Source organism: Gossypium raimondii, chromosome 4 (genome assembly GCF_025698545.1).
Source record: "Gossypium raimondii isolate GPD5lz chromosome 4, ASM2569854v1, whole genome shotgun sequence".
In the NCBI taxonomy this organism is placed as follows: domain Eukaryota; kingdom Viridiplantae; phylum Streptophyta; class Magnoliopsida; order Malvales; family Malvaceae; genus Gossypium; species Gossypium raimondii.
In genome coordinates this window covers 33,477,142-33,549,230 of record NC_068568.1, presented here as the reverse complement: position 1 = coordinate 33,549,230, position 72,089 = coordinate 33,477,142, and the positions used below count along the sequence as shown (strand labels likewise).

Sequence of the window (72,089 nt, the reverse complement as noted above, 5' to 3'; positions counted from 1 at the left end):
TATAAGTCCGCCTACATCAAAATATGGTCATTAAACCTTGATTGCATCCTGGAACCTGGCTGATAAATCTAATCTTAAGTTCTGTCCTTCGGTCGATACCCGTTTGCATTCGTCCTGCAAAATCACAAACAAATCATCAGTGTTTTCATAAAAAGAAAGTCAAACAAATAGCTTGGAAGTTACAAAGCAGAAATTTGTCATGGAAGTTGAAGATTTTAAAACAGAAATGGTGATCAATGATCTCTTTAATATATCAAAATGTAGAATAGACATTATGAACAGTAAAATAAAGGAAAGGCGCTTTTCCCATTCTGCAAAATTGTTATACAAATACTATATAAAGTTTTATCACTGCAAGTACTACTATAAAATTTGTATGAACAACTTTACCAAGAAAGAGTAGTTGAGAATTTTTATTTATTTCATTTTATATCTGGTCATGTGAAATTGAAAAAAAAGAATCACAACCCATGATTGTGCAAGGCTACATCTTAATTATTCTTTAAGTACTGGTATCCAATGCACATGGGCATAGGTAGGAGGATATGAGCCTCCAAGGACCTTCCAAAGATGGAAAAACTTGAAAAAGAATCGAACACACCCATGTAGAACATGTATTCGTATCCAAAACTAAGTGTTGGTTGTCAACAATGGCCTTTACAAAACTAAATACACTTCGTTTAGCCTAGCATGAGGGTTCCTACGTTTCTATATTTTAGCAGATTACTCTCACCCCCTCTCGAAAATTTATCTACATGGTATCTTTGATGGCCTTTTCAAAATTAAGTACACTTTCGTTTAACCTAGTATGAGGGTTCCTACGTTTCTGCATTTTAGCTGCTTACTCTACCACCCTCTCTCTGAAATTTAGCAACATGGTATCTTTGATGGCAGGGTAAATGACCCAAACCAGAAAAGAGGAAGGATAAGAAAAGGGGACAAATTTGAAGGCTAATCTGCAACATGTAACATTATCCAAAGCCCAAAAATACTAGGAACAAAGTGCATCAAGAACAAATACGAAATGTCAAATGTCATTAATCAAAAATTGATAAAAAAATCCAAAGAAAAGCATACCATTAACATTTTGTTTTGACGTTGTAACTCCCTACAAAGTGATTCAAGTTTATCTCGAACAGCAATAGCTACAGACAAAGGCAAAGCAAAAGGGAAGAAACAAAAATTAATCTGCCATGAAGCTAAAGATAACATTCACCTATAGCTTCAAAGTTCAGCTGGTCAAAGTTTTCAAGGAAAAGCTACATTGCTAGGACTATGGTTTGAGTGTCGGACATGGATATGTTCCATTTTTTTCAAGATTTTCATGTATTTAGAGGATCCTTGGAGGATCATATTCCCATACCCATGTGGCCATGTCCTAGTATGGGCTGGACACGAACTTCAAACATAGGTACTTCAAGAAAAACAAAGTGTTGAAACAACCTAGAGGAAAAGAACAAACAAGGAGAGAGAAGTCAAAGACTTTTCTCTTCAATACCACAAAAGAAAAGAAGAACCTCTGTAACACTTAACTGCAAAACAACTCATACAATAATAACTCTTTCCAAGAGACAACGTTAGGTTAAAATTTATTTGTTTAAGTCAGCACTATAGTAAGCTAGATGGTTATAATCTTTTGAGAGAAATCATAACAGTTATCACCAACCTCATTCCATGGCAAACCGAAGTGACCAAATGAACCAACTGATTTTCAATTTCTTCATTGGATATATGAATCTTAACTTATTCATTCTTCAAGTTTCTGACACCTAACATGCAGAAACTGCATGTGTCTGGCCTGTAGCCTACATCACTCCAACTCTTCATTTTGGTTGAAGTAACTATATCTAAAACTCATGTCCACATGGATATGGAGATATGACCTCCAAGGATCCTCATACAGATGGAAAAATCTGACCATACCTGTGTTCGACACATATCCATATCCAAGACTCATAAGGCTATAGCACTAGGCAGAAACTAGCATCCGATCTAAAAGTGTTAGGTAAAACTTGAAAGAGTCTTAGGCAATTAGGCGAATGTGCTCATAGCAATAAATGACAAAGACTTTTTGGACATCATAAATGTTATTTCAACTTACCTGCATCTCTTTCTGCAACAATTTGTTGATATTTCAAAGAGAATTCAAGGAATTCCTTTTCAGATTTGAATGTACGTTTTGCATTCTTGCATTTTGTTCCGGTGGTTTCCTGAGGAATAAACAGCACAATTAAGACTAGTGAAAATAACCTCTGAATAAACCAAACATAACTCAGTGAACAGACTATCACATTCTTGAAACCAAAGCAACTTAGTATAGTTATAAACTATCAATGTTGCAACTCAGGAGCTTATCCAACATAAAAAAGCAATTAAAAAAGAATGGAGATATCTAGAAACACTTTGTGAAATAGACTAACATAGTGAAACATTCAAATTCCTAAAACCGATTATCTTATTGTAATCCTTATGAACTGCTATAAGGATTATAATCCAGACAAGACATACTAACTAATCAGGCATTATTCTCAGTATAGCAAGGAGACAAAATATGCTTTCCATATAAATAAGCAATAAATACCATTACTCAAGTCAATGCGCATACCAAACTACACAAAAGCATAAGAATTTGCAAGAACTTAGTAATGCACTATGATATACTAACTGGTTTTTTATCTTTCAGCGTATTGACACTTTCTGATGAAGATGTTTCTTTCAAAGGAGTCAAAGTTGCTTCTGATACACCTTCAACTGCTGCAAAAATCAACCGATGAGCACTGAAAGAGGGGGGGGGGGGGAGAATCTACCTGAGTTTCATTTATGGAAAGACAAAATTTCATAAACAAATTGAAATTTAAGAAAATTTACATCTTTCTATACTTTGATACTCCCCTTCAAGATCAACTTTCACCTCAGTGCATTCTAATTTACCATCTACAGAGCCCAAAGAACCATTAAAACTGTCCCCTTCAGACAATGGAACTGGAAATGTTATTTGCTTTTGGCCCTTGCCTGCTCCAAACTCGGTGGAAACTAAATCCTCTTCTTTATAATCAGATTGCAAAGGCTTTTCTTGTTCCAAAATTGGAGTTTTTGGAGCCAATGAATCTGTAGGACTCTCAACAAAGCCATCTGGTAATGAATCCACCTCAGGAAGATGATTTGCTTCTGGGTTTTCCATTTTCTACCCAAAAAAATGAAAAGTCACTTGATAAGCAAAAATAAAGAAAACTCAGATCATAATGAATCTGGGTTTTCATTATAAAAAGCTGAAAGCTCCATCTTTATTTTATTTGCCGATGATTTTTAAGATTTGAACTTTTAAAACACCAATGAAACAACAAATAAATAAAATACAGTAACAAGGAAGGGATGAAATAAAAGGGAGAATACCAGAGATGAAGAAGATGCTAAAACCCTTCTAAAGCGTTGCCGTTTTAATGAAATTTGCCTTTCTTCGTTCTCTGTTCCTTTTATCTCTCTTTTTATTTTTTTCGTGTCTTAACTCTTAAAAGTGGATTGTAAGAAGCTGCAAAAATTATCTGATTTTATTCACTTTCAATTTAAGTAATAATTAAATATATTTATTATGACATTCTATTTATAAATTAAAAATCGTAACTATTTGATTTTAATTAGTATCAATATTTTTATAAGGTGAAATTATATTTTTATTTTTAAATTAGAAAAAGAATGAAACGTTAAAAAATATGTATTTCTCAAGTTCAAAATTTAACTCAACTAAGATTTGATTTTGTTCATTCAATCTTTCAAAAAATATTCAAAATAGTAAATTTTCTCAAATAACTAACCAAGCTTTTAATTGAAAATAGCTAAAATACTTCAATCAAATAAACATGAACACAACTCTCCCTTTACAGCATCCGCTTTTTCGTTATTTATTTAGCCAAATTATGCTCTCTGTATTTTAACCAAGTTTAAAATGTTTTATTTAAAAATTAATTCAATATTTTACATTATTAATATTTTTCTTAAATTTTGTTCTTCATCAACTATACATAATAGATTCACAATGACTACATGATACAAATTTTGGCAAAAAACACAAATGATGGACTATTTTTAAAAATAAGATGAATTAAAATTTTCAAGAATTAAAATTAAGCTTCATTTTCATATAAGACTAAATCATAAACTTCATTTAAGTTTAAGCAATGGTGAAATATTTCAACCTTTGAAGATGGATTTACTTACACTTGAACACTTTCATAATTCTTTTTTTATTTTTTATCCTTAATAGTTCACATACATGTCAATTGTAAAAAACTTTCAATTTTCATAATCTCGTAATGTGTTTTGGAAAAAGAGGTGTTTGCTTGTTAAAATATTTGAAGCGAAAAAAGCGTTAACTAAGGAGCTGAATGATTTCCTTATAAATTTTCATAAGACACTCATCAGTGAATTCCATGAGCTCTTCTCCAAAAGGAAATCCATTTGGGCTCTAAAATCTAGAGTTAATCGGATTATCGAATGAGAGTGTAAAACGAAATTCTTCCATCTATCTACCATGATCAAGAGAAATTTCAATAAAATTCTGAGTCCCTTTTATGCGAACGATAGGTGGATCACGATGAGAACAAATATTGAAGCCTTAGCTCAAGAGCACTTCTCCAAATTGTTCTCAACATTTGAGGAATTCTCTGTTGTCTCATCTAGAGGTGCCGAACTTACCTGGCCCTGTTTCTTAAAGTTCAAATCATAATCTTTTTTATTAGAAGTTTCGTGTGTTGAGATAGCCAAGGTAATTTGGTCCTTCAAACCTACTAAAGCTCTCGAGCCAAATGGTCTTCACCCTTTCTTCTACCAGAAATGTTGACCTCAAGTGAAGCATGAAGTTATCATGTTGGTCTCAAAGGTTTTCTAGAGTTTGTCTAGTCCCACAACCCTAAATGAGAATCTAATAACCCTTATTCTAAAGTCTATAGAGGCTTTCTCTATCTCCTAGTTTTGACTGATTAGTCTATGTAATACAGTCTATAACTGTCACAACCAATTCCCCTAGGAACCCGAATTTAAAGATAAGTTCGGGAGCAAATTGGAAGAAAAAGGGAAGTTGAGGATCCAAATAAGTTGTTTTAAAACTTGAGTGGCTGGTTGGCAGATGACTAAGCTCTAACCTTGCTTTAATTAGGTTGGAATCGGCTGGTTCCATAGTGGGAGACATAATAATTAGGATTTAGCACAGACAAATGTCTGTGGAAACCGTGCCAGTGGTATATATATATGAGTGCGTATGAACAGAACACCTCTCAATTCTGCTTCTCGAATCTTATTCTCTAAGCATCGTATTCTTCACTATTCCTGAAGAATAAGAGATGGATGGAAGAAGTTTTTCATGTTGTAACTATCACGTAGATTTGAGTCTAGAAGTCAAAAAAATGGGAATTGGTAAGTTTCCTTACCTTGTGGGTGGTAGAAATGTAGAGTAAGGATCCATTAAGCTTTGGTATAAATATAAATTTTAGGTTTTTCTAAAACGCGAATGTTCTCAAAATTAACCGATAAAGGGTTGTTATGCCTATCTACCAGGGTGAAGGAAGCTTCGTCGTTCGTACAACCTAAGTTGTCAGGAATAAAAAAGCAATGTGAGTTTCTGTGCCACATATTTGAATCAATGAAAGATATTTATTGATTATGTATGCTATAAATGTGTAAAACTTGCATAAAGTAGACAAGATTAAATGTTTTAGGAAATGGTATAGTTAATGTTGACATGTAAGTGAATTGTATGTATCACTTAGTTTAGAAAATGAAAAGGATTGATGGGAATAAAATAAGATAGGAATAGGAAATGAGATAATTCTGTTAGATACTGCCATATGGTCTTGCTGAGTGCAAACTGTGATGAGCAAAGCTCTGAGCCTTACAGAAGAGACACTGCGATGTTTGAGCATCAAGGTTAGAGACGGTGAAATGGAGGAATTGAATGGGAAGAGTAAAGATCATGGCGAGGTCATGCTACTGATTGGAGGCTATACGCCTAAAATGAGTAAGACCATGGCTGAAGGACATCATGGCATCATGGTAAATAGGATTAAAACCATAGCTGAAAGATGTTATGGTATCCTTTGATAGTCCCCTGGGACAAGAAACATGAGGTTATATTGAGTAAGACCATAGAAGAAAGATGTTATAGCATCAAGAGATGAGTTGACGGCAAGAATGAGTAAGACCATGGTTGAAAGATACTATGGCATCACGAATAGTCCGTTGAGACACTAAACATGGGGAAGTACGCTTATAAGTTAGACAAGGAAAGCCCGTCGGGACACTAAACATGGAAAAGTCGACTAGGACACTAAACAAGGGACATACGGTGTAAGTTCATAGCCAGGTTATGGCATTGTGTAGAGCATCCTCAAGGACAAAATGCTCGAGGCTATTTGTTTGAACAAGTTGGTTGTAAAAGAGGAGTGAGAAAACCATAACTCGGTTATGGTTTTATCAAGACTCAATAAGGTAAAATGGATTCAGAAGTCTATATAGAGAATATTTTTAACCCGATGTAGGAGGGTTGGTAAGGATTGCCAAGAAAAGTGAACTCTAAGGCCAGCTGAGCCAAGGGATGCTCTTGTTCAAAGAGTAGGAAATTGGGGAGGTTCTGCGGACATAAAAGGAAATTAGAGGCTGTTATATCCACTACGGTTATACAGGGTTTAAACTCCCAAGACGACATAAATAGGAGCCTACAAAAGACTATTCTAGGTAAAATAATTTACCAGGAATAAGGGAGGAAATGAACTTAGAACTCGAGGAAATAAAGACCAAATGACCAATAATTGGTATAGCACTTTCTAATTAAGGTTTTGAGGGAGACACAACTTCTGTTGAGGTATATTTAGGTCCGTACTCTTGGATGACTACCACTCTAAAAAAAAATGGGCTTGACATTTAGTTGGAGTAGAAGTCAGCCAGCTATTAGTGGGAGGGCAAAGGCTTCATTGATATAATCTGCCTAATGTCGAAATTTATTAAGGACTACACAATTTCCTTTAAAACCCTCAATCCTTTAGTTGGAATTTTTTATTTGACAGCTTTACAGAATCTTAATAAGTTCATTGGACTTATCAATAATCTGCTTGATTGCAGGATAAAGTTAACAAGAAAAATTGAACAAAGGGCTGAGCCAGACTTCACCATCATGAGAAATGGGGGAAGAAATCATAACATGCATATAGAAGGGGACTTCCAGATACTACAACTCGAAGTTTAGCCTAGGCACAAATTATTTGAGTTGTACAACTAAATTCATAAATAGAATTATCTGGGGGAGAATTTTTAAATAATATATGTTTTAGTTTAGATTAGTGTGTGCAATTGATTGGATTTAGTTTGTTATTTATAATTTGTATCATCTGGATCCCAATTTCGATAAGTCAGTCAGGAGTCAGGTGTTAAAAATTTAGTGGTATCAAAGCCTAGTTTCAGTCGATCGTCTGGACATAGGAAGGTTAGATTTAATTCTATAAGCATGTCACGATCAAGTCTAGCTAAGTCCTCAGGTCATTATATAGGACTACTGAGTAATAAGGGAGTGAATGCAATTGTATGGATTATGAAGGCCAATATTGGGTATAACAAAGCCTAGGAAAGGAATAAGAGGCAAGGCACGAAAGACAAAGAGAGAAAGTAAAAGAAATAAAATTGTCATTGAAAACCTCAAAAGAATAGTTATAAAACAGGTTAATCCTTCAGTTATTCTCTAGAGCGGACTCTCTTGGAGAATCAATTTTCGATCTCTCAGACTCCCTCCATTCCCTCTAAAATTCCTTTCAGTTTGATCCCGAAGGGCTGTAGATATTAAAGCCGAGGTTAGTATTGGTAAACTGGTGAAGGCAACCGAAGTCTACTTAACTTAGGTTAAAGGGACCTGCGGTGACCAGTGCATGCAGTATCAAATTAGCCCTTGGTCTAGGCAGAAAATTTTGAATGCCTTGTTGGGTATCTACCTTATACTTCGTCAATTCCTCATCATTCTCCTTACTCTAACCTTTAAGGATTCGTACTTGGTCTCCTAGACAGAGATGGATTTAGCCAGCTTGGCAACCTGTTAGACAAAAGCCTCATGACTAGCAGAGCAGGACAAGAGATTTTTTGCTTTTGAAAAGGGCCTTTTCTGACTCGGCCTGCTTGGATTCAATTTCGACACAAGCTTGTAATAGAGCCTTATTCATGAGGGTTTTCTCTGTTGACAATATGGAACAAGAACCCACCAACTCGTTGAGAGTGAGCTTGTAGACGCCAGAGGAAGAAAATGAAGGTAGGCTAACTCCTTCAATTTTGGGGGTAGCTCCTAGTCTTGGCGTTGTAAAACAACAAAAAGGAGAAAAAATGATACCGACTCGCATGGAGATGATTTCACCAAGGGAAGAAGGTTTGGACTACCCCTAAAGAGGGAGTATAAGTGATGGCTCTAATAAGAGAAGGGTGGGGAACTAAAGTGTTAACAAGCGGGTCTACGGCGTGGGCAAACTCAACTCGAGACTTGAAGGGAACCAAAGGTAGGGGAAAAAATGTACTAGAGAAATTATTGGCGAAAATGTTGTAGTGGGTACTGACGGAGGAGCGGGGTAGTCATCCTCCAAAAGGACCGGTTGTTTGCCAAGTTATTGATAAGGTGACTTGATGCCACTACTCCCTGTGACACTAACCCCCTTTCTACTCTCGGTCTTTTATGACTTCTAGGACCAACTCGTACACTTGAAGTAACCAAATCCATAGATTGTTGTGCACTTTCAAATAAGGCCTCAATATCTATGACTCTTAGATGAAACAGGGGAGATGAGAGTGAGAGCTGAGTAAGACCTACAAGGGGAATAGCAAGGTCAACAACATTTTCAATTAATTCCCTACTTAAAGGCTCACGCTTAGACCCTAGTGGGAAGGTAAGCCAGTGTCGGGGTGGAATATTGCACACGGTATAGAAAAATCAATGAGCTCCCTCCGTTTTCCTACCAAATCCCAAGCCAAATTGCTATTAGCCCTAAATGGCCACACCTCTTTGGCTGACTGAACGATGCTAAGGTCCACGCTAAGATAGCAATTGGATGCACACCAACCGTTTGGGCTTCTTCCCTCCAAGCAGTAATGAAAAATGTTCCTAAGAGTAAGGAGCTTTCTTAATTCTAGAACTCACCTTAAACTTAGCCTATCAATTTGTGCTATAACAATCTCTATGTCTAAAGGCTAAAAGTAGCCACAGATAGATTCGATGGGAATATACCACCTTTGGGAAAGTTAAAACCTTTGGGAAATCTATTTCTCACCAAGATAAACTTTCTACAGTCTAGATAAATGTCTAGGGCCCAATCCTTAAGTAAAGGCTCACGACCCTGGAAAATGCTAAAGTAGACCATGCCAACTGAAAGTCCTTACGTCAAAACCTTCAACTTGTAAAAACGCTGGAACACGCCAACAAGGGCAGCTTATTACGACTACTACAGTGCAAGAAATACGCCATTAAAGTCCACTAGGACAAACCGAACAATTGCCTTAGTGCGATCTCATACTCCTTAAGCACACCACTAAAAAAAGGATGTAAAAGGGAGATGAAAGCTAGCTTCCAACAAATAAAGGGTAAGAGGAAGCCTTCATTAGAATCGCATAAGCGTCTCTCCCTTATCACGATATCAAATTGATATGCGTAGTTGGGCAAACGAATACCACGGGCTGCTAGAAAGTTCATCATTTCCTCCTGAGTGGTGGAACACCTATATGGTGACATTCCAAATGTAGTGCTAGTTCTAAGGAGATAGGAACCGCCTTCATTCTCGACGACAGAAATTTTCGAATGATCTCTCTAACTTTGAAGATCAAAATCCCTGGTTCGACCACTAAATGATGGTGCAAACTCGAACATGATAATACGAAGTGAAATTAAAGGAAAAGGGAGAGGAAGAATTACTTGAGAAGTAAGGAATACTTGTTGGAGTTAGATAACCACGAGAAAGGGAGCAAAAAGGATAAGGGAAGTAAAAATAGACGAATTAGGGTTTTTAAGAAAGAACTCAAAAAACAAGGAAATTTTAGGGGAAGGGGGAGATTGATACTATGTGAAAGGATTTCCATGACGTTTTAGTTTAAATAGCCAAACGTTTAGAGGAAGATTCGATTGAAAAATGGGTACTCAACTATTCACATCCTTGAACCTATTCTTGGCACTTGTCGACTTGGAAAAGGGCATTGTGAATCCCTCGAGAAAGAAAAAAAAACAGAAAACTTCACCTAAGTAAATCATGTAACGTAAATCCGCCAGGATAGTACATGCCTATACAGAATTAGGTCAATAACTGATACCATGGAAAAGTTCATCCACAAACCAAACCTTTAAATGTTCAGACACCTTATTCCAAATGCATAACCTAACATAACCAATTTGACCATTGATCAAGCTTCAAACATACCAAATTTCATATTAACCCAAACATACCAAAACAACCATTTGAATGCATCTAGATATCACTATATGCATCCACCATCACAACCATAACCAAGCAATTTACCAACTAGGATTTACACCGACACATTCACCATAATTATAAGTGTACAACATGTAACCAAAATGCTTATAATTTACATAACCAAAACCATATTTATATGCCACTTATAACTAAGACAAAATTAACAAATAACTACCGAATGAATTGACAGATAGTGTGATCTCCAACAACGTTCCAATCGACATAAAAAGTTCGACAATCTTCAAAAAAATAAACCAAATAAAGTAAGATTTCAAATAAGCTTAGTAAGTTCATAAAATCAAACATATCATACTTGTCAATTTAAATATAAATCGTATATAACAATGAAACTAATAATCCCTTTATCGTATTCCATCAATCCAACTACCAGAAATAATTAAACCTGGATGATTCATATCATCACAACACAACATCAAATAATCATGTACCAATATATAAATCATTACATCATCTTATACCTTTTCCATCATAATAGTTAACTATTTTGCCTGGAGAACAATATTAAATCAACTTTGGATATGCGAGAGGGTAATGCTCATACGAGCTAACATAAGGACATTAACTAATACACGATGCTGCTCACACAAGCTTTAGAGAATCCACAACACATGCAGGACCTCAAGCCGTCGGTACAATATCCATCACTGGTACATAGTACCTGCTAAATAAAACACCAGTACAGAGTGCCTACTAATATAACACTAGCACGAAGCCTGCTAAATATACACCGGTACAAAGTCTGCTATGCCCTAATGACATGTCATTTGTATCCTAGCTATTCACTAAGTTCACACGGGCTTATTTTGCTTTTCCGAGACATTACATACTCAACTTTATCCTTCCGAATCATTAATCATCACAACATTAAATTTCATATTATCAAACTTGTAATAAGTTAAACATAAACAATGTAACAAATGTAATATGAACTTACCAAAACAGGATAGCTAATGACACGTGATGACGATTACTCGATAACTTTTTCTTTCCCCCATTTATCAACAGACTGGTCTGTTTCTTGATCTAAATATAATAGTTTAATTCAATTAACCAATTTAAACATCTTAAAACACTTAAATTCATGCAATTAACCCTTTAATGATATTTTACACATTTACCCTAAACTTTTACCTTTTCTTCAATTTATTCCCTAAAATCGAAATTCTCACAATTATCACAAATTAGCCCAAAAACTCTTGTGCTGAATTCTATAGGGTCCCTATACAACCCACTTTTACTACTAAATTACAAGAATGACATGTTATTTTACAATTTTAACAACTTAGTCCTTAAACTTTAAGATTAACTAAAATCACTTTACAAAATAATCCTATTTAACTATCAAGCTTAATAATCTATCATAAAAATTCAAGAACAACACAAATTCATCCATGGTAAAATTCTAAACACTAAATAGTTTTACGATTTGGTCCCTGGGTTAACTAGATTAAGCTATAACGATGTCAAAAACATAAAAATCACTAAAAACGGATTGCAAAACATATACCATGCATCAAGTTAAGCTTGATCGAACTTCCAACTCATAACAATGGTGTTTTATCCTCTTAATTTCGGTGGTGATGGTCTTTGGAAGATGACATGTTTTAATTTCTTTTCATTTTTACCATATTTACTAAATTACCACTTTAACCTTTTAATTTAACTAAAATTTCCTATTTAACAAGCCATGACCGTCCACTTATTTTAGTTATGGTCTAATTACCACATAAAGACCTTAATGCATGATTTCATAACCATTTAATATAATTAAAATTATGGCTATTAACTTTTGTAGCTTTTACAATTTAATCATTTTTACTTAATTAACTATTTAAACATTAAAATTTTCTAACCAAAATTTAATACAACATTATGATAGACTCGTAAATATTAAATAAATAAAATTTACTAACTCGTTGGTCAAAATTATGGTCTTGAAACCACTATTTCCCACACCACTAAAAAATAAGTTATTATAGAGTACAAAACTACAAGATTAACCAATAAATGACTAATAGTGGTAGGTTGATTTTGATATGGTTCGCTGGTCTTCAAATGAGGGACTTAAATCACTTAAATTTCTAGGTGGCTCAATTTTATCTCTCGATCTCAATTTTACCAACTTAGACAAATTAATCAGGTTTACCTCTCGATCTCTCCAGTTAATCTGGGACTAATGAATTGGTGCACAACAAAATTACCTCTCAGTATCAATTTTCTAGATATTCCCTTAAGAGCATTAATTCCTAATTTTTTAGGCCTATTCGAGTTAGTCCAATTTATTATGATTAAGTCTCTTGTCCAGAAAATCAATTACCTACATCTCCATCAACCAACATTCTTTAAGCTTTAGCTACTCATGTTGAAAATAACACTAATGGACATGAAACTGAAAAGCAAAGAAACCATTAAGGTAAAGCTTAAGAAAATATAAAAGTTTAGATTTTTTTCAAAAAAAACTTAAAGAACGTGAAACTAAAGGCATTCAACAAGAAAATCTAAAGCAATAAACATAAAAGGAAAAAAAGTTTAGCCAATTTAAAGTAAAAGAAACTGAAATATATTAAACTAAAACTAGAAATGTCTTACAACCAAGGTACAGGGACTGAAAGTGTAAATAAACTTAAGCTATCGTGATAACTAACTTAATTAACATTAAATGTCACACCCCAAGTCTGGCAAATCCAAGGGTAAGGCGTGTAGTAGAGAAATAATCTGTTTGACGAAGTGTAATCCATCTAATTTCTTCTTTTGACGAATATGTGTGGACATATAGTAACCGCCATGTAAATAAGTGAAGATTCTATTTCAAATTATTCTTCTATTTAATTAGAAAGATTTTGTTAATAAAAAAGGTAATTGTGGTTTGAGTTATCACCAAATGTATAGTATGCCCTCTTTGTCTTAGTATTATGCAGGTTGGGTTGTAAAGTGACCTAGTTAAGAACCACCTGGATTGACTGGTCCAATATCCATTATGTAGGATTGTCGTTTATGTTTCTCTTGGAATATGTAAGCCATTAAGAAAGAAAAATTCTGAATTACGTGACACTTATTGAGTTTCAATAAGTAGGGTTGGGTTATATATATACATGTGAAAAGGGTTTTAAGAAAGGCTCTTCTTTCTTTAAGATATTACTCTTTGATTCTTTCTTCTCAAATCTAATTGAATCTCTTCTCCATTATGCTAGAACCTAAAGTTCTTGGTTAAAATCAGTGGCCATTCCATCTCCGAGTAAGTATCACCATTCTGCTTGTTAAGTTTTGAAAGAGTAAGTCTATATGAGGTATAAGAATAGTAAGTTGTTAGTACAAGGCTTTGCATGGGGGTTATAAATGGTTCAGCTGTTTAGTAATTTGTATAAATAAGGGTTGTAATAGTGGATTTATGTTCTTTAAGCAGCTGTTGCTACCAGTTGGAGAAGGATTTCTAAGTTTGGAGCTTTGAGCTGTAGTAAGTGAGTATCAGGTAAGTCTCTATCTCGATTCTACATATTTATGATAATACTAGAAAGAACATATGTTTTCTCTCTACTTATTGATTAATTTGTACCTATTTAGTTATCTTTAGCACATATTTTAGCATTTTCAGTTAAGTCAATTGCATTTTATAACCCAATGGATCTTAGCCTATTTATCATTAATTTTGTCATGTTTTGGTACCAATGTCGCTGCATGAGTATTTTTAGATTGTGCCCAGAATTGTCACCGCACCTGACAGCTGTACGGATAAGAACAAAAATGTATGAACTGTCACGTCTGGTATAACCAACTTGTAAGCATGAGTCTGAAAAAAAGACACCTGTGCTATTTGGGGATAAATATTAATATTGACGTGAAAAAAGGAGGGGGTATCATCTTCTTCAACCTATCTTTTGAATTTTTTCGACTATGGTGGCTTAAGTCTCCTACGGGTGAACTGACGTGAAAGAGATGCAGACCAGCTCCTAACAAAGAGCCCTGAGTGCAACACAAAAAGGAGTTGAGAGATCAAGTTGAGATTTTTTAGGAATAATACTTTCCACTTGTTTATTTTATATTTCTTTTCTAAACGATAGTGATTACTTTCTATTTCATGTTTGTAAGGAAGTATACATTATTTCTGGGTTAAATGTTATTTTATTCAATCTTGCTTCTACTGTTTAATCTTTGGGTTTGAATTTTTTAGCATGGAAGTGTTATTGCAGTCACTGACACTGGAAAGTGCAACGACAGTTCAAGCTAACAAGCATGACAACAAAAGTTGCTTAAGGATTACAGGAATTTAATCCATTTATTCTTAATAGTGTTCCATTACCGGCATCGGAAGGTGTGGCTAATGTGCATGTTTAAGTCTTAGACTAAATATAGAAGTTAAGTTTGGTAAGATATTCATTGCAATTTAATGCATCGACAATCACTTACCCTTTTATACCTTATGAGCACTTAGTATTCTGTTGAATATTCATGTTGGGGATCCCAGTTTATCATTATCATATTTTATCTTATTGTTTTCAAGTTATTGCTTTGACAACTACTCTCAAAATTTATCTTGTTGCCATCTATTTATTACACTAAAATTGATAGACAAAAGACAACCATCCTCGTGGGATCAATATCCGACAGACTCATATCTTTCTACTATACTTGTATCGACAATGTACGCTTGCACATTATTGGTGTACGTTAAACAACCGATTAAGTTTTGGCGCCGTTGCCGGGGATGACGTTTGTTTGATGTTTATTTTTTTATTTCATAATATTTAGTTGTTACTAAATTGTTTTCTTTTTGTCACTATTTTCACATCTTATTTTAGGTGTTGTATGATGCAAAGTAATTCGGAGTTTATTGCTAATTTTGATCCAGAAATTAAAAGAACCGTTCAGAGGAGACTTTGAGAACAAAGGAATATGGCTTTACCAAGAAATTATGAAGTCATACCCCCACTGCAGAACCAAAATGCTAATGACCCGCCATTGCCGCAAGACGCTCAAATACAAAACAGGACTATACAAGATTTAGTAGTACTCGTCTAGGATGACTTACAACTCGGAGTTGTTAGGCTAGAAATCCAAGCTGGAAATTTTGAAATCAAGCCAGTAATGTTTCAAATGCTGAATTCTAATAGGCAATATGCTGAACTGCCACATGAAGATGAATGAGAACATCTTAAATCATTTTTATTAATTTGTGCTTCTTTTAGTCAATAAGGCGTTCTTGATGACGCTTTGAAGATGCAATTATTTCTTTATTCCTTGCAGGGATGAGCTCGTACTTGGTTCATTGGGCTACCTGCCAGATCAATTACTTCTTGGAATGCACTAGTAACACAGTTTGTTTTGCGATTTAACCCGTCAATAATAAACGCTCGTCTTTGAAATAATATTACAGCTTATCATTAGTTGGACTATGAGAATCTTCATACCACATGAGAACATTATAAATCTTTGTGTCAACGTTGTCCCATGCAAGGCATTCAACAGGAAACACAAATTGAGATTTTTTGTAATGGGTTGAATTCACACACGATGAATCTTGTCGACGCATCAGTCAATGGTCCTTTGTTGGATTGTACTTATAATAATGCTATTGGAATTCATGAAAAAATTGCTCAGAATGATTATCAATATCCTATCTCTAGAGCTGCACAAGCAAAAGCTACTCCGAGAGTTATTGAATTGGACACAATATCTGCACTTAGTGCTCAAATTTCTTCTTTTGCAAATATGATAAAAAAATATGCAAGAGACTAGTGATGTTGCACCTATACAAGTCGCTCAACAAGTTGATGTTCCTGCTTTTTGTTGTGAGATTTATAATGACAACCACAGCTATGACGATTGTCCACAACATGCAAAGAATATCTTTTATGTTAGTAACATCTGTAACAATTCTTATGGTACCTCTTATAATAATTCAACACGCAATCAACAATCTTGAGGGAAATCAGAATGCTGGACAAAATGTTGTGACATTCTGATATGGGAATATATCTACGCAAGGCAATTATAATTCAAGACAAGGGAATTACAATCAACAAAAGCAGAACTACAATCAGCACACTCAGATGCATCTACAAGAAAGCTAGATGTATACACATCAGAATCAGAGCCAGATGCATCCACATCAGAATCAGACGTAGCCACAACACTCTTCAATGTCGAATTAACATGTTCAAGAACATCGACGACAACAGTACACACAAGCTTCTCCTTCTGACCCGTTAGTAGCTGTTGAAGCTTTTAATACGAGAACATATGACTCGCACAGAAGCTATTGTGCTAGGGAATTCATCTTTTATTCGGGCATTGGAGGCACAATTAGGACAACTTGCTTTGAATCTGAATACTCGACCATTGGGCATACTACCTAATGACACGAAAAATCTCAGTCCGAAAAGGAAATAACACTGTAAAGCTATCACTCTCAGGAGTGGTAAACAAACTAGCGAGCTGACTACAGACTCTACTATAACACTTCAAGATACTGGTGAAGTGATTCCTATTGATAAGGTTGAATCTGAAGAGCTTGTCGATGTACCAGACAAAGAAGTTCCACAAATTGTCACTTATATGCCTAATGTCCGACCCTCGAAATTGTCGATGCAATCAAAGGTGTCGGTGCAATTAGATGTATCTCCACCTTTACCTTTTCTATAAAGATTCAGGGAGAATGAGCAGGATAAGTAGTACCAATAGTTCCTGAACACACTGAAGCAACTTCATGTCAATATTCCTTTAGTAGACGCTCTTGTGCAAATTCTGAATTATGAGAAATTTATGAAGGAGCTCTTGTCCAAGAAGAAGAAGATCAGTAATATGGAAACTATTACACTCACAGAGGGCTGTAGTGCTATTTTGACAAATAAGTTCCCCCTAAAAATGAAAAGTCTTAGGAGCTTTACTATCCCATGTTTAATTAGCAACCATTGTTTGGGCAAGGCTTTATGCGACTTGGGAGCTAGCATCAACCTAATGCCATTATCTACTTTCAGAAAGTTGGGAATTTGTCAAATGAAACCTACTGCAGTGACATTGCAACTAGCTGATCGATTATTGGCTCAACCTGAAGGGCAAATCAAAGATATATTAGTTCGTGTGGATAAATTTTTTTCCAATTAATTTTATCATACTTGACTGTGAGGAAGACAAGGAGGTTCCTATAATCTTGGGCCGACCATTTTTAGCCACTGGACGAACTCTTATTGATGTTTACAAAGGTGAACTGACCATGCGACTTAATGATGAACACGTTACCTTCAGTGTTTTCGAATCTATTTAATGCAATGACAAAGAAGAATGTCATACTGTCTATGTGCTAGATGATTTAATCGAGGAAGAATTCAATGACCAAAGCATAATACCTTCTGAGGAGTTTGCAATGACATATGATGATGAATTCTTAGATGATTGTGACAGTATAGTTGAAGTTAATAATATTGAACTCAATCATGGATGGCAAGTTGAATCTTTAGACTTAGCCAACAGAACAGCTCATATTTTCAAGCCATCTATTAACGAAGCTCTTACTCTAGAATCGAAATCATTACCTACTCATATTCAATACGTCTTTCTTGGTGATAACAATACTCTTCAAGTTATTGTCTCTACAATACTGGATGTAACTTAAGGAGAGAAATTGGTCAATATTCTTAAGCAACATAAACGAGTTATTACTTGGAGTATTACCGATATTCGAGGCATTAATCCATCTTTTTGCATGCACAAGATCAAGTTGGAATATGAAGGCAAGTAATCAATTGAGCAACAAAGAATATTAAACGAGAAGATGAAGGAAGTTGTTAAGAAAGAAATTTTAAAATGGCTTGATGTTAGAATTTTTTACCCTATTACTGATAGTAATTGGGTAAGTCCAGTGCAATGCGTTCCCCAGAAAAGTGGCATCATTGTGGTTAGCACCGACAAAGGTGAATTAATTCCTACATGCATTCTTACGGGATGGCGAGTCTGTATGGGTTATCGCAAACTTAATCTGCTAAAAGGAAGGACCATTTCCCACTTCCTTTCATTGACCAAATGTTGGACAGGCTTGCTAGAAAAGCCTATTACTGCTTCTTAGATGGCTATTCTGGGTACAATCAAATTGCTATTGCACTGGAGGATAAAGAGAAAACAACTTTCACCTGTTCTTTTGTTACTTTTACTTTTTGTCGTATGTCTTTCAGTCTTTGCAACACACCAGCTACATTTTCAATGTGCATGATGGCAATATTCTCGGATATGATTGTATATTATTTAGAGATTTTTATGGATGATTTCTCAGTCCATGGGAATGATTTTGATCATTGCATTGACAATCCGGATAAAGTATTGCAGCGATGTGAAGACACACAACTTGTTCTAAATTGGGAAAAATGTCATTTCATGCAACTGAAGGCATTGTGTTAGGCTATCACATCTCTAATCAAGGCATTGAAGTAGACAAAGCTAAAGTGGAAATCATTGAGAAATTACCTCCACCGACAAATGTGAAAGGTATTCGCAGTTTTCTTGGGCATGCGGGGTTTTACCAAAGATTTATTAGAGATTTCTTGAAAATTACAAAGCCCTTATGCTCATTATTAGAATAGAATCAAAAATTCCTCTTTGACGATGCGTGTCTGTATGCATTCACTCAATTAAAGACGTAGTTAGTAAATGCACCCATTGTCATTGCACCAGATTGGTCTCAACCTTTTGAAGTTATGTGCGATGCAAGCGACTTCGCTGTGCATGCTGTTCTAGGACAACGCAAGGGAAAAATATTTCACGGCATCTATTATGCTAGTAAAACTCTTATAGAGACTCAAATCAATTATACCACTACAGAGAAATAATTGTTGGCTGTAGTATTTGCTTTCAACAAGTTTCGTTCTTATCTTGTCAGTACAAAGGTTACCATATTTATTGACCACTCGACATTGAGATATCTTTTCGCAAAGAAAGATGCAAAACCAAGACTGATACGCTGGATCTTATTGTTGTAAGAATTTGACATCGAGATAAAATACCGTAAAGGTTCAAAGAATCAGGTTGCAAACCATTTGTCTCAATTGGAAGTTGGTAGTGAAAATGGAAATGTACTTCAAATTGTCAACACATTCCCAGGTGAGAAGTTATTTGTTGTATATACAACCCCTTGGTATGTGGATTTGGTTAATTATCTAGTGTGTGGAAAACTCCCATTGGGTGTCACTTGCCATAAAAAAGAAAGATTTCTTCATGAAGTAGTGAAGTATCATTAGAACGAGCAGTATTTATTCAAGGTATGCAATGACAACATTATTCGGTGTTGTGTTCCAGAAGAGAAGATGCTTTCAATCTTGAAGCACTATCATGACGCTCTTTATAGAGGTCATTTCGATGGCATGCGAACTGCTACTAATGTTCTCTAATCAGGATTCTACTGGCCTTCATTATTCAAAGACACCCACAATTTTGTGAATCAATGCGATAAATGTCAAGGCACTGGCTCTATATCCTGATGCAATGAAATGTTGCAGCAGCCAATTATGGAGGTTGAATTGTTCGATGTTTGGGGTATGGATTTTATGGGACCATTTCCAAGTTTATTTGGAAATGTTTATATATTAGTAGCTATTGAATACGTCTCGAAGTGGGTTAAAGCTGTTGCAGTCCCAAAGGATGATGCAAAGACAGTGCTTAAATTTTTTCACAAGCATATACTCACCCGCTTTGGCACACCAAAGGCATTGATTAGTGATTAGGGTACACACTTTCATTGCAACCAAGTGGCAGCCGCATTGAAGAGATATGAAGTTAATCGTAGAATGGCTACTACTTATCATCCACAAACTAATGGACAAGCTGAAGTATCGAATCAACAAATTAAAATCATTATTGGGAAGGTTGTGAACCCTTCGAGAAAAGATTGGTCTTCCAGACTGGATGACGCTTTATGGGCATTGTAGACAAGATATAAAACTCTATTAGGGATGTCGCCGTATCAATTGGTTTTTGGGAAAGCATGTTACTTGCCAGTTGAACTGGAGTACAAAGCATTGTGGGCAATTAAGCAAGTGAACATGGACTACGAAGCTGCTGGAAAGAAAAGGCTATTGGATATCACTGAACTAGAGGAGATTAGGTGAAATGCCTATGAAAACGCTACAATTTACAAGGAAAAGACCAAACGATGGCATGACAGAATTATTTTGTAGCAACAATTTATTGCGGGTCAACAAGTTTTATTATTCAATTCTAGACTGAAACTGCACCAGGGTAAATTGCGCTCTCGTTGGTCTGGACCTATTAAAGTTGTCGAAGTATTTCCTCATGGTGCGGTCACAATTAGAGGTGTACATAATGGACACTAGTTCAAAGTGAATGGCCAGTGATTGAAACATTACCTTGAAAATATTGATCAAAAGCAGGCAGAGACCATTAAATTGGTTGAAAATTTTTAATTTTTATGGAATTTATTATTATGTAATTTTAGTTTATTTTTGTTTCTATTCAAGTTTGTTTTACTTTTTATTTGCAGAATAATTAGGTACCATTGTCGACGCACTTGGGCTTTATTGTCAACGCAGTCCGTACTATTGTACTATCACTTATAACTCATCAAGAATAAGAGCATATCAGAAATTTCAGATCCCACCGTTTGATCAAAAGTCACCTAGCTGTCTGATCTGTCTGAGCAGGCGCAATTCTCATTGGACATATTTATTCTCACCAGCTTTATTTCCCTTCACAAAAGTCACGCCTTTCCATCTTCTTCTTTCACTCGCTATAAATCCCCTCTTCACTGTGCTGACTGTAACACATAGAAAGCAACCATTTTTATTCACTTTTTATTCCCCAAGCTCGTACCTTACAACTTTAAACCATCTTCACTCCACAAAACAAACAAAATATGGCAAGAATGAGAGGAGCAGTCAAGAAAGCCACCAAGCCTATTGAAGAACACTCATCCTCTGCAACTGCAGTTCGTGAATCAGAATCTTCCATGCCAACGGAGAAAAATAAGTCGGTGATCTTTTTAACGAAAATGACCAAGGGTCGGTTTCAAGACAACATTTTGAAGCGAAACTTCCACTCAGAACAGGGTATTATCCTTTCGCAACAACAAGACTTAGGCAAGCAAGTCTACAAAACCATCTCTAAGCTGAAGTGGGAGACTTTCTGCACGCATCCTGGAAGCTATTCTCCTTTATTGGCATGTGAGTTTTACGCTAACCTTTATAACCATGAGTTAGAGTTTATCTTTGTTTGAGAAGGCTTAATCCCATGAGATGCTAAATAAATCAATGAGCTATACAACATTAAAGTGGATGTAGGGGAACATTTCGAGTTTATTGAGGATATCACATACGACAAAAGGGACATGTTGGTGAAGGATTTATGTGTCGAAGGAGCATTGTAGATGGGTTCACACCAAAAGAATTATGCGATGCACCGCTACTTCCTGACATTGCAAAGTAAAATCTAGTTTCATTTTGTCAACTGCAGGCTACTGCCCTCTACTCACAGCACCATAATCAACCTCGATAGAATGTGCCTAATACATTCAATTGTTAAGGGCAGAAAGATTAATGTCGGGGCAATACTCCACCAAGAAATTGCTGACTGCGCCGCAAGATAAACTAGAATTTTGGTTTTTCCCATCATTGATGATGTTATTGTGCTAGCAGAAAGGGATCATGCCCCGTGATGATGATGAGATCTTGGAGAATAAGGGGCCGATAAATGAAGCCTCTATTGAAAGAATGACTTGTGGCAAAGATACACTAACAATGAAGGAGGCGGAGACCAGCAAGGTAAGGAAGGGCAAAACCAAGGTAGAAAGTAAGTGGACAAACCTGACTGCAAAAATATCATTGTTGCGCAAAATGCAAGATATCGAGAAGTTGGCCAATTTCATCAGCAATAAGTAGATCAGACTTGTCACTACAATAGAGGACATGGACATATCACAAAATTTGTTCTACGCTTATACCAAGGCCTATAACAACTCTATTGTAGCTGTATTTCCAGTGTTCCAATCGATTATCTGAGATTATAAACCCTCATCCGAGGAACATGAATTGGGGGACCAAGACAGATTAGTGGAATCCTCTCCTATTGTGCACGTCTTTGATGATGAGAAAAAATAGGACTCAAGGGACATTGAGGAGTGCATACGAAAGACTGATAGCCTGGTCGAGGGTGACTTCATTAATAGTTAAGAGGCACCTGCTATTGAGGAAGAAGTTGATGTGGGAGAGGAGGAAGTCCATGTTGCATTTGTGAACGAGAAGGTCGATGAAAAAAATACTAAAAAAAACTGCTGAGAAAGAATCTGCTGAGAACATTGTCACTACATCCGATTTTATGGGTGTAACTACTGATAATCTGAAGCGAGATGGAGCTAGATTGGCGGAAGCTGCAGAGGTAACAAGTGATAAGCACCATAACTCATTAGCGATAGTGGTCTATACCGGACCAATCAATGTGACCCCTCCTACAAAAGAAGCAGCCGATGATGCTAGGGCAGCACCAGAATCTGAGAAGTGATCCGAGAACTGCGTGAAGCCCAAAGAAAAGCAAAGAAAGTGCTCCAAAGAGGAGAAAAAGAGGAGGAAGAAGAAACATCGTGTAGCCACATTGATGGCCGAGGAAAATTGAGTTGGTTTATTTTAAGTTTTAGTTGTATAGTTTATTTTAAGTTTTAGTTGTAGTATTCATGCATTTCATGTAGTTGTAATTTTCATTTTGTTAGTGCACATTATCGTTGTATTTTTATTGTCATTACATTTTAATGTTAGTGCATTGGGGACAATGCAAACTTTAAGTTTGGGGGTATGCATATGGGTTTTGGAAATACACCCACATTTCAAAAATTTTTTGAGTTTAATAAAACATGCAAGGTTTATTTGTGGTTAATGCAAATGTGTTTAAAAATTTTTGTTACATTCGATGCTTAATTCTTGAATCATGTGAACTATCAATAAATGAGTTGGATAAATTTGAGTGAATGTTATATCTTCAATTCTTTGATAAATGATTTAGGTTGCATTAGTAATGGATGACTAGTAGCATTCCTTGAATCTTGAATGAATCTTCCTTTTATAGTTGCTTATATGTATATATAGTTATGAATAAGAGACACTGCAAAGTGGGTGTATTGTGAAATGTTAAATATGGAACACTCTAATGCACGCATTAAGAAATGAATTTGGCTAAGGGCTATCACTGCATGAGTCTGTAACAGTGCAATTACGTACTCCCTAGGGGTTTGTTGCACTCCATCATTACTTCTCAAGAACAAGGGTATATTAATGCAATGATATCCTTTATTCACATAAAAAAAGACATATATTGTACAATAAATATTGTATTGGTAGATAGAATTTAGGATTTAAAGCATGATGCTGGTTTTGATGAATTTGCAATCTTATTTATTCATACTTATGTATTGTCGATGCAATATTCTGTCATCTGAATGTGACTCATTCATTGGGATTTTTGTGTATTGTCGATGCAATATTCTGTCGATGCAATATTCAAGTTGCTAGAATGATCATTTGCCTTAGTGAATTCTTGTGTAACCTTGCTAGTTTCTGTTTCACTTGAAGACAAGTAAAAACTTAAGTTGTTGGGTTGTGATAATATTAGAAAGAACATATGTTTTCTCCCTACTTATTGATTAATTTGTACACATTTAGTTATCTTTAGCACATATTTTAGCATTTTCAGTTCAGTCAATTGTATTTTATAACTCAGTGGATCTTAGCTTATTTATCCTTAATTTTGTCATGTTTTGGTACCAATGTCGCTGCATGAGCATTTTTAGATTGTGCCCAAAATTTTTGTCGCACCTGACAATTGTCCAGATAAGAAAAAAATTTTGTGAGCTGTCCAGTCTGGTATAACCAACTTGTACGTACAGAAACAACATGATTCTGAAAAAAAGACACCTGTGCTATTTGGGGATAAATATTAATATTGACGTGAAAAAAGAATGAGGGGGTATCATCTTCTTCAACCTATCTTTTGAAGCTTTTCGGCTATGGCAGCTTAAGTATCCTACGGGTAAACTGATGTGAAAGAGATGCAGATCAGCTCCTACGAGGAGCCCAGAGTGCGACATAAGAGGGAGTTGAGAGATCAAGTCGAGATTTTCCAGGAATAGTACTCTCCACTTGTTTCTTTTATATTTCTTTTTAAACGATGGTGATTACTTTCTATTTCATGTTTGTACGAAAGTATACATGATTTTTGGGTTAAATGTTATTTTATTCAATCTTACTTCTACTGTTTAATCTTTAGGTTTGAATTTTTTAGCATGGAAGTGTTATTGCGGTCACTGGCACTGGAAAGTGCAGCGACAATTCAAGTAACAAGCATGACAACAAAAGTTGCTTGAGGATTAGAGGAATTTAATCCACTTGTTCTGAATAGTGTTCCATTACCATCATCGGAAGGTGTGGCTAATGTGCATGTTTAAGTCTTAGATTAAATATAAAAGTTAAGTTTGGTAAGATATTCATTGCAATTTAATGCATCGACAATCACCTACCCTTTTATACCTAATGAGCACTTAGTATTCTGTTGAATATTCACGTTGGGGATCCCAATTTATCATTATCATATTTTATCTTATTGTTTTCAAGTTATTGCTTCGACAAATACTCTCACAATTTATCTCGTTGTCATCTATTTATTGCACTGACATTAATAGACAAAAGACAACCATCCTCATGGGATCGATATCCGACAGACTCATATCTGTCTACTATACTTGCGTGTATGCTTACATATTATTACTGTGACATTAAACAGCCAGTCAGTGTACTGTACAAATAAAAGTATATATAAATGATGATGATATGTCTATTAATTGGTAAGTGTAAGAAGCATAGTAAAAAAATGATATATGCGAGGTTCTATTTGAATAGAATATTGGTAATAAGCATGCAGGTAACGTCTGATACGAAAAGTATAAATCAGTCAGGAAAGCGAACAAATTTGAGAAAGTGAATACAAAATCAAAATTTTCAATCATGGTAGCCCAACTTGATTAAAACTCTGTTTCACTTTCGCATCCATAAAAGCATTTATTAAATTGTTCTTTGAACTCGACATTGGCAAAACGACTAACAAGATGTTGTTTAGCATTATTTGAAATGTGTCACATGTATAATCTATGAGAAGATTTTAGGAGGACATCTCTACTGCTTTCATAATCGCTTGATCTTGATCAGTAAAAATACTTTTCGGTTGCCCATGGCCCATGGCTTCTAAAAATGTTTCAAATAACCAACTAAATGACTCAGTGGTTTCATCTGATAAAAAAACACAACCAAACAAAACAGTATTCCAGTGATTGTCAATTCCGACAAATGGAGCACAAACCAAATTATACTTATTGGTTCTATATGTGATATCAAACACAAGAACATCTCAAAACAATCGTAATCCAATTTTGATCTCCCATCTCTCCAAAAAAATTAGCTATTCGATTATCCTGGTCCACTTGCATTTAATAGAAAAACATAAGGTCTTCAGCTTGCTTATATTTGAAAAAATTGATAATGCTATGTGCATCCCCTGTTTCAATCATTTTCTTTCTTTCAATTCGCAAGAAATTATGACAATCTCATTTGGCAAATGTAATATTTTCAAACTCAATCTCCTTCCTGAGAAACGAATATGAACTTGTTTGTTTGATTCCTGCAGCAACCATTGAACGAATAACATCTTCATGTCCTTCTAAAATTTTTCTTCTTGATCTCAAATTAATTATTTCTTTTGAAGTTGCTAAGTGGTGATTATGATAATCATTAAAGTAAGAAACAACCCAAACACATTTTTCTATTGTAAAACGAATTTTAGCTTGACAACCTGTCCTTGTCTGTAGACGATTAAATTTTTTCACTTTGCCAACATCTTTGTGTTAATGATACCCAGATTTTGAGCATAAATATTAACGTTGCCTTATAAGTTCAGTCATACTTCGTCTCTTATTTCCTCTTCGAATACTAAACCCCTTACTTAAAGCAAACTAATTATAAAAATTATAAGCCTCTTTTTCGGAATGCACTTTCAGTCCCACTTTTATTTCTTCAACGGGATTATATTTTTTTCTCGACAATATGAACTATTTCGTCTTAATTTGTCTCCATAAATGAAAATTACAAATTTAAAAAATTTGAGAAGAAATTTTAATATCTAATAAAAATCATGATAATACAAGAAATCATTAAAAATTTAAAAATCAATTAAAATCTAATAAAAACACAGCTCGAAAATCATATAGTTTTTTTTCTAGCACGCTAAGTCATTATTATTAAAAATCACAATTCTTTCAAAGATTCTAAATACAACTATATTTCAAACAAATGAAAATCAAGTAAAATACTTGACATCCCAAACAAAGTTCCACACCAAACTAAAATATATATATCTCTATAACATGTACCTGATCACTAATAAAAAATCTCCATAATTTGCAGTGGTGTAATGCATATTTAATTTAATCATGTCTAATATAAAAAAACTTCAATCAATAACAACAACAAACAAATTTGAATAATTGTATCTTCTTCTCAATTTTCATGATTCAATCATTATCATCATTATTATCGATTTGTGAAAATAGAAACAATTAAAATTAAAACTTACCTTAAACAAAAACAGTAGACATCACAAAACAATTGAATTACCTGGGGTTTGAAGGCAGCTGCGTGGCTAAGTTCCTTGGCAAGCTTTCTTTTCAGCCTTTGAAAGAAAATTCTCTTTTTGGTCCTTCTTCTCATACGTATGCCGCATCTACCTCATCTTTAATTCAGATGGTTTTAAGCCCACTTCGAATTGGGTGCAGCCAACAATTGAATAGAACCAATTGCAACAACCACCAATTGCCCAAAAAACAAAAAAATAATAGCAGTAGGGAACAATTGCAAAGACCTGAAGAGCCAACAATTGAATAGAACTGATTAAATACTAAAGTTACATATTTTATGTAATTAATTTGGTATATTTATGAGAATGCACCACTAATTTTGCCATATTTATTGAATTTTATGCAGGAATGTAATTTGGGGCTAAATAGAAGAAAAAGGAAACAATTGGACTGAATTGAAGAAAGAAGCGAAAAAGGAGGGCCAAAGAAGAATTTTTCCAAGATTAATTAGCTGAAATTTTTGAGTTAGTGGGAGAATATTTTGGGATTTATTTTATTTTGGGATATTTTTTCCTTAATTTCCTATGACTAGTTGGCTCCTAATTTAGTAAATCAACTAGTATAAATAGAGCTTGTATTGTTCATCATTTCATCAATCGAAAAATATTTAGCTTTTATCTCTCAATTCTCTCCTTCCTACATAGCCTTTGTTGTTTCTTTAGTTTCCTTTCCTTCAAATTTTAATTTCCAGTAGTTAATCACTATTTGCAATTCCTTTTTCAATTTTTTTTTCCAAATAGTCAACCACCCCACTTTAATATATTCCAACTCTCATACTCAATCACATCACTCACCTTTTTCACCCATTTACCTTAATTACTTTATCAAATACCAACATGTCCCAAACCTTAGCCAACTAAACCCGTTTTCAGCTTTAGGCCGAAATTAGCCTCGTCAAAACCCGTGAGTTACGAACCCTAGCCATTTAACTCCTAAAATTCCAGTACTTATTACTTCTCCGGATTAAGAGTATGATTTTGTCAACTCATAAAGTCAGATCAACACTAAGTCAAAAAAGACGTCGTTTGATTTAGTGTGGTTAGACGTACAGTTGGAATTCCGAAAGGAACGTTTCTAATCGGTTTTCTGTGAACACATTGGCGTGCCAAGTGGAGACAACTGTTTGGTTCCGTCAAGGGAGGTAGTAACCGGATTTAAATGCCCCACGCGGTTGAGGGCACTGGTTCGAGCTAGGCTATTCTAGAACGCAAAGCTGCCGGAGTTCTAAATCACGAACGTTTCGTGGTTGTTCGATCGGTAAGGGTTAGTTATTGGACGTTCCATAACTAATTTACACAAGGAAGAGTTGGTGTCCGAGGCGTCCTTGGTAGCTATAACTAGCTTATTGGAAAAGAGGAGTTCATCCAATTTCGAGGATCGGTTCAAAGACGAGGAAAATTCGTGTCTAAAGCTGAGCTCATTCTAATTAATTTTTCTTAATATTTATTTCACGGTTTTTATTATTCTATTTTCAACTTTTACTTTTGACGTTATTTTTCTGTTAATTTCAGGTTTTCAAATTTTTATCCCCCCGAACGTCTTGGGCACGACAGCTGCCCCGACATAAATCTGGTCAAGCGAGCAACAATTTACAGTAAACCAGTCTTTGAGGGATCGACCCTACTCCCTATACTGCATAATTTGCAAATTAAGGCGTAGGTTTATATTGGTGGATTCGACACCCATCAAGAACCAATTGTATTAGCCACCAAATGCCGAAAAAACAAAAAAAATAATGGCAGCAGGGAATAGTTGCAGAGATGTGAAGAGCCAACAATTGAATAGCAAAGCAGTTGCCGGAAAAAAAAAATAGCAACAGGGGGTTGCAGAGACGTGAAGAGAGAATTTTAATTAGGGTTGAGTAATTTTTATTTGGGATTTTAGGGATTTATTATTAAAGAAATTCATTAAATGAGGTATGAATGACATGTAAAAATCAACTGACATGTCATTAAATTATTAGGAAAAGATATAGATGACGTGGTGTCACTGTTTCATACAATCCTTTCCTTTGATTGAAGAGTGCAAGATGCTCTTTTGACTTATGATTGCTAGTTTATTAAAGCATACCTTTTAGGTAGGAGTGAGCAAAACTTGATTCAATTTGAAAATTTTGAAAAAAAAATCAAATTTCGAGTTAATCGAATCGAGTTATTTGATTTTTTAGAGTAAACTCAAATAAGAAATTTGAATTTCAAGTTGAATTTTACAATTCAAATAATTCGAATAACAAATTGGTCTAAATACCCTTTTGGTCCCTTTCAATTTTAAAATGAGCAAATTAGTCTCTCTCAACAAAATCACAAAAAATTCAAAATAATTTTCAAAAATTCAAAAAAATTTTAAAATTCAGAATATTTATAAAAATTCCAAAATTTTTATTTTTTAAAATTTATAAAAAATTTTAAATAATATATAAAAAAGTTAAAATTTTAAAATTTTCTAAAAATAATTTATTCAACTTTATCAATACTAAAGTATCTTTTTTTTCTTATTTTGCTTTGAAAATGTTTTCAAACATATATGGTTTCAATTTTTACTTTATGTGCTATAACGTGAAATTAGTTATACTGTAATAAGATTTTAATTTGACATGTTTAATTTCTTAATTTAACTCGAACAATTTCACTCGATTCGATTCAACTTAAATTTTATTTCACTTGACTCGATTTGAAAAAAATTCAAATCGAATTGAAATGATAAAATAGGATTCACCAATTCAATTAACTCAAAATTTTTCCACTTGATTGGATCAAACGTTGACGCCTACTTCTAGGAAGGGAACAAATGCGCGAAGCATTAACTTGGTTAAGGAGCAATTTTCAAACTACCTCTCCTTCCGATGTTCTTAATTTCTAGAATTTGCTTTGTATTTGTGGTACTCCTAGTTATGTAAACCTTTTGCTGTGTAAGGGTACGCCTTGAACAATATTTTAATTTTGCGTTTTATGAAATCCAGTTCCTTTTCCACCTAATATATATTAATATAGATGATATTTTTATTAATATAATAGAAATATCATATCGATTCAAAATTGTACATACATGAGAAATATAATTATATTGATAAATTTAACAATTAAATTGTTAAAATATTTATCATACAAAAATTTAAAATGTGTAAAACTCCATTAATTTTATATTGATGTAAACGAATAACTTCTCTTAACCTTTTAAATAAAGATAAATTATGCTCCAAGTCTCTTTCATACATTTAAAATTTAATCTCTCTAGTTTTATTTTTATAAATCTAGTCATTTTATTTTTGAATTTAAAATCTAGATCTAATTACTAATATTGTTAAAATTCTTATGTTATTTTCACTGGTGACATTTTCAAAAAGAAATACTCAATTAGTTAGTAGACATATAAGGAAAAAATATGTAAAGTAATAAATTTTAATGATATTACCAATTAAACTTGTTTTCTTAAATTCAAAAATTAAAGAGACTAAATTACTTAAAATAAAAAATTAAATTTCAAATGTACAAAAGTTAACTTGAAGCCCATTTTACCCTTGAAAGACATAATAGCAAATTTAACTTCTAATATTTACTTCTTTTCTAACTTTGCTGCTATTTTCTTCTTTTTATCACTTTAGCCCTCCAACATTTAAATTTTAGTCACTTCTTTTGTAACATTGTTCCTATTTTCTTTTATTTCTTTTTTTTTTCACTTTAACTCTCAATACTTAAATTTTAGTCAAACTTCTTTTTTTACAGCAAAGTTAACTAGACCACTAATATGGCAACCTACTTGGAGTTCATGTTTACTTAATAAAAATACATAAAATTATTAAAATATTAAAAAGATGAAAAAAAAGGTTCATAATAACATTATCCAGAAATTAAGTACAGGTGGCCAGCAATCTTATTAAAATTTTAAGAGTCCAATCAAAATTTTCCATTGGAAAAACAACAAATTGATTCAATTTTGAAGGTTTAGGACCAAAGGGATAGAAAAAAGAATAAGGCCCAAAGTGATAGAAAGGTAAACATTAGGGGTTAAATTTATCGACAAGAAGAAGGATGAAATCAAACATCAATAGTTCATTATAATAAAGAGATGAGCTAAAGCATCTGAAACCGAGATAGTCTCACTGTACAAATATGAAATGGAAGCAATTGCAAAATCTTCTCGTATGCCACACTCATCATATGGATCAAGAGGAAGTCTTTTTACTCTTTTTCTTGGCTGTTTTCGCAATCGCATCGCATATCTCTTTCTTCCGTTTGTTGTTATAGTTGTTGTTGCCACCTGTGCTCATTGCACTCCTACTCTGAAGCTCCAAAGCATCCTTCACAAAAAATTTTAACCTCCATAGGGTAGATTCACTCTGCACAAGCAATAAAGTAATTCCCCAAGTCTCAAACAATTCCATATCGAAACCTTGATTGATCAAATCAAAAGATATAATTATCGGGATTATCTGATTATACCTGAGCATCAATGTCAATCTCCACTTCTTCAGCCATTGCTTGAAATGCGGGATTACTTTGAGCAATAATCTCCAATGCTTTATTAAGATCCTCCATAGACAATCGGGCTATGGCTGTCCCAAGATTTCTTTTCTCTTCGGTTGACATTTTCCTAAAACATCATTTACAAAACTTGATATATTGTTCCCAAATCCGGTTTTTATATCTACACAAACATCTATAAGTGTATATATACAAGGCAACTCACAAAAGAACACTCATCAACCTTAACCTGGTTCATTCTTTTATTTCAGAAGCCAAACTTATAATGGCAATCCTAACCGCAAGTATTTGTGGACAATGCTAGTCAATCGTACATAACAATAAACAACAAATCTTACCATTCAAAAGGCTACGATAAAAAACATACAGATCATTTGACTCATCTGAATTATTGTCATTCTCACTTGTTTACAGAAAAATAACCAACATATGCATTCCGGATAGTCGAACATGTACCGAAAAAGACAGGGAAGTATAAACAAAGATAAATACTATCATATCATATAAATTTTTGCTAGACTCAAAAACAGATGAATACACATCACACTAGATAGCAAAATCTTTTGAGGTCTAAAACCAACCTGCACTTCTGGACGACAGTTTCTCTGAGATGTTCCAAATGTGTATCGACCTCATAAAGCTGAAAAGAATTTGATATTTTTTTAAATATTCAGGTGATTGAACTACAGTATGGCTAGGAAAACTGATGCCAGCAGTCCAGAAGATATTGACGAGATGTGTTTACAGTGCTAATTACATTTTGAAATATCTTTAAAAGCAAGTTGCTGAACTTTAAGATACCTCATTGCATAAATCACGGACCACTTTCGCGTGAGCAGCTTCTCGCACAAGCTGCATATCTAGCTGTGCTTCCGCCTCCTCCTCATCTCGTCTTCTCTCCTATGAGCACAAAATACAGGTTTTCCATTTAAAATGTCAGGAAAAATAGGAAATATTTACCGGATTTCTTGAGCAAAATATATGCTACTGAATCCAGGGAAGTTATTGAATACAAGCCAAGAAATCCAATCCCGAGATAGTCGTATTGGGATAAAGCCCAAATAAGCTTTACCTCTTCAGTGACTTTAGGAAGAAGAAGCTGCCATTTCTCCTCAAACTTTTCCAGCAAAGTTTTGGCCATTAGATGAACGTCACTTCCTTCATCATTATATTTCATTGCATTATTGAAAACCAATCTTACATCAGCACATATATCTCGAACATTCTTATATCCGGTACCATCCTTGGCCTCCATTTGGTTTTTTATTGTACTGAAGTCCATTGGCTTTTCAATAATCTATAGCACAGAAAATATTAAACAAATTGATCAATAAAAGGACACGAAGCAATTCAGAAAATCATCTAAAAAGATTCAGAAAAACACTAATGGCATCCCCGTATGTAACTTGGACTTGGATGTAAAATTCAAATATGGTTGTGTGTCCAATATGTTATGTTTAATTTTTTCCAAGCTCTTCCATGTATTTGAAAGATCTTTGGCAGGTCATAATCATATCTCCATACCCATATTTGAATATGTGTTGGACATAAGTACTTCAAACAAGATGAAGAGTCAGAGCAACAATGGTATCTGCAGCAATATTTCCAAGTGGACACTACAGCTTGACATGCCTATAAATGGGACACTAAAAGTCTGTAATACTTCTACCTCACAAGTTCAAAAAAGCATCATAATATACTAACTTAGAAGTGCCAATATGATGATCCAGTTTATACATCTTTATCACCTAAGCAGAGGTAAAGTCCATAATGAAATAATATTCTTATTTGTCATGATGATAGAATGGGCCCCATCTTTCAATATTGCTTGAAAAGAAGTTGATATGGTCAAGAAATGCAGGTGCAAGTGCCACATGCCTTTAAAAATGGCTCAAGTTATAACAGTCTTGTGTCAAAAAACATGTCAAATACCATTCAAATTCATAGATTATGCTCATCCCTAAGCTCAAACCAGAAAAGTAAGAAGTTAAAAGCATGTATTCTGGAAAAATGAAGGGAAAAAAAAAAAGCAATACAATTACCTCATAGTAATCATGTAAACCAAGACCTTTGACGTCTACAGGTTGCATAAACGGCCATGCCCACTTGTGCTGTGTAATCTGAAAGGGAAACCACACACACATCAAAAGCATTTACTTCCAACCTATCACATAATAGGGTTAACAAGCACATTTCCACATTTACAGTTTAGCTCCTTTTATATAATCTTGGCGGGGTGGATGTGGGCAGTGGCACAGAGCGATTGTTATTCAAATGGTAGAAGCATGACCAGCAGTCTTCAATATATATCACAACATATTCCTCTATGTTGCATGATATAACTCAGAATAACAGCAACAATTACATCAGCAAATAAAAATGTCATGAAATTGGAAAAAGATCATGTTTGAAATATCATATCACCCTTGTATGAAATGCTTAGTTAGTTTAATCGAACCAGATATGAAGATGGTAATGGAGTTTTCAAGAATCTTAAACCAAAAGTCTAAATTAATTATAAATGCTCGAAACAAACTTCAAATAACTGCTATAATTTCTAATTCACTCATTACCAATGTTTAGCTTGATTGAAGACCTCAAAGACTTAAAGCAGCCTGGCTACCAATGAAGTATATGCTAGGCAGAAGGCTTAAAAGCCAAGATCATTTTGATTAAGATAACATTTACGGCATAAGGTAACTGAAATCAAACAAGCACTTGCAGAGAATAAGTGGTTACCTGACGCACTATTGTGCCAAATTGGCGCATAAGCTCTTGCATTCTCTTTGCAGCAGCAGCTTCCCGTCGCGACGCATCTTGTTGCTGCTTTTTAATGCTTGGAACTTGTCTTCCCTTATCTCGTTCCTTTCCCATGGAGCTTCCTTTAGAACTGCTCTGTTGCTTTTTACTTGAATTCAAGTTGAATTGTTCCACTTCATTCACCTTTTGCTCAAGCTAAAAGAAGGAAAAAAAAATTAACCAATAGTTTAATTTAAATTAAAAAATCCAGAAACTGAGAATCCAGAAGCAGCATGCTTTTTCCTTTTTGGAACTAAAGCACTAAGATCAGCATTGTATTTACAAAATTTATGGAAATAATCAATAGAAGCTAATACGGAACCATATTATATGCAATATAAAAGTACATTCCCTACCCTATTCATTATATACTTCTATTTTGAAGGTTATACTCCTACATAACAGTAAAACAGATACAAACAAGTGCAATTATACAATTATTTTTAGTAGTCCGTCTTTTAACTGTAAACCATTAAATAAACTCAAGAGGAAAGAGATGTCATAAAGTCCTAATTTATCACTTACCTCGTCAACCTTTTGAAAGATTTCATCAACCCGGATTTTGAACTGCTCCGCTTCCGCACTATTATCTTTCGAAATTCCAGTTTCAGCAATTTCAAAATCAGGAATTGATGCCATTACCTGTTCCATCTAACCATAAAATGGAAGACGAAAAACTAATGAATGCCATGTAACTATTAGCTCATAAGCATATACCAGTAGAAACATATGCAATCATGGAAGTACAATGAGAATGCATATAGCAGCAATACCAAAAGGAAACAGGAAAATTTGAGGAAAAACTATACAGGACTTATATCACTATAGTTTTGAAGGACAAAAAATTCAAAATTCTTACAATTATCATAGGAAACACCATTTTCGAATTTGTATAGCCATTAGATAAAAAAGAAAACTTCCCCACAATTTTGCCAATCAAAATTCAAAATTCTCAACATCCCCATCATTCCTAAAATGAAGAAAAACAAGAACCCAAAATTCAAAAAAGCCTAATGCATATCCACCTATTCAAACTCATTCAGTCAAGTCTATAGGTCTTACATTTCAACTTCAATACCCCCACTAAAAAGAATTAGAAGAAAGATTGATGTTCTTTAAAACAGAAACACTAAACAAGTAAAAAGTAACCCCCCAAAAAGGGGGACATTTTAACCCCTTTTTTTTTCCCTTTTGGAGGGGTTCAACATAAAGATAAAAAACCGAAGGTTTTCAAGTAAACCCCATTATCAGATCAACCCCAAAAGAGCACAAAAACTAATCAAACTTCCAAAAAAAGAATGATTTGAAGACATGAAAGAGAAGAACAAGTGGAAACACATTCAAATACGTATAAAAGGTACGGATAAACATAAGAAAACGTAGAAACGTAGAGAGAAAAAGCTACCAGAGAAGAGGGGGGAGTTCAATTGAGGAAATGAAAAACCGCTTATAAAGGAAATGGGAAATGAAAAATGATTGAAGGGAGAGTTTCGCTTTCAAGTTTCAAAGGACTAGTCGGCCGTCGCGTTTCTACTGCTCTGGGTGCGATGCGTGCTCAGCTCTTATGGTTTTTTTGTCTCCACCAGAGGGAAACGATGTCGTTTTCCTTTGTGTTCTGTTACATCACAAATATTATGATCTTGTCGTACAATCAATTATTAATGTAAATGTGGTTAAATTGGTAAAACTTTGTCATAAGTCCCTGTACTATTCATAAATTTGAAATTTAGTCTTTATACTTTTGCTTTTAGTAACTTAGTTTCTATACTTTTCAGATTTTAAATAAAATTCAAGTTCAACTCTTAACACTATTAAAATTATATTATTAATTTTAGGTTCATTACAATGTCGTTTGTTTAGTTATATTACACAAGTGAGTTTTTTTTTATTTCAAAATGCCATTACAACAAATTTAACAATATTAAAATTTAACTTGAATTTTGAAATCTTAAAATAGATGGACTAAATTACTAAAAATAAAAATTACAAAGATTAAATTTTAAATTTGTAAAAAGTATAAGAAGGCATGACATATTTTAGCCTCATTAAATTATATATTTTAAGTCTAATCATTAAACTCTTAATTATAAGTTTGTGATTTAACCATACATATCAGTCCAACTCAAATTAATTAAAAATAAGAATTATATTTTTATTATAAGGGTATTTATGTATTTAATAATTTCATAATTTTTAAACCTTTTGGGAATATAAAATTTCAAATTAAAAATTAAAATGAATGAGTAGTAAAATTAGAATAATCAAAGTTATTTGGATGCAAGTCCAAACCTTTAATATAAAACCAAGAAAATGAGAAGAAAATAATATTTATCTTATATAAGCTCCATCTCCAAAACAAAGAAATGTGCCAAAATCCAAACCAAAACTCTAATACCTGTATTTATCAGTCAAGTTTAATCTATCAATTAATATTTATTACACATTTTTTACTAAATAAATGTGCATTAAAACAAACCAAAGTTTAGATATCAAAATGCTAGGTATAACAAACATTCAAAGCCAATAAGAGTCCTGGAATCCACCTAAAATCTCCTGTATTTAACATGGACACATTTTAAAGAGTTTGAAACTACACAACGGACTCACCACCGCCTATCAAGAACCCAGTTCTGCGAACAATATCCTCGACGGTGATGACTTGAAACTATAACTATTGAAACAACTGACTATGATGGACATAACAAAAGTTATGTTGTAATGATATAGTTTGGTTGGATCAACTAAAATCCGCACGGTTCACTTGCCACCCTTCTTGGCAGCAGACTTGGTCACCTTGGCTCCAGATGGATCTTTCTTCTCCACGCTCTCGATAACGCCGACAGCAACAGTCTGCCTCATGTCCCTCACAGCAAAACGACCCAGTGGGGGATACTCAGCGAAGGTTTCCACAACCATGGGTTTGGTGGGAACCATCTTAACAAATCCTGCATCACCATTCTTCAAAAACTTGGGTTCCTTCTCAAGCTCCTTACCAGAACGCCTGTCAATCTTAGTCACCAGCTCTGCAAACTTGACTGCAATGTGGGAGGTGTGGCAATCAAGGACAGGTGCATATCCATTTCCAATCTGCGCTGGGTGGTTCATGATGATGACTTGGGAAGTGAAATTAGCTGCCTCCTTGGCAGGATCATCCTTCGAGTTCGAAGCAACATATCCTCGCTTCAGATCCTTCACAGCAACATTCTTGACATTGAAGCCGACATTGTCACCTGGAAGAGCCTCTGTAAGAGACTCATGGTGCATCTCAACAGATTTAACTTCAATGGTCAATCCAGAGGGACCAAAGGTTGCAACCATACCAGGCTTGAGGATACCAGTTTCAACACGACCCACGGGGGACAGTTCCAATACCTCCAATCTTGTACACATCCTGAAGTGGAAGACGGAGTGGCTTGTCAGAGTTGGACCCTTGTACCAATCAAGGTTGGTGGACCTTTCAATCATGTTGTCACATTCAAAACCGGAGATGGGGACAAAAGGAATCTTCTCAGGGTTGTAACCAACCTTCTTCAAGTAGGAAGACACTTCCTTCACAATTTCATCATACCTAGCCTTTTGAGTATTTGGGGGTTGTGGCAGCCATCTGTAAATGAAATAAATAGATATGTCATGCATAAGAATAATTACTAATTACAAGGCAACCAATTAGAAACTACTGAACATAAAAGCCTGAATGCAATGACCTACCTTGTTGCAGCAGCAAATCATTTGCTTGACACCGAGAGTGAAAGCAAGCAGAGCATGCTCACGGGTCTGTCCATCCTTGGAAATACCTGCCTCAAAACCTCCAGTGGTAGAGTCAATGATAAGGACAGCACAGTCGGCCTGGGAGGTACCAGTAATCATGTTCTTGATAAAGTCGCGATGTCCAGGGGCATCAATTACAGTGCAGTAGTATTTGGTGGTCTCAAACTTCCACAAGGTAATATCAATGGTAATACCACGTTCACGCTCAGCCTTCAACTTGTCAAGCACCCAAGCATACTTGAATGACCTGTTGTTCATCTCAGCAGCTTCCTTCTCAAACCTTTCAATGACACGCTTGTCAATACCTCCAAGCTTGTAGATCAAGTGACCAGTGGTGGTTGACTTTCCAGAGTCAACATGGCCAATTACGACAATGTTAATGTGAGTCTTTTCCTTACCCATTCTGCAGTATTCCCTTCAAGCTGCACCAACATACATATCAACAAAGTCAAACTAGAATTCTACACATAATGATCAGCCAAAAAAAGCAACAAGAAAAACAATGAACATATTAAACCCAGTGCATTTTTACCCCCGTCCCCAATATTTACTGGAGCTTCACCACGGGCTTAAAGTTGTGGAAAAGTCTTAAAAATTTAACATCCGATCCAATACCATAGTTCCATATAAAATCAAAATTATGTTTGCTATTTCATCCAAAGGCCCTTTCTACTTCATGCTTTCAAAGCAAAAAAGAAAAAGCAGCAAATAAAATAATTAAGAATATCCGAAGTGAAAGCTAGTACTAAAAGCAACAAAGGGATGTAAGAACAACCGATAATAATACCTACAACTTTTAAAGAAAGAATAATTTTAACAAATTTTAAAATCCAAAAAGCCAAAAAGAAAACTGGATAATAGACTAATTCCATACAATAAAATCATATCAAACCTACCAAACAAATATGTAGAAATTTTCTAGTCTCATAATTAGAAAAAGAAGTGATTGAAACATAGAGTAATTCACAAATCACAACAAAATCATAAACAATATTCACAAATTAAAATTGAAATTGACTTATTTAAAAATCATAATTCATTCATATAAAAAAAACATACCCCGATCCTAAAAACAACAATTGTCATTAAAAAAAGCATACGAGATATCATCATTACAACAGATACAAAACACAAATGAGTTAAAGGAAAACAAAAGAAAAACGAACTCATTCCCGAAATAAGCACCAAATGGATAGGAAATTACAATAGAAAAAGAAATTAAGATCTGGATAAGCTAAAAATAAGGAAAAACAAATATTTTAAAGGACGAGGGAATTAAATTAATAATGACACACTCGAGAAACATGTTGGAATCTCCAATGGAAAACTGACGAATGGAAAAAAAAGGGAGTGGTAATGGGTGGTAATGGCTGTGGTTCACAATCTGAGGATAGCAGAGCTTTCCAAACGACTAATGAAAATCATGAGCAGCAAAGTTATCTGGAAGGGTCTTCATTCATCAAGGAACAATTAGAGCATCTACACAAGATTTTTCAATCACCACAGTTTTAGATGAATTCTTCTGTTCCTAACTTATCCAGTAATCCTTCTTCCTCCTTTGCCCGATCAAGTACTGATTTTTCTATTTTTTTCAATGTCAAGCCTTGTAAAACAAAGACGTGGATCATTGATTTTGGAGCTAGTGATCACATGACTAGTAGTCATTTTCTTTTCTCAACTTACACACCTTGTGCAGGAAACAAAAAGATCAAAGTAGCAGGTGAGTTGTTCTCGATAATAGCCAGGAAATGCATTATTAAAATTTCACCTTCCTTGGTTTAACATGATGTTTTACCTGTGCCAAATCTAGCTTGTAATCTAATACTGGTCAGTAAATTATCTTAGTCTTCAAATTGTCATGTTATATTTGACTCTTCAATGTGTAAATTTCAGGACATGGTCTCGGGAAGGATAATTGACAATGTTAAAGAATTTGGTGGAATTTGCTTTCTTGATGATGACCATCTAAGTCGACCAACAACTACTCTATGTTTAAACTCTATTTCTAGTTTTGATAAGGTTATGATTTGGCATTATCGGTTTTAAAACCTTAATTTTTACTATTTAAGATATTTGTTGCTTGATCGATTTAAAAATAAAGGCCCTTCTTTATATCACTATGAATTTTGTGAATTGGCTAAACATCATCGGTCATTCTTTCCACCTAAAAAATATAAAGCTTCCAAACCTTTTTTGTTAATTCATAGTGATGTTTGGGAACCTTCGAGGTCTAAACTTTTTCAGGAAAACGTTGGTTTGTCACATTTATTGATGATCATACTCGCATTTGTTGGGTGTTTTTATTAAAAGATAAGTCTGAGTTAAAAATGTGTTTTAATCTTTTTATGCTATGGTGAAAACACAATTAGGTGTGAAAATAGAAGTATTTCAGAGTGACAATGGTGAGGAATTTTTTAGTGACCAATTAGGCGTTTTCTTAACCAAACATGGAGTATTCCACCAAAGCTCTTGTACAAATACACAACAGAATAGGATTGCAGAAAGAAAAAACTGCCATATTTTGAAAATAACTAGAGCCTTAATGTTCACTAGTCAGGTACCACGTTATCTTTGAGGCGAAGCCTTGTTAACAACTACATATCTTATTAGTAGAATGCTCAGAAAAACTCTAAACTATAGAACTCCTTTAACTCTTTTTAAAGATAACTTTTCTAACTCTAAATTGATCACAAATTTATCCCTCCGAGTTTTTGGGTGCAGTGTTTTTGTTCATCTTCACAACCAAGGTAAACTAGATCCTAGAGCAAAAAAATGTGTCTTTGTTGGATATGCTTCTAATAAAAATGGTTATAAATGTTATGATCCAATTGATAGGAAGATTATTGTTACCATAGATGTCACATTTGTTGAAACACAAGCTTACTTTTATTCTAATCTTCAGGGAGGGAATAATAGTAAGGAAGATTTAATAATTGATAAAGAAAAGGCTAGAAATATACAACATAGTGATTCTAATAATGGGGAAGGCGAATTTATGATTAACACAGAAATCAATGATGTTAATGTTGTTAATAAAAATGAGTATGAAGGTGTAGGGTCTGATAATGAGAATAGAAAACAAACTAAGGAGTTATTATTTTACTCAATAAGAAATCGAAATCAAGAAAATGGAATCCATCAGATTCATCACCAAGAATTCGACTCGCAAGATCTTGTAAAAAGTCCATGTAAAACTCATAATCCAACCAATGAAATTTCTGATCTAGATATTCCAATTGCTAAAAGAAAAGGTGTTAAAAATGTTGTCAAATATCCCATGTCTAAATTTGTATCTTATAAAGCCTTGTCTTCGACATTCTCATCCTCTGTTTCGTGTCTCGATACTGTGAAAATACCCAAAAATGTGAAAGATGCTTTACAGGTTCCTGAATGGAAGAAGGCTGTTTTAGACGAGATGCGCGCTCTTGAAAAATCAAGTACATGAGAAACAGTGGAATTACATGTAGGGAGAAAATAATGGGCTGTAAATGGGTGTTCACAACCAAATTCAAATCGATGGATCTTTAGATAGATACAAAGCCCAGTTGGTGGCTAAAGGGTACCCTTAAACATATGTGATAGACTATCTTAAAACATTTCCTCCAGTAGCCAAGTTAAATTCTATTAGAGTTCTCTTATCAATTACAGTTAATCTTGATTGGTCCTTATAGTAGCTAGATGTGAAGAATGCTTTCCTAAATGGGAAACTTGAAGAAGAAGAAGTTACATGGATCCTCCTCTAGGTTTTGAAGAAAAATTTAGAACTCGGGTATGTAAGCTCAGGAAATCTTTATATGGTCTAAAGCAGTCTCCTCAAGCTTGGTTCGAATGGTTCACTAAGTTGTCAAAAAACAAGGTTACTCACAAGGGCTAGCTGATCACACAATGTTCTATCGACACTCACAAAGAGGTCGAATAACTGTTATTATAGTTTATGTGGATGATATCATGATTATAGAAGATGATATGGATGAAATAAGGTGTCTCAAGAAGCATCTAGCTTTGGAGATTGAGATCAAAGACTTGGGTCTTTTAAAATACTTTCTTGGAATAGAAGTTTTTTGATCAGAAAACAGTCTTGTGGTCTCTTAGAAAAAAATATGTGCTTGATCTTTTAAAAGAGGCTGAGATGAGTGGTTGCCACCTAGCTGACACACCAATTGATCCAAATGTAAAATTCGAAAATAAAAAAGGATGATTAGTTGATAAAGGGCAATACCGGAGATTAGCCGATAAGTTAATTTACTTATTACATACAAGGCCAGACATAATTTTGCAGTGAGCTTAGTAAGTTAATTTATGCACTCTCCAATGGAGGAACATGAAGAAGCAGTGTTTCGGATTCTGAGATACTTGAAGAGTTCACTTAGCAATGGCTTATTCCTTAAAAAATTTGAACAAAGAGGAATTGAAGCTTATACAGATGCAGATTGGGCAGGCTCAATAACAGATAGAAGATATCCATTAGGATACTGTACATTTGTTTGAGGAAACCTTGTGACTTGGCAAAGAAAAAACTAAGGTGTTGTAGCAAGAAGTAGTGTAGAGGCTAAGTTTAGATCAATGGCTCAAGGAATTTGTGAAATGATGTGGTTAAAAAGAATTATAGAAGAGCTGAGGAAACCAATAACTTCACCAATGAAGTTGTATCGTGACAGCAAAGCTGCCATGACGTTGATGACGCCAGTCATGCTCACGACGTTGTTCATACGCCTTCCCTAAGTTACATAAACACTTTCCACACTCGTAACAAATTAAAGGTTCACGATAATTATCAAATTCATTCCACCAAACCATTTATATACTAAAATAAACAGCAACACTCATAGTCTTGGTTTGCTCACAATGATTAATATTTGCTTAGTAAGTCAATTTATGCACTCTCCAATAGAGGAACATGAAGAAGCAGTGTTTCAGATTCTGAGATACTTGAAGAGTTCATTTAGCAAGGGCTTATTCTTTAAAAAATTCGAACAAAGAGGAATTTAAGCTTATACAGATGCAAATTGGGCAGGCAGGCTCAATAACAGATAAAAGATCTATATCAGGATACTGTACATTTGTTTAGGGAAACCTTATGACTTGGCAAACCAAAAAATAAAGTGTTGTAGCAAGAAGTAGTGTAGAGGCCGAGTTTAGATCAATGGCTTAAGGAATTTGTGAAATGATGTGGTTAAAAAGAATTATAGAAGAGTTGAGGAAACCAATAACTTCACCAATAAAGTTGTATCGTGATAGCAAAGCTGCCATGACGTTGATGAAGCCGGTCATGCTCACGACGTTGTTCATGCGCCTTCCCTAAGTTACATAAACACTTTCCACACTTGCAACAAATTAAAGGTTCACGATAATTACCTAATTCATCCCACTAAACCTTTAATATACTAAAATAAACAGCAACACTCATAGTCTTGGTTTGCTCACAACGATTAATATTTGCTTAGTAAATTAATTTATGCACTCTCCAATGGAAGAACATGAAGAAGCAATGTTTTGGATTCTGAGATACTTAAAGAGTTCACTTAGCAAGGGCTTATTCTTTAAAAAATTCGAACAAAGAGGAATTGAACTTATATAGATGCAAATTTGGTAGGCTTAATAACATATAAAAGATCTAAATCAGGATACTGTACATTTGTTTGGGGAAACCTTGTGACTTGGAAAAGCAAAAAAAAAAGTGTTGTAGTAAGAAGTAGTGTAGAGGCTAAGTTTAGATCAATGGCTCAAGGAATTTGTGAAATGATGTGGTTAAGAAGAATTATAGAAGAGCTGAGGAAACCAATAACTTCACCAATGAAGTTGTATCGTGATAGCAAAGCTGCCATGACGTTGGTGAAGCCGGTCATGCTCACAACGCTGTTCATGCGCCTTCCTTAAGTTACACAAACACTTTCCACACTTACAACAAATTAAAGGTTCACGATTAGCTAATTCATCCCACCAAACCTTTAATATACTAAAATAAACAACAACACTCATATTCTTGGTGTGCTCAAAACGATTAATATTTGCTAAGTAAGTCAATTTATGTACTCTCTAATGGAGGAACATGAAGAAGCAGTGTTTTGGATTCTAAGATACTTGAAGAGTTCACTTAGCAAGGTCTTATTCTTTAAAAAATTTGAACAAAGAGGAATTTAAGCTTATACAGATGTAGTTTGGGCAGGCTCAATAACGGATAGGAGATCTACATCAAGATACTGTACATTTGTTTGGGAAACCTTGTGACTTGGCAAAGCAAAAAATAAAGTGTTGTAGCAAGAAGTAGTGTAGAGGCTGAGTTTAGATCAATGTTTCAAGAAATTTGTGAAATGATATGGTTAAAAAGAGTTATAGAAGAGTTTAGGAAACCGATAACTGCACCAATGAAGTTGTATTGTGATAGCAAAGCTGCCATGACGTTGATGAAGCCGGTCATGCTCACGACGTTGTTTATGCGCCTTCCCTAAGTTACATAAACACTTTTCACACTTGCAACAAATTAAAGGTTCACGATTATTATCAAATTCATCCCACCAAAACTTTAATAAACTAAAATAAATAGCAACACTCATATTCTAGGTTTGCTCACAATGATTAATATTTGCTTAGTAAGTCAATTTATGCACTCTCCAATAGAGGAACATGAAGAAGCAGTGTTTCGGATTCTGAGATACTTGAAGAGTTCACTTAGCAAGGTCTTATTCTTCGAAAAAGTCTAACAAATAGGAATTTAAGCTTATACAGATACAGATTGGGCAGGCTCAATAACAGATAGAGGATCTATATCAGGATACTATACATTTGTTTGGGGAAACCTTGTGACTTGGCAAAGCAAAAAATAAAGTGTTGTACTAAGAAGTAGTGTAAAGGCTGAGTTTAGATCAATAGCTCAAGGAATTTGTGAAATGATGTGGTTAAAAAGAATTATAGAAGAGCTGAGGAAACCAATAACTTCACCAATGAAGTTGTATCATGATAGCAAAGCTGCCATGACATTGATGAAGCCAGTCATGCTCACGACGTTGTTCATGCGCCTTCCCTAAGTTACATAAACACTTTCCACAGTTGTAACAAATTAAAGTTTCACGATAATTATCTAATTCATCCCACCAAACCTTTAATATACTAAAATAAACAGCAACACTCATAGTCTTGGTTTGCTCACAATGATTAATATTTGCTTAGTAAGTCAATTTATGTACTCTCCAATGGAGGAACATGAAGAAGTAGTGCTTCAGATTTTGAGATACTTGAAGAGTTCACTTAGCAAGGGCTTATTCTTTAAAAAATTCAAACAAAGAGGAATTTAAGCTTATACAGATGCAAATTGGGCAGGCAGGCTCAATAACAGATAGAAGATCTATATCAGGATACTGTACATTTGTTTGGGGAAACCTTATGACTTGGCAAAGCAAAAAATAAAGTGTTGTAGCAAAAAGTAGTGTAGAGGCTGAGTTTAGATCAATGGCTTAAGGAATTTGTGAAATGATGTGGTTAAAAAGAATTATAGAACAGCTGAGGAAACCAATAACTTCACCAATGAAGTTGTATCGTGATAGCAAAGCTGCCATGACGTTGATGAAGCCGGTCATGCTCACGACATTGTTCATGCGCCTTCCCTAAGTTACATAAACACTTTCCACACTTGCAACAAATTAAAGGTTCACGATAATTAGCTAATTCATCCCACTAAACCTTTAATATACTAAAATAAACAGCAACACTCATAGTCTTGGTTTGCTCACAACGATTAATATTTGCTTCGTAAGTCAATTTATGCACTCTTCAATGGAGGAACATGAAGAAATAGTGTTTTGGATTCTGAGATACTTGAAGAGTTCACTTAGCAAGGTCTTATTCTTTAAAAAATTTGAACAAAGAGGAATTGAAGCTTATACAGATGCAGATTGGGTAGGCAGGCTCAATAACAGATAGAAGATCTATATCAGGATACTGTACATTTGTTTGGGGAAACCTTGTAACTTGGCAAAAGCAAAAAATGAAGTGTTGTTGCAAGAAGTAGTGTAGAGGCTGGGTTTAGATCAATGGCTTAAGGAATTTGTGAAATGATGTGGTTAAAAAGAATTATAGAAGAGCTGAGGAAACCAATAACTTCACCAATGAAGTTGTATCTTGATAGCAAAAGTTCCATGACGTTGATGAAGCCAGTCATGCTCACGACGTTGTTCATGTGCCTTCCCTAAGTTACATAAACACTTTCCACACTTGCAACAACTTAAAGGTTCACGATTATCTAATCCATCCCACCAAACCTTTAATAGACTAAAATAAACAGCAACACTCATAGTCTTGGTGTGCGCACAACGATTAGTATTTTCTTTTAATTGTTGAATACGTGAACCGTTGACAACAAAAAACGTTCATGTAAATCATCCCACAAAGTTTTTGCATTTCATAATTGGAAAGCATCAATATTTCCTCCAAATCGATAGTTTTGATAATCCAAGACACAAGCATACAATGAATGGTAATGCAATCATCGTTTGAGAAAGGGGGAACAATATCTATAATGGTACCATCACGATATCCAAAATTGCACCGAGAAGATAGAGCGATGTGAATAGCATAAGCCCAACATCGTAATTTTTAAGCTTTAATTGAATAGGAGTAATAAAATCATCGGGTCGATCTTAAGAACCCAAGAAAAATGGAGAGTCAGGTTCAATTTTAGGTGGTAGTGATGATAGTGGTGGTGAAGAAGTAGAATCGCTGCCAGCAATTGAAAAAAAAAATAATTTGTGTTAAACACTCAAGTCAGATGCCATGACAAGAATAGGGTAATCCCTTTCAATCTTATTGATTAAACCTCAAGAGTATACATAATATTTATACAACTGTAGTCACATAGGAAAAGGAAAGATATATAATATATTCCTAAATATATGCCTAAAATATATACAATATATTTCTTAAAGATATCCTATTATAATAATATCCTAATACTGACACTCTTTGTTCCTTTTGTGGTGACAGTGTTGAGATTTTAGATCATGTTTTCCTGAAATGCTTTTTCACTCAAACGGTATGATTTGGTAATACATTTGGATTCAAGGTTGATAATTTTAGAGACTTAGGTTTTATTGACTTCATTGAATCATATATCCTTAATCTAAAAAGCTCCATGACTAATACTTCCTATGCTACAACAATACTTTGGAGTATATGAAAATGCAGAAATAAGAAAATTTTTGAATCTCTAGATGTTTCTCCATCTTAGCTTGTTCAAATGACATACTCTTGATAATAAAGTCCAAATTGAATTCAAACCACCTTGAAAAATACATCAATTAGGCAACAACATGGATTGCCCACGTTCATTACTTGGAAAAATGGTTTTTCTGGAATTGATGGTGCCTATACCATTGTCAATTTTGATGAGGTAATTGTAAAACAAAAAAGTGACTATTACACAGATTGGAACCTTACCTCATTGAAGCTCTATCTTACAAATGAAGTGCTCTTATATGCATTCAGTAGGAACCATTTTATCACAATTTACCTGTAGAGGGATTTTCAACATTTCAATCTTTTACACTAACATATTTAATACTTTTATACACTAACATTTTGATTTTTTTCATATAATATTGTGGGTGGGGATGAGATTGCGATGAATCTTAAAAATTATGTTTAGAATGATTTTTAAAGAAAAATCTTTCTCAAGTCACAATTCTAAAAATTACCAATAATTTTAAAATTTTCCATGTAACGTGTTCGTTTACCTTTTAGTATTGTTGCCTAATTCTTTTATTCAATTATTGAAATAATTACGTTATTAAATCAAAATTGGAAAGTACCTTTCACAATAATTCCATTTTTTTCAAATGCAATAACTCCAATTCTATTTGATTTTATATAAGGTTGACCTATGTTTCTATTTTATATAAGTAAATTAAGTCCTTATTAATAATATTTATTTTAAAATTTTAAAATATTGACTTATGAAACATTTTGATTTCCAATATATACATACTTCTTTATTACGAAAATTATAATTTTATTATCAACTATACAAAATTTTATTTGATTTTATATTGTATCAACGTATTTATTTAATAAATAAAAAATTTCATTAGCATATGTAATACTAATAATTTTCTTTTAAAGATTCCTAATAATTTAAACTATACTAATTTCTCTGCTTTTACAAATCATATATATTATATTGCAAAATTTTATATAAAAATAAAATAAAATAAATAATCATGGACACGATATTTCACATTTTAATATTTATACACGTGTATTCTCAATATACATCCCATCATTTATTTTGTAAATTCAAATTTCTTTTTCCAAACAACTAACTTTAGATTTCTAAACTTCAAATAATCAATTCAAATAATAACTCACCTATATGTTTTAAAACAGTTCATCAACATTGGCTTAATTTTAAGAAACTTATTAAATTATCATTTTATTTTAAATTTAATATAACTTTTTTTGAATAGATTAGAACACTTTACATCAAGCTAGAAATAGTCAAAAGGAGAAACTATATATAACTCTAAACCTTCCTTTCTGTCAAATGCCAATTTGGCAATACAATTAGCTTCAACATTTTCTTCTTTGGGGACATGTTCAATTGACCAACTCTCCACATTCTGCAAAATTGAGTTATGCGTTTGATTATTGCTGAATTTGACCACTTCGACAAAGATTCCTTGATAGCCCTAATAACTTCTATGTTGTCTGTCTAAACCAATATCCTATCATGTTGTCTTCCTTGCACTAACGACACACCATCAAGAATGCCCTACAACTCAGCTTCGAATACTAAACATTTCCCCAATCTACGATTAAACCCAATGATCCAATTCCCATCGTGACCTCTCAAAACTCCTCTTGCAACAACGCATCCTCTGTTAATCTTAACAGCTCCATCAGATCTTATACAAATCCACCTTTTTGTTTCCACCATCTTTTCCCTCGGGACTTGCCTCATAGAACCTTCTCCATGAACATAAAGAAATTTTTTAGCCCAACTATATGCACCTTTGAGAATCTCCTTTGCACTCCACAACACACTTTAAAAGATACAACTATTTTTTTTTCCAAATACGCCACGTAACTATGCCAAAGAAACACGACCAATCGACATTCCTCATAATGAAATTTTGCCAATTCTGCAAATTAGACTCAAACCATTCCTACAAAATACCTGAAAAGAAATACTCTTGCTTCTGAGGTGGAATGATCTGAGACCATACCTCTTTCGCTGCATCACAATCTCTGATAGCATGAAGTACATCCTTCAGTTCATGTCCACAAATCGAACAACTTGCATCGCTACCAACTCCATGCCTTAGCCGCTCCACTTGAGTAAGAAACCACTTTTTGAGAGCCAGCCAAAGAAATATCCAAACCTTTTGAAGACCTTGAATCTTTCATGGCAATTTCCAAACTTCCTCCCTAGGATTCCATGAGCTCTCCTTAACCATCTGATAAGCACTTTTAACAGATAAGCAACTTGAAGAAGTCCCCATCCAAGCAATCTTGTCAGACCCCGCCGAGGGATGCAGAGGTGGAATACTAGTAATACTCCAAATAATATTCCGATAACCAAATCCAAAAGATCTCCAGATTCTACAGTCCTTCTTCTATAACCATATCCTTGAGGAAATAATGTAACACCCCAAACCCAGCCTAAAAGTTACACCCGAATCTGGCGTGTCACATTGAAGTGTTTTTCAAAAACCATGTTTTCATTAAACACTTCAATGTGACACGCCAGATTCGGGTCTAACTTCTAGGCCGGGTTTGGGGTGTTATATTTAGTGGTATCAAAGCCAAGTTACAAAACTCGGGCTGTGAAATGGGCTTTAGTGTTTTTTTTAAAGATGTTTACAAATGATTTTGAGGTAGTTTTGAAAGATTTCTTTTTGTGGCACACCGAGTCCTCAGCGTCGGACCAAGTAAGTCCTCCTGATATTGAAATCTGTTTCAAACTGTTATATTGTAAGTAGTTACTAGGCTTACTTTAAATGATAGACTATACTGAGACTCTTTAGCTAGAGTAAACTGAGTAACTACAGGAAACTAAAACTGTAGTGAGCTTGCGATTGTGAAAACAACTCTTAACTACTACTTCCATAAAACATCTGCTTAATTATTGGAACTATGAGCTAAATTCATAAAATTTCTAATTCAGATAATACGCGAAGTGATGATGAGCACTAGAAGAGGTGTAAGAGGCTGCGACAAATACTGTGGAAGTGCTAGGGCTGGATCTTCAGTATCAGGCCATATGCCTAACGTTGAAGCGAGAGAGGCTCCGGCGTCACAGGTACCTGAGACAGGGTTATTTGATCGAGCGGCTGGGGACGACGTATTGTCTCAAGCAATGTTGAGGATTCTAGAAAGGGTTGCGGGTACTGTTGGGTCGAATACCAATACTGTGGGCCGTGGATCTGTTACAGAATGACTCTGGTCAAATGGAGCAGAGATCTTTAGGGGAGTTACTGGGGTGGCCCCGAGTGTGGCAGAATATTGGTTGGAGGCCACCGAAAGAATTATAGATGACCTCGACTGTACATTAGAACAAAAGTTGAAGGGTGATGTGTCCCTGCTGAGAGATGAAGCCTATCAGTGGTGGCTTACGGTAAAAGAAGGTACTTCGTCTGACCGATTGGCCTGGGAATTCTTTAAGTCCATATTTCAGAGAAACTATGTGGGCACGAGCTATGTCGACGCTCGTAGGAAAAAATTCTGAATTTAGTTCAAGGTGACAGATCTGTGGTAGAATATGAGGCAGAGTTTCTACTACTCAATCGGTATGCTAAAGGAATAATGGCAACAGATTATGAACGTTGTGTACGGTTTGAAGATGACCTCAGAGACAGTCTTCGAGTACTAATAACTCCCCAAAGGGAGCGGGATTTTGCAGCATTGGTGGAGAAAGCAAAGATCGCTGAGGATGTGAAGCGCACTGAGCGCCTAAACTGAGAAAGAGAAAGGGGAAGAAATAAGAGGGATTCTGAGCCCTCCAATTCTGATCAGAGACCTAAGAGAAGGGCCAGAGTGGATGGGTCAGTCAGAGGTGGGCCCCCTGTTCCTGCTACTGGGTTACCACCTTGTGCTATTTGTGGGAAAGGTCATGTGGGCAAGTGCTGGAGGCGGGCGGGAGCTTTTTTGAGTTGTGGTTCCATGGAGCATCATCTGAGAGAGTGTCCCAGAAAACCGGATCAGATGCAAGTTTTTGGTAGGGGTAGTGTACAGCCACCTAGGGGTGTTAGCAGTCGCCTAGAGGCCGTGGATAGGTCAGGGGTGGAAATGGTTTGGGTCGTGGAGCTCCAGGTAGAGGTGTCAGCCATACGAAGGCGAGGTAGCCAGCTTTGGTTTATGCAGCACGTCGCCGAGAAGATGGAGACGCTCCAGATATGAATACTGGTACGCACTTTATCCATAGTGTACTATTGACCTAATTTGCAATTAGGATTAGAGTGCGCAGCAAAAGCGTAGTGGTGTAACCTGTGTTGTGCGGCTACTAGATAGTTGGAAATTTCGAAGACAAAATTTATTTATGGGGGTAGAGTTTTAACACCCCGAATTTAGGCCTAGATGGAAATAGGTCTTGAGCGTAGGAACACATAAAAATTTATGTGTGCAAGAAAATAATGTAAATGAACGTCTGCTTCAGTGGTTAAGTGATTTGGGTGTGTTTAGGAGTGTTTGAGAAGTCCTGGGATCAAACCTAGGCTCTAGCAAAATTTTAGTTTTTCCTTTTAAGTAAACCTTGACTCTGGACTGTAGGCCTTATAAATGAATGTGGTAGATTTACATCACAAAAAGAGCCTGTGGTGTAGGGGCAAAGTGGCAACACAAGTGTGGCAAGGAGGTGGCATCACAAGTGTGGTAAGAAGGTCAGATGTTCAAGTCTCACTACATGCAAATGGGATTATTTATTTTGCTCATGAGGAGGCAAGAGTTGGTGTTAGATTTGAACTTTGTGTTGGAGAGTTTGAATGGGTCAAATGAGTGATTTAAGGAGGGGATCATGGAGAGGTAAGGGAAGGAAATCAAGGTAAGTTAGGTAGGTGAAAGTTGGTGCCGAAATGGGGTCTTTGCTTTTGGAAATTTGGCTAGTGTGTTGTAGGGATGCCATTTTTCTTTTAGTCATTTCGGCTTTTGGCTCATTTTGTTCGATTTTGAAATAGTGATGTGGGTAGTGGCTGATTTTACTCTAGTCATTCCTTTAATTTTAATTCTTTTCGCCTTTTGCCAAAATCGAGTAATACCCATTTTCTCTACTATTTTTCTTTTCAACAATTGCTGCTTGTGTCGATTCTCCCTTTATTCTCCCCCTCTTGGCACTTTTCTGCTTTCTTGTTTCTCAATTTGACTGAACCAATCCCTTCTCTCCTTCCTTTCTTACTCATTCGAAGTTCTTGTTCTCACTTACTTAAAACCGAATTCACTTTCTCTTTATTTCTTTTTCTGCAACTTTTCATCCCTGTCAACCTTGAGTATTCTTTCTTAATCTGGAATTAGGCCGAATATTAGTTATCTTTTCTTCTTCATCTCTTCTAATTTGGTCGACATTTGATTGTTGTTCGTAACTGATTCTCTTCCTTCCCATCTGCTTTAATCCGCATCGTCAAAGTTTGTTGGTTCTGTGGCTGAATACTAGTTCTCTTGTTGGCCATGTGTTTTCCTTAGGTTAGTATTTGATTAACCTTGGTTATAGGATATTGATGCTTAATAATGGTTGTGGTACAGATAAGCCACAGGGAGGTGAGATCGTTTCATAATCATACGGCTTAGGAAGTATAAGCCGATTCAGTTAAGGTAGGTATTAATCTTGGGTTCGGCTTCTGTATTAAAAAGGCTTGTTAAATCTTATTAATGGAATGGCTAACTGAGTACCTTAATCGAATATAAGTTCTACGCTCGTGGGCTACTGCGTTTTTCTTCAACAAGGTGTGTACACACACCACTCCAATTGTAGATCGGCAAATGCCGAAATCCTGAAATGCCGAAAAGTCGAAAAGCCAAAAGTATAGCTACGACTATCACACGAGCGCACGAACGCGTGTGTGGATAAGCCGATACAACGACAGAGGTCACCACGAGCGATCTCGTGGTCTTAGGCCGTTTTTGGGCCAAATGGACCGTAATGGGCCGAGTGGGCCCAATAGAATTTTCTTGGATGGATGGAAACAATGAGCCGGCCATGACGATCGCATGGCCAAGGGAAATTTTGGGCTTAGTGGTCCACATGAACGTGTGGGCCCTGTAATATCCCAAAAATTACTACTGTAATACCCCGAAAATTACTACAGTAAGAAAGTAGGTATCCTTGATAGTAAAATAAAGAAGTAAAGTGACAAAAAGGGAAATTTTGAGTTATGGCAACATTGGGAATTATATTATGACATATTAATTCGAGAAAGGATTAAATCGCAAAAGTGAGAAAAGTTTTGTTGCCCAAGAGTAAATACTCAAAATTTGAGGGATTAAAGTGTAAATACAAAAAAGTTGAAGGACCAATAGTGTAAATATTTTAAGGGTGGAATAATCTAGAAACTAAGGAAAATGGATGAATTAGGACCAAATTGAAAAGGTGAAGAATTTTGAGGGACTAAATCACAATTTTACCAAATTAAGTGATGACTCAATGATAGAATTTTTAAAGATTATAAAGGGCAAAATGGTAATTAGAAGAGAGAAATCTAGAAGGCAATGATGATGTTGGTGATTTTTAGATTAATTAATTAAATAAATATTAGTTTATTAATATTTTAATTTGATTTTTAAATGATATTTTATTATTTTATTATTATTCTATTTAGTATATATATGGAAGGAAAGATGAAGAATCTTGATCTTCTTCCCATGCATCCAACGTATGAAGAGAAAAGACAGAAAGAAACTTTTTTTCTTTACAATTTGGTCCTTTCACCAAAAATTCACCATTTTCACTTAGAAATCAAAAGAATTTTCATATCCATCAAGAGAGAAAGATAACAAGGAGACAATGGGGAGCTTGAATATCAAGTTAGATTCAAGAAATAGAAGCTGGAGGAGAGAGAAAATCAAGTTAAAGATTGAAATCAATAGGACAAGGTAAGAACATCAAGATTTCAATATATTTTTAAGTTTGTTATTATTGAGAAAACATAGAAATGATGTTATAGTAGAGTTTTATTAAATAAAGTCTTATTTTCTTGATATATTAGTGAAGGGAAATAAGAGAAAATGATGGAAAATATTATAGAGAAAATGAATAAGGAAGTTAGTAGTCAACATTTTGCATTAAAATAGTTTTGGACAGCAGCAGTAGGCTAACTTCGAAAAATCACCATAAATTATGGAAATCGAATTAGAGGATGAGAAAAAATATTTAATTAAAGATTATTAAGTCTAGTTTCTCATAGAAGAAACGGTGTAAGTAATGGAGTTGTAAATCATGAGATATAATAAATTATGTGAGACAAGGTCAGAATGAATTTGGGTTCCCCTGTTCTGACTTTGGAAAATTATAAAAAATTTTATAAAAATAAATGTGGGCTTAAATTTATATTTTTAAAATCGTGAATGAGTATATTTTCAAGAGAAGCAAATGGGAACATCATCTGAATCCTGTACGAGGAGATAATTAATTTTTAGTGAAGAAGGGTCAGAATTGTCAGACAGCAGAACAGGGATGCCTTTAAAGAATAAAATGTACTTATTGGCTGAACCAAAATTTCTGAAAATTTTATAGTAAGAAGATATGTGAGCCTAGTTTTATAGAAAATTAACGGATCTCAATTTGGAGTTACATATCCAAGATATAAATAATTTTGTGACAATGACTCAAGTGGACAGCTTTGAATGAACAAATAAATAAATAGTGAAATTATACATAATGTTACATATAAGCATGTTATATACATTAAGGATGTGGAATGGAGAGGAGGAGGAGGAAAATATATGATTATTCAACTAGCATGAGTTTTCATTAAAAATGGTTAATTTGCATGTTTTAGGTGCGAGGACTAAATTGAATAAAAGTAATATTTTCAAGGTAAATTTGTAAAATTTCAAAAAGTGACAAAATTGCATGAAATGAATTTTTATTATTTAAATTAATAAATTGAATGAAATATTAATTTATATCAAGATTGGGTAGAAATTCGAGGAAAATAGGAAATTACCAAAATGTCCTTGAATTTTGGTATTTCTGCAATTTAGCCTGGTAAGTTCGTGTAACTTGAATTATTTTCTTAGATGATTGAACTATATATATTGGATTGAGAAATTGATTTGAATTGTGAACATGAGAAATTGTGAATTGAATGAAATGGAAATGAAGCTTTGAATTACATGAGTAAATATCGGGTCTCGTAGGCCCTATTTGTTATGAATATAATATTTTGAGGATATGTTGTAAAGAATTATAAAAGCACATTAATAATTTGAAAGTTTTAATTCGGATGAAATTTTGTAACTCGATTTAATACATATGCAAATGTATGTCTTCTAGTAATGCCTCGTACCCTATTCCGACGTCGAATACGGGTAAGAGGTGTTACAATGTGACATCGCCAGATTCAGTCATAACGTTTAGACTGGGTTTGGGGTGTTACAGGCCCACTTGGGCCCATTTACACCATTATAACCATTTAGGTTATCTGTGTCGCTCGAGGCGACTGTAGACCTTCGAAAAGGTTGTTAAAATGACCGAAATACCCCCATAGAGTAAAATAACCAAAATACCCTCATAGGGTAAAATGACCAAAATACCCCCATAGGATAAAATGACTGTTATACCCCGAGGAATTGAAATGTGTGTATGACCGACTTGTTCTATGATATATATATAACTATTACTGAGTATGATATACTGCATACACGTATGATTTATGACACGACATACTACATGGGGTTGGGATCTTGTATTGGAGGAAGTGATTGATATGTGAGGGTCGCACGGGTCGCATGAGACGACTGTGGACCCACTGATGGCTTTAAGCTGATTATGTGATTGGCAGCTCTGCTGCAATATTGGTTAGTGCCGCAACCGGTGCTACATAAGGAGTGTAGGGATGGGTGGGTTGATTTAATCCCCATAGGAGTGTAGGGTTGGACAGGAGATGGAGTGCAGGGTTGGTGTGGGTATTTATGCATTGCATATTCTGATTCTGATATTGAGATGGGCTTAGGCCTAGATACATGTGATATGTGCCATTTAATATGGGCTCAGGCCCAACCGAGGCTGATGGGGGCTAGAGCCATTTGCCACCGTTACTGTAATGGGCTAAGGCCCACACTGATTCAGTTACTGTTAAACGACTCAGGCCTAGACTGATTCTATTTCTTTAATAAGGGGATTACACACTGAGTTTTCGTAAACTCACCCTATTTTTAACCTTTTAGGTAATCCCCAACGTTAGACGGTTCGGAGCTGCGAGGGACTCGGAGAGGGCCACACAACTGCACATGTTTTATTTTGTTTTGGTCATTTACTTAAGCAATTTGATTTTGATTCGGGTTGTAATAAGGCCTCTATAATTTCTGGGTTTTAAATTTGGGATTTGATGTGATTGTGATTTATATCTGTTAGAAGTAGAACACGCTTTTCTAAAATAATAACTGTATTCTAACACTACGTTTCTGCACCTCAATTTTTTTTAAATATCATGTTTTCGTAAATCATTGCTTTAACTGAAGCTTCTGCAACAATAAGATTTTGAAGGTAATAACTTATTAATAAACCTCGATTAAAAAAAACAAACACAAACTGAGGTTTTATACAAGTTTTAAATGGCAAGACGTTTGAAATTTCAAGAAGGGTTTTTAACGAAAACATGGTTTTTGAAAAATACTTCAATGTGACATGCCAGATTCGGGTCTAACTTCTAGGTCGGGTTTGGGGTGTTACAAACAATATGTAGCAAAGTTGGCGTTGGCTAGGATTAGATTGATCAAGGGACCAATCTCTAGAATCCAACCATCCTTCCAACATGTAATGGTAGACCAAACTATAAATCAGTATAATTATAAACCTAATTGCGAAATCTAGAAATTCCTATTCAATTAAGCAAATGATATTGATTAGTTATCAAATAATTTACATATTAATATAAATCTTGGATAATAACCATATAACAATTAACAAGTGCTCATGATTTATGATATAATGTTGAAATTGTTAGACTTGTGACCCAACTTCTTATTAAAATAAAATACAAGTGGTAAGATAGGGGGATCCATGAGGGTGAAGGCCGCAGACCATCGTGGATTGCAATAAGCAAGATATCATGGGCCCCTGCAGTACGGTACAGTTTGCTCAAGAAGAATTCGTATAGAAGTTTACTTCCTTTGTTTGATATTGATTTAAATAAGGTGTTTCAACCTTACTGCATTACTTCTATTAAATGTTGATTAGAATAAGGTTTTCTAAACCTATAAATAGACGTAGTCTATACTCCTTGTAATCATTCGAATTCGACATAGTGAATTTTCTTCTCCTCTGCCCGTGATTTTTCCCCAAAAAGGTTTCCAAGTAAAATTTGTGTATTCTATTTCTCTCTCTTTTATTTCCATTATCGACATTCTATTTTTATAGATATTAAACTTTATAAAAAATTGAATATAGCCTATTATATTCTTTATTTTTTAATTAAGTTAAAATACAAATAATGTCACTAATTTATTTAAACATTATACATTGTTTCAAGTTTAATAACAATTAAGTAGTATTAATAGTTGCAACACACAAAAAATCGAATTAATTATTACGTACTTTTTAAAACATTGTACACTTAAATATAAAAATATTCACAACAACATCACTATTTACTCTAATGATAGGTTTATAAAAAAATATTTCTTTCTTAGAATATTTCTTATGTAATTTAATATAAGTTCTAAATAGTCTATTTTAAGTTACGATATTGCACTAACAAAATAAAATTTTCTAATAATTTTATTCTTCCATTTCTTATAAGCAATGCATATATCTATACAATTTTGCACTTCTCGACAAATCTAATCTGCTTCGTTATTCTAAGTGTTTATTCTACTTTGGGAATGAATAACTTATTATTCTTAACTCTTGGGTTCAAGAATTTCTATATAATTTAAGCGACACAATAAAAACTTTTTCTTTTCTTTTATTAACATATTTATGTATAGGATTTCATTCGCCCCACGGTTGGAATCTAATGATTGGCTCTATCTATAAAGATTTTGGATTTGCTCATAATGATCAAATTAGATCTGGTCTTGTTTCTACCTTTCCAGTCATTCTAGATACAATTTTTAAATATCAAATCTTTCGTTATTTAAATCGTCTATCTCCGTCACTTGTAGTTATTTATAATCTTTCTTACTTTTGAGATAAGCAAAGCATGAAAAGCCGTACTTATTTTACTCCTTTTACCTATCAGGAGAATGTAATTTCTCCTTTGTTTCAGTCATTTTTTATTAGTTTTCAGTAAAAGTAAATAGCAGAATCGTGGCTAGGGAACTATACTAGTGACCTACCTAAATTTATTGTAGAAATTTTCGGGATCAATGGTTAGACCATGCAAACTAGAAATACATTTTCTTGGATAAATGAGGAGATTACTCAATCCATTTCCATATCACTCATGATCTATATAATAACAGGCGATTCCATTTCAAATGCATATCCCATTTTTGCGCAACAGGGATATGAAAATCCACGAGAAGCAACTGGGCCTATTGTATGTGCCAATTGCCATTTAGCAAATAAACCTGAGGATATTGAGGTTCTACAAGCGGTACTTCTTGATACATTATTTGAAGTGGTTGTTAGAATTCCTTATGATATGCAACTAAAACAAATTCTTGCTAATGGTAAGAAAGGGGTATTGAATGTGGGTGTTGTTCTTATTTTTCCAGAGGGGTTTGAGTTAGCCTTGCCTGATTGTATTGCACCTGAGACGAAAGAAAAGATAGTCAATCTACCTTTTCAGGACTACCACCCCACTAAGAAAAATATTCTTGTGATAGTTCTTGTTCCTGGTAAAAAATTTAGTGAAATCACCTTTCTTATTCTTTCCCTAGACCTTGCTAGTAATAAGCATGCTCATTTCTTAAAATATCCTATATACATAGGTGAAAACAGGGGAAGGGGCCAAATTTATCCCAATGGGAACAAAAGTAACAATACAGTTTATAATTTTACGACAACATGTATAGTAAGCAAAATCATATGAAAAGAAAAAGGGGGTATGAAATAACCATAACTGATGCCTTGGATGGACATTAAGTGGTTGATATATCCCCCTAGGACCAAAACATCTTGTTTTAGATGGTGAATCTATCAAACTTGATCAACCATTAACAATTAATCCTAATGTGGTTGGATTTGGTTAGAGGGATGTTGAAATAGTACTTCAAGACCCACTATGTGTCCAAGATCTTTTGTTTTTCTTGGCATCTATTGTTTTTGTACAAATCCTTTTGGTTATTAAAAAGAAACAGTTTGAAAGGGTTTAAGTGTCTGAAATGAATTTCTAGATCCATGGATTTATCAACATCAAATTTGTAAAAAAGAACAAATTCTTGGTATAACGAAAAAAACTATAAAAAGTCTTTTAGTTATTTCTATTATTTCTCTAAGAATTGCTTTTACTGCATTCAAAACAAAATATGTATATTGTGAAGAAGACTATTCTTCTTTACTTTTTTTTCTTTTTTTAACCTAAACTGGACTAAATTGGAGGGTGTAATTATATTCCTATTGTCAATGTCGATTTAAATGTTACAAAATGGATATTGTTTTCTAAATTCAATTTGATTAGATGCTAAACATAAGATAAGTAAGTGGAGAATAGAAAGGAATGATAAATGAGGGAACAAATAATTATAGGAAGTATTCTTCATCTTTCTACCCTTCGACATAAGAAAATAAACTTTACACATCCTTTTCTTATGTTGAAATAATAATAATTCAAGACCCGTTACAAAGATTTCTTTTCTTAGTTTTGATTTTTCTAGATTTTTCGAAACCCTTTACTTTTTAAATTTACTTATTTTATTATAAGTAATAAGGATAACATAATAAGTATAAAATAAGTTGAAATAAGTATAATATACTAAGTAATGGACAAAAAAAGAGAAAGAATCCATACTAATTTTTTGATAAAATAGAATCAAGGCGATAAACTTATAAAATAATTTCAAAATTAGATGAAATACTAAAATAAAGAGTAAGGTTAGATTAGCCTAGAAAAGGTTTGATTGATATCGGTCAACAAAAAAAGAAATATTAAATATATATTGACTTGTGTCATCCAATTAAGTGATTCCTTTTTTTCTTCTAACCTTGAAAGTATTGATAGATATTATCGAAGAGCAGATGCTATGAATCATTTAATTGAAATTGAGTTCTTTTTTAAAAAATATCATTGAAAAAAGTGATCTATTTTTTGTCATTTATATGACCAAAATATTATGATCATGGTCATTAAGAATTCAACAGGACCCTTCCTTACGAATCAGACAAAGAAAGAGGAGGCGAGCCCAGCTGAGTTCTTACACTTTTATGCCTATAACTTAGTTCATCCCATTATCCATTATTCCATATTACATGGACAAACCTAAACCAGAATATGAACCATAAAAGAAAATACTTATTAAACCGATGACAAGTAATTTCAGTTTTTTACTAGTGGCTTTAATCTTAACCTCAGCTTTATTTATTGGGCGGGGATGGGTACAAGTTTCACGGGTGGTAGGGCAGGGATGGGGACAAAAATTAGACCCACCGTGGGTGGTGGGGCAGGTATGGGTATGACCTTGTACCCACCTCATCCCCGCTCGCTTCTCCCCATCCCCACATCATCCACGCCTGCCCTGCATAATATAATAAGTATATTTGAAAAAAATAAATATTTATACGAAATTAATTTTGATAATAGTACTCAACTCACATTCATTGCTATTTTTTAGAAAAAAGGAGATCACTCCATAGTTTCTCACCCCAATTTTAACAAACCTCACTCCTTCAGTTTCTCACTTTCTCTATTTTACATGAAAACCCTAAAACTATTCACCATTCCTCCATGCCACAACTTGCAAACTTGAAGCTCCTAATTCATCATCTCCTTTATCTTCTAAGGTCCTATTTTCCTCCCATTCTCTTTCTCTCAGTCTTTCTCTCTCTCGATCTCTCTCTTTATGTGGGATTCATCTCTAGCAGATCTATTCGGTATGTTTCTATAATAATTGAACGTTAGTTGTTGGTTTTTTTTATTTTTGTTCTTTTTTTTTCAATTGCAATTTCATTTTGTACTTGTTTTTTTTTCAATTGAGTGATTTTTTTTCTGTTTTGACTACTTGCAACTTCACAGAAATTAAGAAATTAACTTCACACTGCAAGCTCCTGTTCTCCTCCAACTTTCTCTCTCTCATTCTCTTTGTAGGAATCATCATAATCTGGTATGCTTTCTTTATTAATTTAATGTTAGTTATTCAATTTGACTGATTTTCTATTCTTATTTTATTCAATTACCAACAAAAATTTACAAGTTGTATTTAATTCTACCCAGAACATGAAAAGCTAGTTTTGGAGCAAAACCAGAGCCTTAATGAATTCAAAACATGAAACTTTGTTAGCAAACTAGAAAATATTACTCATTATCCATACTCCAATTAAGAATAGCAAACGAGCTTACAACTTATAAGTGGCTTTATGCAGTAATGAGTATATAGAAAAAAAAGGAATGAATTATTACATTAGTTTTTTTTCTTTTTATTTTCTTTTATATATTTTTTGAGGTGAGTCATTACATTAGTTTTGAATTGCTGCATGGAGTCATTACATTAATTTTTTTGTTCAATTGAGTGATTTTTCTTTTTTTTATTCTTGTTTTTGTCTATGTTAGTTCTTGTTTTTTTTGTTCAATTGAGTGATTTTTGTTCATGTTTTATTTAATGTTAGATAAACACGTTGGTTTATTAGATAAAAATTAGACTTGAACTATATTTATTTTATCGATTATTTCTCACCAAAAAAGTACTAGAGTTCTCGCCAAATATATAAAGATTAGTGGAAGAAAAAAATAGATATCGTTTTTAGCTTTTGGGTAATTTGGTTTCCATTAAATTTAAAGTAGAATGTTTATTAGAATGAGTGAATATATGCTTTATTTAGTGACTTTGAACTTGAGAATGCAACCCTCATAGAATTAATCCTTTTGTTGCTAGCATTTTAGTTTTGTTGACAATATACTATTATGGCTTTGCAAATGTTTCAGGGAAATGGCTGGTCCAGATGCTAATGCTCCCACCCCTTCAAAACCATCAACTTCAGCGAGTTGTACTCCGATTTCATTAGATGATGATGACAGCCTAGTAGATAGTGTTTCAAAGGATCATTCTATTCTACCTTTAACTAGTAGACATACATCATTAGTTTGGACTAAATTTACAAGAAAGCGAATGGGTGATGCCATAAAAGCCGAGTGCAACCATTATTCCAAGCTTCTTACTGGTGGAAGAAGAGCTGGAACAATCCAATTGAAAGATCATCTAAAAACTTGTCCAAAAAGAATATGTCAAGCTATACAACAAACTAGATTATTTGGTGTAAAGGCTAATCCTACTAACAAAAGTGATACATTGACCTTGGCACCATATGAGTTCCACCAAGAGGATGGGAGAAGAGACTTGGCAAACATGATTATTTTGCATGAGTACCCCATTAGCATGGTTGAGCACTATGGTTTTAGAAAGTCTTCTAAGACACTTCAACCGGGGTTTAAAGTACCAACTCGCAATACAACTAAGAAAGACATCATGCAAAGATATGTTTCTAAAAAGGAGAATATCAGTACATTGCTGAGAAAAGAAAAGAGTCAAATTACTTTAACTACTGACATGTGGAGCGCAAATAACCAAAGAAAAGGCTATATGACTGTCACTGTACATTTTATTGATAATGCTTGGAGACTACAAAGCCGGATAATAAGATATTGCATTCATTTTAAATATTTTAGGGATGGAGCTTTTTTAACTGGTTTAGTAACCTTTTATTTATTGCATATGGTAGGTTTTGTTATGTCCCAGCCCCTCACATTGCTGAGGTACTTGCTGACACTTTGAAAGAATGCATTCAATCTTGGAATCTTAATCTTAGATTGCCTACTATCACTGTGGACAATTGTACGACTAATGATGCAATGATGGATATTTTGAGTGGAGAGTTTCCTTATGGTTCCCTTCTTTTGTATGGTTAGGTTTTTCATATGCGTTGTTGTGCTCATATATCAAATCTAATTGTTCAAGATGGGTTAAGTTCTGTTGTAGCTGATAGTGTCTAAAGAATTAGAGATAATGTTGTGTTTTGGACTGCTTTTGATAAAAGGATCCAAAAGTTTGAATAAGTAGCTAGGCAATTAGTTCTTGAATACAAAAAAAAAATTTGGCACTTGATTGCAAGACTCGGTGGGATTCTACTTTTGAAAAGCTTACAATTGCTATGAATTATAGGGAAGTGCTTGTTATTTTGAGTGGCCGAGATAATCTTTATAAGAATCCACCAAACAGTAAAGATTGGGAAAAAATAGAGAAAATATGTGAAAAATTGGAAGTGTTTGGTACTACCACCCTTGGCTTCTCTACTTCAAGATTTCCCACTACCAATATTTATTTTCCCAAAATTTGTTCTCTTAGACTTGCTATATCTAATTTGCTTTCGTCTCCTTGTGATTATATAAGGAAAATAACACAAGTAATGCTAGAAAAATACAACAAGTGCTGAATTGGTGTTAATGGTCTAATGGGTGTGGCGACAATACTTGATCTAAGATACAAAATGGCCCTTATCCGCTTTTATTTTAAAAAAAATATTTGATCATAATGAAGTTGAGAGGAAGTTTAGTAGAATTAGTATTTTTCTTCACCAATTGGTGGATGAATATGGGTCTAAGAATAGTAGAGTTCAAGCTACTAGTTCTTGAGCACCTAGTGATATTGGTAACATTGGAGGAGATGTGTATATGCAAGAATTTACACAAATTATAGAGCAAGATAAGAGTCAGAGTTATGAAAAATTAAATTTGGAAAAATACTTGGAAGCTTCTAATGTACCACTTTGTGATGATTTTGATATCCTCACTTGGTGGAAGACAAATGGAAGCACATAACCCATTCTTCAACAAATAGCTAGGGATATTTTAAGCATTTCTGTCTCTACAGTCCCTTCGGAGTCTGCTTTCAGCACTAGTGGTCGAGTACTTGATCCTTATCGTAGTCGACTTCTACCAAAAACTGTTGAGACTTTGATGTGTGCTCAAAATTGGATTTGGAATAATTTTAAAGGTAGTTTATGATATTTTTTTATTTTGAATTTATTTATAAAATTGTAACATATCACTTTTTTTACATTGAATTTATTTGTCAAATAGAAGTGCAAGTTACTTATAAAGAAGCTTACATATGCAGGTTCTGTTAGAAAAATTGCATTTTTTGGTAACTTTGAGGCATATTCTCAATAGGCAAAGGTGGAGAGTTGAATCATAATTTTATGGTTCCATATTCTACTCCATGAGACCTTTACAATGGTATATCATATGGTCAAAATGGTTGAGTGATGAATTAGAAATTGATGCTCAAAGTAAGCTATACTCAAAGTAAGCTACTTGGATATAATGTTGAGGAAAAATAAAAGGCTTAGATCCCACATTGGTTAAAAACCAAGTGTGGGATGTGTTTATATATGTGAACTCTCTTGAAGGGTAATTGAATGACTAACTTGCACCCGCACGATGTGGGCAACATGAAATGTTAGGACCAGTCGGACCCAAATGGGCTTGCAGATATTTGAGCCCAACACGAATTTATTTTCCTCAGTAGAAAAAATTTGCTTATATATGAAAACTTATCTTATTGAATTGATTCCAATAAATCTATTTAAATATTTTATTTAATGACAAATTTTGGAGCTATTTTTCCATAATTACAACACTCTCCATGCCTATAAAAGGCCATGATTCTGAATGGTTTTTTGGTACACTTTCATACTTTCTAAGAATTTCTCTTGCCAAAATTCTGTTATTCTAAAAAATCTCCTTTTCCATCTTTCGTGTTTTCTAAATATTCCGATGATAGAAAAAGACATTGTTCGTTCGATTGATCGTGGTAGAGGTGCTACTACTTCGATCACTACTGTTGTTGTATCCTTGGAGACTTTCGACTAACATTACTCCAAGTACCATAGGAGCGGCCGAATCTGTCTTAAGAAAACTATGTTTCACAAGCCTCAACATTTCGTAAAATCTTGATTCTCCTTTTATTTCAATTGTTTATTATGGTAATTGTAACATCCCAAAAATCAGGGGTTAGTAGAATCGGGTTTGTGAATAGAGAGTGAGTGATCATGCCTTAATTTTTTTAAATTATCTATGCATTTTTGGGAAATAAATGAGGTATTGGTTTGTTGGTTAAGTGTTAGTGTAAAGTTTCTTGAAATCCAAGTTCAAATCCCTTCTTTCGCATCATTTTTCTTATTTTGCAAATTTTGCCTTAGACCTTAATAGGTGACATGTCTTGTTTTTAAAAAATAAATATTTCAAATTATATCAAGAATGAGTTATTGGTTTGATAGTTAAATATTAGTGAATTTATCCTTGATGTCCTAACTACAATTCCCTTCCCATGCAAATAATTTAATTTTTTGACAAAAGCCCATTGTTTTAATGTGTGGGCCATCCAAACCTAGTTAACCTAGGTATAAATATTAATTTTTCACTAATAATCAGCCTTTAATCTTCCTCCTCATTTCCCTATCCATTCCCCTCCTCCTCTAATTCTCTTTGATTTTAATTTTTTTTCCTTTCCTCCATTGTTGTTGTCGCCTACACCTAGTTTTACCATCTCTTTCTTTTTTCCTCATTAAAACCAGCCCCAAATCTGAAATTTTGACCTCCAAGATCGATCTCGAACATTGCCAAGAAAGTGCCATTGTCGTTTCTCTCGACTAGCTTAGGTAAGGTCTCTTTTCTCTTTAATTTCTTGATTAATTTTTTCAATTAAAAACCAAAATTTTCAGATCTAGAATTTTGGGGATTTTAAATTATTTAAAATTTATTTTTTTATATTTTAATGAGATCTCAAACTATTTTAAAATTCATCCACAATTTTGGCCACCATGGGTGGTGGTGCGTGCGCCTATGTGCAAGAAAGGGAACTGTTTTGTTTCTTGGTTCTTTCCTATATTTTTCCAGAATTAATTTGAGTTCTTGAACCATCCTAATCAGCTTTTAAACCCATTTCAATTAGGGAAAAACGTTCTTGATCGATTGGCCATTCGGATCCAACAAATCGTGAAGCGTAAGTGCAATTAAGGGTAACTAGTTTGTTATTTCGATATAGTTGTTGGGTAAAGGTTATGAATTGATTAAATGAAGGAATTTAATCATTAATTAGCTACTAATTTTCCAATATATTATTTAATTAGGTGCTGACCCTAACGCCCCAAATCATCCGTAAAGGCAAAGAACGATTGTACGTACGGTTCATATCGATATAGTGTAAGGAATCTAACTAGTTTGAATTCATAAAATAGTTATAATTTCAACGATTGGTTTGAACTCATAAGTGGGTGTTTGCAGGCTGGTTTAATGGTAAATTTATTTTATTTATATTTAATTTTGGTTTAGGTTTGTTTAAGGAATTATTAATGAAAATTGGAAGATTCGCTAGTGTGCAACGAGGAAACAGAAAATAAGGTGTGAGTCCTAAACTCATAAAATTGTTTGAAAATGTTAAATATCATGTTATATATGATAAATTACCTTGCTGATTGGATTGTTTTAATAGCCAAATTTTTGATTTTGTGAGTGACCAAACTAGGTATGTTTCGAGCCTTTAAAGATTGACATGTTGGCAAATTTGCTAGTTTAAGAGTATGGATGTTTGATTGAGTTTGTAATTGCATATTTAAGTTATGAGATATGTGAATGTTTGACTGAATGATATAACGTGTTGAGATATTAAGCTTATGTATGATTTAAATGCATGAGATATTTGTTATATTGTGTACTAGAAAGGGTGCTATTTATGCACAATGAAAATCCGTAAAGTATGTGAAATTATACGATATTGGTTGATACCAACACAGTGGTAATCTGAAAGATTGTAACACTGTTTCCATTTACTGAAAGTATGTGATTATTGAGGACATGCTGAGCATGTCAAATGAATGTGAAAAGTATTGAGATATGATTATGTATGAGATTGTATGACATATTGCATATGCATTGGGTTGGGATTTTGTGGTTGACAGAGGAGTTCCGTGGAGTACCGGTGGCATATTAAGTCCTCATTATTTGTAGTCAGTGCACTGCACCTGTAGTACCGAGGGGATTGGCGATTTTATCGCATATTATATGTTATTGGCGATTGTATCGCTCTATTTGATATTCGACAGATTTTCTGCATTATTGATTATTCGGTGGTTTTACCACATCGAGCTATGCTTATAATGTTTTGGAGTTTGACAGACGGGTTCTGGGAACTCGTGGTGTGTAGCGGATGGTATGGGTAGGAACCTTTTTGGATTGCATCATTTGTTCAACATATTCGAATGTTATTGATTTATGCTACGCATTGTATTTTGTTGTATTGAATGGTATCGAAATTAATGATTGTTACTCGAATGAATGATGACCTATGCTCATACACCATTCAACATCAATATGATAATGGCTATGTAATGACATGAAATTCCTATGATGGTTTTGTTTTCTTCTGTTAATGTTAATATGTTTCTCTATATTTGATGTTTTTTCCCGTTTAAATAATTATTTGACTCACACTGAACTTTTCATAAGCTCACCCCCAATAGTGTTTAGCTTTTCAGGTAAACCTCAAAATTAGGACCGGACTCGGCATTCGGAGAATCAACTTGGACCTCGGATTATTATTTTTAATTAAGTATTATTAAGCCTTTATTGGTTTGGCTTGTAATTTTTAATTATTTCTAGTCTGTGGCTTTGTAACTTTTTTTTTGGGAATTTTTACATGCATGAACTACTCAAGCATAATAATCGGATAATGCATGATATCGGGCTTAAGTAAAATTTGATATTGTTCCCTAGTTTCCTCTACATTGCAAAGGAACTATTTTTGAAAAACAAATCGATAAGGCAACTAATTTTCCAAAATGACTTGAAAAATGATTTTTCCGCTGTATTAGTTTAACATCGAGTTTTTTTTTTAAAGAAGAGTGACAAGCAAACGATTTTTCTAAAACAACACTATCAACAGTAAAATGAATCCTAATAACATGACCTAATGAATGAATGCTTTTAAGCTAACTCAAAGTACAACTACGATTTTCTCTAAAATGATTTTATTTAAGGTCTTCAAAAGTAAAGTAAGTTAGTTTAGACATTTTGGTGGCTAATGTAGCCTTCTCAATCTAGCCATAACGTCTAGGCCGAGTTTGGGAGGTTACAGTTTTATTTGATTTTCATGATTGATAAATTAACTACAAATAATTATGCTCATATTTTATTTTATATGTGTTTATTTATAATTAATTATTTTTGTTCGCTAACGTGTTTTGTCTAACAATCTTAAGACAGATTCGCTTATTTGCAATTTTCTAATCTGACAAAACACCAAGGCTAAAAAGAAAAATAAATTTTTATATATATATTCGAAAATCAATTTTTTTTAAAAAATAAATCTGTTTAAGGATTTTCCTGCCGTTCAATAAATTTCCTTTTTTATTCTATTATTTATTTTTAATTTTCAAATAAATATTAAAAACTAATAAAATTTGTTTTGGGATTTTTGTTCCCGCCGTTTAACAAATTTTATTCGATTTTGTTCCCAAATTTAAAAAAAAGGTAAAATCCGTTTTAGGATTGATTCCTGCCTTTCAACGGATCTTATTTCTTTAATTTGATTTTTATTTCCAAACGGGAAATTAAAAGTAAATAAAATCATTTCGGGATTGATTCCCGTGTTCAACGATTTTATTCCAAATTTGTTTTATTCAAAAAAAAGTAAAATAAAAAAATTGTTTCGGTATTGATTCCCGTTGTTCAACGATTTTATTTCAAAATTCTTTTATTTTTAAAAACGAGTAAAATAAAAATCGTTTCGGGATTGATTCCTGCCGTTCAACGATTTTATTCCAAATTTATTTTATTTCCAAAAACGAGTAAAATAAAAATCATTTCAGGATTGGTTCCCGTCATTCAACGATTTCATTCCAAATTTGTTTTATTTCCAAAAACAAGTAACATAGAATCCTTTTCGGGATTGATTGCCACCGTTCAATGGATTTATTACATTTTGACTTTGTTGCAAAAACGAGAAATTAAATACAGTAAAATCTATCTCGGGATTTATTCCTGCCGTTTAACAAGATTTTATTTGATTTTATGTTGGTTCCAAATTCAAACTAAATTAAATAAAATCTATTTCGGGATTTATTCCCGCCGTTTAACAAGATTTTATTCGATTTTGTTTTGTTTCCAAACAAAGATGTAATCAAATAATTCTATTTCGGGATTTATTCCTGTCATTTGATAGATTTTATTTTGATTTAATGATATAATTTTGTTTCAGGATTGAGTCCTTCTGTTTAACAAAATTAATTTTGATTTTGTTTCCAAATTTTATTTTGCCGTTTAACAAATCAAAGGGAATTTTTTCTGTTTATGGTAGCCTTAATTGTGGCTTTAAATTGAATTAGAAAAAATTTATCGATGGTGAACTAAAAAGACAATATGAGAATGCATGTCTTGGATTGGTTCCTCGAAAGACTTGGTATTTAAGCGTGCCGAGTGCACCACCTCTCTTTTAGGGTTACCTACCTGGTGCATTATTTTATTGTGTTTTTAATTAGACCGTATAAACTTTTGTTTCAGATTTTTTTGGATTCCTGCCGTCTAATAAAAGTTGATAAGTTTTCTAAATCTGGTTTCGTTTCTTAATAGAAAAATGAAGACTCCCACCAATTCAATCAATTCTCGATCTGAAGCTTTGGTTCAAACGCAATCTTCGATCCAAAACTCAGTATTGCCAGTTGCGGCTACTGTAAGCCATAATGAGAAACTTGCAAAATTCTCAAGACAAAATTTCAAGACTTGGCAACAGAAAATGCTGTTTTATTTGACCATGTTCAAATTGGCCAAATTTTTGAAAGATGACCCTCTTACTATTAAAGAGGGTGAGGTAGATGAAGTCACCGCTTTCACTGCTGTTGAAGCTTGGAAACATTCAAATTTCTTATGTCGAAACTACATCCTGAATGGATTTTCGGATGCACTGTACGAAGTGTTTAGTGTTAAGAAAACAAATAAGGAATTATGGACATCGTTGGACCATAAATACAAAGCCGAGGATGTTGGAACTAAAAAGTTCTTAGTTGCTAAATTCGTGAATTTTGTAATGGTTGATTCTAAATTAGTTGTGAATCAAGTGCAAGAAATTCAACTGATCATTCACGAAATTCTTGCTGAAGGGATGATAATAATTGAATCTTTCCAAGTGGTAGCCATTATTGAGAAGTTGACTCCTGCTTGGAATGACTTCAAGAATTACCTAAAGCACAAAAGAAAGGAAATATCAGTGGAAGACCTAATTGTCAGACTTTGGATTGAAGAAGACAATAGAGGTATGGAAAAGAGGCTTAACAAAACAGCAAATGACAATGTTGCTAAGGCAAACGTCGTAGAAGCCAAGAAAGACTTCAAGAAGGGAAAACAACAGCAAAATGGGCCTAAATTGGGACCGAAATGTGGTGTTTCCAAGAAGCAAAAGTTTCAAGGAAAATGCTTCAATTGCAACAAGATGGGGCACAAGTCATCTGACTATAGGATCCCAAAGAAAGTTAGAGCTAAGGAGGCTAATGTTGTGGACGAAATTTCCAAGGAAGTGGTAAATATGGAATAATGTGTGTAACTATGAGTAAGAATGTTCTTAGTAAAGGGGAATGTTTGTGGGAAGGAGATATGAATTAAACTAAATGCTATCTCTATAAAAGCAAAACTATGAAAAAGAATGTTGTTCTTTGTAAGGCTCGAGTTTGTGTAAGTGTACACAATCGTTATCAAGTAATAAGTAAGTATTGAGTTATCGTCTCCACAGGGATTGTATTTATGCTAAGCAACTTAATTTGTAAAATTATATTAATAATTTGAAAAATAAAAACAAAATATAGTTGAGAAGTGGTATAAACTCGGTGCAACGATCCCTAATGTAAATTATCGTAATATGCAGACTATATGAATGAAATAGATTTTAGCAAAATTTAACACAATTTGCAACAATTATAGCAAAAATAAACTAGGACAATTACTTTAATTAAAATTAATTTATTATCATCATGCTTAATAATATTCGGAAAAACATTCCATGGCAACTCGATCTTTCATGAGTTTGGAAACCAAATTAGGTTCTTTCAGAATCCTTTACTTAGTAAATACGTATTTTACTGGTCCTTATTTACTAAGGGTTTCTTAGCATTCGTGTGAGGTACCAAGGACATGTTAGGTTTGAAACAATTTAATCACACAAATCTAAAAACTATGTAGATAACAGAGCCTGGCTAGGGTTGTTATGCAACCTACAATTTAATCAGGTTAGGATCTAAATTGAGCATGCACATTTCAATTATCTATTAGCCATCGTCTGGTTAGGATCGCTCAGCTAATTTAGGTGCATTTCAATCACGTATGAATGAAACACAGACTTGATTTTAATTGAAAACATGATCGATTGAGGCACAAATATTATAAGCATGAATCAAATAAATATTATTTAATTAAAATAATCATCCTAACTTAAATAAAATTAAGCTATCATTTTTGTAAACAAGAACAAAGAACTCATAGAAAACATCTTTAAATTAAATTAAAGAAAAGAAAGATTAAACCCAATTCAGAGTGGCTG

The 72,089-nt window shown here is 34.0% G+C and overlaps 2 protein-coding genes and 2 pseudogenes across 6 annotated transcripts in view; 1 reads left to right on the top strand and 3 right to left on the bottom strand.

Moving 5' to 3' along the window:
• LOC105780289 (uncharacterized) overlaps positions 1-3,523 on the bottom strand; it is a 9,025-nt gene extending 5,502 nt beyond the window's left edge. For 2 of the 4 annotated variants that reach the window (XM_052629524.1, XM_012604522.2), the window contains exons 1-6: positions 3,394-3,523; positions 2,869-3,184; positions 2,666-2,754; positions 2,102-2,210; positions 1,078-1,145; positions 37-114 (exon numbers count right to left, since the gene is read on the bottom strand). In XM_052629524.1, the coding sequence (XP_052485484.1) occupies positions 37-114; positions 1,078-1,145; positions 2,102-2,210; positions 2,666-2,754; positions 2,869-3,181 (657 nt within the window). In that variant the 5' untranslated portion in view covers positions 3,182-3,184; positions 3,394-3,523. Of the gene's footprint in view, positions 1-36; positions 115-1,077; positions 1,146-2,101; positions 2,211-2,665; positions 2,755-2,868; positions 3,350-3,393 lie in introns of those variants that run through there. The other 2 variants (XM_052629526.1, XM_052629525.1) reach the window with 2 other exon arrangements.
• Positions 3,524-31,148: 27,625 nt separating this feature from the next.
• On the bottom strand, positions 31,149-36,005 carry LOC105780529 (transcription factor GTE6). 2 transcript variants are annotated; one of them, XM_012604915.2, is made up of 9 exons: positions 35,854-36,005; positions 34,974-35,099; positions 34,389-34,604; positions 33,692-33,769; positions 32,722-32,946; positions 32,451-32,549; positions 32,231-32,289; positions 31,608-31,758; positions 31,149-31,504 (listed from the first exon to the last, which is right to left on the bottom strand). In XM_012604915.2, exons 2-9 carry the CDS (start codon positions 35,097-35,099, stop codon positions 31,331-31,333), a joined length of 1,128 nt encoding a protein of 375 aa, XP_012460369.1. In that variant the 5' UTR covers positions 35,854-36,005; the 3' UTR covers positions 31,149-31,330. The 2 variants fall into 2 exon arrangements, with proteins under 2 accessions (XP_012460369.1, XP_012460370.1); XM_012604916.2 differs by having other exon boundaries at positions 34,974-35,090; positions 35,854-35,996.
• A 754-nt stretch (positions 36,006-36,759) lies between these two features.
• LOC105780600 (elongation factor 1-alpha-like) lies at positions 36,760-38,634 on the bottom strand (annotated as a pseudogene).
• A 20,098-nt stretch (positions 38,635-58,732) lies between these two features.
• LOC128040546 (cytochrome f-like) lies at positions 58,733-59,693 on the top strand (annotated as a pseudogene).
• The last annotated feature ends 12,396 nt before the right edge of the window (positions 59,694-72,089 follow it).

Excerpts from the sequence above, each read along its gene's own strand:
- LOC105780529 (XM_012604915.2), bottom strand. The coding sequence starts at position 35,099 with ATGGAACAGGTAATGGCATCAATTCCTGATTTTGAAATTGCTGAAACT. Across the intron at positions 32,550-32,721 it reads TTCCTAAAGTCACTGAAGAG|GAGAGAAGACGAGATGAGGA; the intron begins GTAAAGCTTATT and ends TTGTGCTCATAG. Across the intron at positions 31,505-31,607 it reads AGATTGACATTGATGCTCAG|AGTGAATCTACCCTATGGAG; the intron begins GTATAATCAGAT and ends TTGCTTGTGCAG.